At 44.3% G+C, this 64,707-nt stretch overlaps 1 protein-coding gene across 1 annotated transcript; it reads right to left on the bottom strand.

The window, feature by feature from the left end:
• Positions 1-5,274: 5,274 nt before the first annotated feature.
• Positions 5,275-60,644, bottom strand: LOC147627634 (protein SAWADEE HOMEODOMAIN HOMOLOG 2-like). Its single transcript, XM_086814549.1, has 9 exons — positions 60,386-60,644; positions 56,274-56,356; positions 54,631-54,673; positions 53,829-53,955; positions 53,657-53,714; positions 53,486-53,537; positions 31,270-31,413; positions 5,816-5,935; positions 5,275-5,734 (listed from the first exon to the last, which is right to left on the bottom strand). Exons 1-9 carry the CDS (start codon positions 60,428-60,430, stop codon positions 5,618-5,620), a joined length of 789 nt encoding a protein of 262 aa, XP_086670675.1. The 5' UTR covers positions 60,431-60,644; the 3' UTR covers positions 5,275-5,617.
• Positions 60,645-64,707: the final 4,063 nt, after the last annotated feature.

A 64,707-nucleotide genomic window follows, 5' to 3' on the forward strand; every position in this document is an offset into this window, starting at 1 on the left:
GGGCCTTTCATGAGGAATGGACAATAACGCACTAGTTCAAATCTCAATCTTTACAAGATACATTACTGCTTCGGAATATAAGGCTAGTGAATGAGATGTTACCGCAAGAAGGATAGGGCCCTCCACGTGCGAGTCTAGGAGCCACAAGTGGGGGATTCCCCCAAGGCAGATGCCATGACGCTTTTCTAGATGATAGGAGTGGACAGAACCCCCCCCCCCTCTTGCAAATACATGGAGGGCAAGGAAGGATATGACACGAGAGTGGCCTCTCATCATCAGATTCCTTGACACCACCAAAATAGACAGTCCTTCTTAGACAGATGGGTTTCCCTCAAGGGCACACAAGTCTACATGGACGATGATCTCACCCCATCACAGGTGGCACACCAGTGTGAGGTGATGGTGACAGTTCATGAGGCCCATAGAGTGGGCAAGCGAGATCTATAGAGATGGCAGGGTCATTATCACTAAACGCCATCCCAAATAGGGACGCATGGACTTTATGAGAGAAAACGCCTAAGATTGGTAGTATGGAACTGCAATGGCACCTTATGGTCGAATCAAGGAGGTTTGAGCAAGATTCTCACAGGCAAGGATGTCAATTTCTATACAGAGACTCGTTAGAGCCCTAAGAGGGGTTTACCATAAGTAAGAAGCCATTCCATCTCATATGCTCCTTAATTATATAGGTTTGGTGTAGTTGGTTCAAACAAGGTGACTCTTTGGTTGTTTGTGTTTGGAAGGGAGTGCGGACAACACTCACCGAGTGCTTTCTAAGAAAAGGAGCACTTTTGTCTATGTTCATAAGCATAGCGTTGTTTGGTATACCTCCCTCTAATCTTGAATTAAATTCCCTCCATTTCAAGAATATTATTTCTTGATGTTAAACTTATCCTAACTATACCAAACTTGTTCAATATATATCCATGTCTTAGCATTTTTTAAGCTTATCCTAGCGAGATCAAACTTATGATTGTGAAGACATTAAGGCACTCATCTTTGAGATATTCAATGTGTATTTCATATAACCCTTTAAAGCCACACAATTTCTCATTGTTTTTCTAAACCCAATCCAAACCCCATTCTTTCACTTAACACTAAGATGATTGTAGAATAGCCATGAAAATTGAATTTTTTATTAATGTTTCCCAATGTTGGTATAAACACGTTGGTATAAGCATGAATATAAGTGCTTATATAAGCTATAGCACTTATTTGATAACCAAATGCTCTCTAATGGGTTAGCTTTCTAGGTTCTCTTGCTCAGTTTTTTGTGGCTTATAGCACTTATAGTAGAACTTTTGATAACCAAGTGCTCTCTAATGGGTTAGCTTTCTAGGCTCTCTTGCAAGGAATGATGGCAAGGATGATGAGAGAAGCAAAATGACTAAGTGCCTTCTTGTATATACCCAATCCTTTACTAATTTGATGCTCTATCTGTGGTCCAAAATCTATACATCACTATGTATGCAAGTCAAATAGGTCGATTTTGATAAGCTTTAGCGCTTATATCAGAACTTTGATGATTAAATGCTCTCTAATGGGTTATTAGAACTTTGATAACTATGTGCTCTCTAATGGGTTAACTTTTTAAGTACTAATAAGCTCTCTTGCTCAATTGTTGGTGGCCAATTGCAAGGATGATGAGAGACAAGCCAAATGAAAAAAAATCGGCATAGAATCTAATTTATGCTTATTTTCCTTCTCAATATGGTTTTGTTGAATGGTAGTATCACTAGACAAAAAGCCAGCGGCTTGCCAAGATCTCATGCATCACTCGATCTATCATATTAGCTCTCTCCTACGCCGTGTCTAAAGTGGTTATCTGATTGTAATGGATGGAAGTTGGACTGATCTCGCATCCCTAAATGTAGCCGCATCAAGGTTTCTTTGTTCTCTATGGCAAAGCAGCTACACTTAAGCATCTCTAATCTTTGTGATGCATCACTTATGAAAGGAGACCCAATTTCCTCGCAAGTGAAAAAGTAGTGCTCCTCATCTTCTCGATGGTGTATATTGTGCATGCTTGCTCCTCCCATGGTATGCCCTCTGCTCTCCTTTCCTCAGTCCAAAGAAAATAGAATGCTACCTTCATCTAACTAGTGGTAGATCTCATGGATTGAAACATATGTCAATAGAGATTTCTAGGTTTCTCAACCCAACCATCCTCTAGAAGTCTTAAGAAATGCCATACGTGGAATCGAAGTTTTGTAAAAATACTCTTGCCACACTGTGGAGGGAAGCAATCCATCCTCCATCTAGCGAGGTAAATCATCTAGTGGTGCAAGAGTACCACAACTGGAGGGCTCGACTGTTAATCTCAAAAGGTAGTGTGTATAAATGATGCATGCAAGTAACAAATGGCAAAGATGCTCCAAACTCAACTAGTATGATCTCATGTGGCATTGAAGGCTTACTCCTAATCATCTGTGCGAACATCATTAACTACAATTTATGGATGTCAACTAACCAACTCTTAGATTTAAGAGCCTAAAAGGATTGCCTATCTAAGCAAGCCACGGCCACGGTAGCATATCCTTCCCAACGAGGCCTAGACAATTGGCAACATGGTGAAAATAAGGCCTATGAACCATGGTATACATATGAAGTGACTATATCACCTTTGTAAGAGAAATATTGCATGACTATAACTTGATGTGAAGTGTTAAAAATAATATGGTAGTTTTGCAAAGATTCATAAGATATCTCTCCTCTGAGAAAGATTGAAGTGCATATACGTATCTCTATAGCCCCTACACAACTCAATATAAAATGCGGACTGTTATTAATGTAAAGAAGAATAGGCACTACTAGACCAATGTGTCCCAACTTGTCAATGGGCTCAAGGATCGCTGTACAATCCAAATAGGGTTAGAGAGAGTGGATAGCCTTGTTTAACTCCAATCGTGTTGCTGATCCCACAAAATAGACCTTCTAGTGCTCATATATGTCCAATCACATAGCCACGTATAATGTCATCAACCCCCCACATATGAAGCTCTTGCAAGCATGTCAAAGCCATGCGTTACTAAGTAAAAGCCTTACAAAACAACAATAGACCCATTGTTCTTGCCTTCTTAATGATAGCCCTCAAAGTAGAGATTTGATGCAATGTCAAGTGATTCCACCTAGAACCTACAACCCCTGTGACTTTCTTTCATTGCCTCTCTCTCAAAAAACTAGTCATGACCCCATCAACCTATGATTAACCATGATAATTTGCTAGCTATTAGGGTAAAAGGGTCATTTGCTTTATGGACTAGGACAATGGTGTTGGTGGTCCAAGAAGTAGAAAACCCCTCATAAAGCCCTATTAAAGATGTCCACTAAGATAGGGACCATCTCTGACCAAAGTGCTATGTTAAGAGATCCTCATGGTCCTTGATGCAACTTCAATAGTGGGAAAAAGTGACGCATTGGTGGGGCATGTGATGTGCAATATATTTGGTGGGACCTGTTTAAGGATAACATACAGCTTACATGCATAGTTCTTCCAAAAGTGGGGATTTGTGACGGGCATGGATGATCTCTCCTCATCAAGAATGCACAAAGTGTCTACGCTGTCCATACTAAAAGAGTTGGTAGAAATTTGATTAGCGCTTAGCCAAGAACAAGCCTTTTTTTTTTCTAATGAGTAAGACGGTGAGAGGATCTCTACATCCGGAGACCTTCCCATTGTCTATAGAAGATAGAGACGTGTAGCTTTGCACTTATGATCACACAAACTATTTTAAGGTTCTGCACCAATGGGGAGAGATTGGGAGTGGAATAGACTGTGTGGTAAGCTAACACGTGCTAACTCATGAATGATGGAAGTAAGGTGTCAGGTGAGGACTATCAGTCCTCAATCTAGACTCTCATGTAACTAGAATAGAAAACATCATCTCTCCCTACTGGTCTCACCATTACAATCCTAGGTAGCCACGTCTCTATGAACCTATGCAAGGTGCCACTCTGCAATGACAACGCACCCATTCCAAAAAACTAACACTTTGGTCGCCCTCATTTGGACCATGTTAGCATTATGATACTCCAACTTAATGAGGTAAGATCCTATTGTTGTATATCTGTGTGCCCCTAGAATTAGACGGTTCTTCAAGAAGTAGAGGTGACTTTGGTTGTTCTTGGAACTTCAAGAGAAGCAATTGCTATCGAATCTTGTCCTTTTTGCCAGCCAACTGTGCATCCATAAGAAGTCCTTTGCGATCTCCAATTTTTCTACATGGATAGGCACCATCATCCTTAGGGGAAGTACCCTCTAGTAAAGCTGTAACTCACACAAAGATCTCGACTATCTCATCTCCTCCTCATCAATAGCGGCTTGCTTGATCTCATGCTAATTTTTTACTGGCTTCTGCTTCTTTGCCAGTTCCACCCATTAAGAGTTGGCCAATTCCTCTTAGGTTTGGCTAGAGATGGCCTTTATGCTCTTGAACTCCTCATGTATCTGAGTTATGTCCGACTCCCTTGCAAGAGACAATTTCAACGTCTAGTTTCTGTCTATTTTCTCATCTTCTTTTAGGGAGATAACTCTGATTCTAATTTGTTGACTTTCAAACAATGGCTTGTTTTAGGTAGAGCATACCTTCCCATATCAGTCAGCCCATAGGGCTGATGGTTCCAAAGAATGATGTTGCAGTGCATTCATTTTCTTAAATATTTCCTAAAGCTTCGACTGTAACCCATTCAAAGGAAAACACCACAAGGCCCAAAAACAAGCTCAAGAGATGATGCTTCTACATATATATGTTAAACAAAACAATATGTCACCTAAACCTCTCAATGCTTTAAATCCTACATACACACACAAACACACAAGCACACCCACGCAGGCGTTGGCATGGGGCGGATACTTGCAGACACGTGTGTGCATGCGCACGCACGCACGCGCGCGCGCACACACACACAAAAATACATGGGGATGTCAAGAGAGGGACACATGTCAGAGAGGGATCTTAAAAATAAAATAAGATGAAAGGAGAGGGAAATGGGTGATGATACCTACATACTTCTCCCAATGCCATCTCACCCACCCGTCCATTATGTGTAGGGGATCTCCCCTGCCAAACCCCGCTTATCCATTGTTCAAGGTGGTTGGGGGGTGGGGGTGGGGAATCTGTCTGTAAAGACCTTAAGAGATGCTTCAATGTATCCCTGTATCCAGATCATGATGCAAATAAGACACATGCCACCCACATTCTAGATCAGGTATGGACCAAAACAGACACTTGGAATTGCCCTCAAACATGCTGCAGTAACGTCTATAAAGGGAACTACCATGAAAATCAGTGAACTTAGTTATTCAGTGAGCATGAATCTAAGAAAAGGGATCAAGAGCCTGTATTCCCTGGTTACATCCTGCATAGCTTGTAACCCCCATGAATAGCCTTTCTTAATTGAAGTAAAAGATCCGAATTGGATAACACTAGGCTTTCAAACGAGGAAACGACAGTTTCAAACCAAGCCTTGACTCGTGGAATACAGCTTCAGTTCGCAACTCTGCCACCATGGCTTAAAACTTCATCCACGTGGTTGAAACTCTGCATTCCAAGGCCACCTTTGTCCCCCTCAGCTGACTGTTGACCTCAACTTCATGATACATGCCACAGACCCTTGTTTATTGTACATCTGAGTCTTTTTCCTTTGTAGTTGATGCATCCCCTGCAGGCTGATTTGCAGGGGCCCGATACTCGGTCTCTGGTCTCCGGCAAACCTTCCGTAATGGTACAATATCCTGCATCACGCAAGGATTGGCTGTAACATGAGGGAGCATATCCAAAGGGTAGAGAAAAATCAAAGGCAAATGAGACCACACCGTTGACCCGTCATGCTCATATTGCACTAGAAATCTGCATCTGCAACCCCTAATGTCATGCCTCCGCCTTTCTACCTCTAGCACATACGCGTCGTAGTAAAGTGCCTGCTCATTTCCTTCCTGAGTTTAATTGACAGGAAATCGTTGTCAGTTTACAGCATAGCATCATGATCTACAGAGAAATTGCCCACCCACAGTCATAACTTTGATGAGAATGCACACGAAAGCTTCCAAACTGTTTGGTCACAACCTAAACCACATCCAACAGTGTTAGGCATGCACACACATATCAATCAACCCATCTACCGTGTTTGAAGAACAACAAGCTAATACTATGTCTGACTGACCATTCAGGAAGCATGAAACATGTCCTTCCTGTAGTTGGCGTAGTTAAAAACTTGGACCTAAGGAGGCTCAAACCAAGCGATAAAATTCATGACTGGAAGATTAATTTGATTAACATGAGCTTAAACAATAACAGACTAATCATGATAAATAACTCACAATTCTTCCCATAGATTTCAAGAGCCAAGGTACAACCAAACTTCTAGGATCCTTCTAGAGCTCATCCACCTCCTTGACCTTCATAAATGCATATTTATCCATACAACTCATCTACACCTATTGACCATATTCTAGATTTCTTCTTTCACCTTTTCTTCTTTTACATTTGACCAATCAAATCAACCTTTGAACCAACGAACAATACAAGAATGTAGGAGATCCGTTGCCTCCCCTCACACCAAACTAGGAGAACACACACCTCCCCTTAAATACACAACATGAGCGAGCTCCTGCCACTCCAACACACATAGACCTGATATTTCAACCTCTCCCCTTTGGGGATGTGTGTTCCTCGATATGCGGACTCCTACCCCTAAATCTCCACCACCAGGGGGGGGCCATAGGAACACCTTACCCTGAGGTAGGATCACACACCAAGGCTAGGTGCTAATGTCTCCCATCTTGGGAGAACAACTCCACATCATTGTGTATCTGCACTGCATCTTGAGGAACAACACATCCTCAACCTTCATTTTCATAGACAAAATGATTTACGTCTTTTTTTTCCAAGAAAAAGATCCTTCTATTAGTTACCAAGAAAACGGTCAACTTGGCTAAGTACAAAAGGGGAAACACTAGTCAAGATGAACAAAGGGGGAGGATGCACTTCTCCTCCAACTGACCGCTCTAGGAGGAGAAGGCTATCTCATACAAAGGGGGGGGAGGGGGGGGGGAATGCCCACACAAGTGGTCTTTAATGCCAAGTGGGCTCGCCACCTCTATCTGCAAGAAAGGGACCGTGCCGCCAAATCTTGAGGAAGGCCTCCCGACACTTCCTCATGCAGTCTAAGCTGCCCTCACTGACTACGAATGATATCGAGCCAAATGCTCCGGATAGACTTCGCTGCTGGGGTGAGGGTGTCTTCTATGGCTTCGCTGCATCGAGCTCTCCATATATGTCACGCGGCTATACTACTGCAAATCTCCGATCTCTGGCAAGAACCTAGCATCCAATGACCAGAAGGCCATGCTGGAACTAGCGCAATGGAAATATGAAGGTGAGAGACCTAAAGGGCCACCTCCCTCCTCATACGACTTGATGATCGCGGCTTCAGTGGCACAAGCAACAGTGCCCCACATGACAATATGGGCAGGAGCCCGATCCATAGTGAAAATGCACAGGATTCTCTGCCAGACCTGCAGGGCCTTTGGGCAATCCCAAAGACAATGACACTAAGACACCTTGGGATGGCCACACCTCTGATATAATGCTGGTCTGCCAAATGGCCAACCAAGTGCCAAATGCTAAGCTCCTATGTGCTAGCTGCCACATGAAAAGAGTGATCTTCGGCGGCCGAAATCTGTCCCATAGCAACTTCCAGAAATCTACGAGAAAATGCCGTGGAGGCCCTGAAACTGCCAATGTGTTGTTGCTGCTGGAGTGTCCTCCACCTCTGACATTTGAATCCTGTAGCCCAACTGAGCACTGTAAGCAAAGAAGGGGGTACCAAGCGAATCCTCTCTGTCCTCTGGATCCTGCCATGTCCACTCTCCCAGGTCCCACTGGAGACTCGTAATAGGCTGGCCCTCCCACATCCATAGCTACCAAAGTCTCTCTCTGGCCACCTTGGTTGGTGGAGGGTCAATGTGCCACTCATGTGCATGAACACTAATCACCCTCACCCTCTGCAAGGTACATCCCCTGAGGTCCTCTAAAGGGTTCTCTGATCTCTCCAGTCTGCCACCATGAAGCCCAATAGAGAACGTGAGTCGAGTGGATCACTCGTTTGCGCCATGAACTGCCAAGGGTATACCATGCCTGGTGAACACTCCCAGCCACTGTGGAGGAGAAGGATCCAGTATCGGGACTAGCCACTCCAAAAATCTCAATCACCTCGGCGAATCTCTAGAGGCTCCCCTCGGCCCCTGATAGGTATGCTATTGTGTCATCGGCGAACTCGGAATCAAGAAGCTCCTCCTGCACTCGGATGGGGGGACAGTCCCTGAAGTTTGGTCTCCTAGCCGGGGAGAAAACTGCTCATGGCCTCAATGACGAACAAGAAAAGATAAGGTGCTAAAGGGCACCCTTTCCGGACTGAGCATGAAAGCGGAAATCTGTCACCTCTAGCACCTTGAATAAGAACCTCGCTCTAACCGGAGGGGGGACCCGCAACAATAGACACACACATTAAATACCAAACAGAGCTATGAAACACAGCAAAAGAAACCACAAAAAAATAGCGACACTGCACTGAGCTAGAACGGCCGGCCCCCGTAGGAACTTCTCTATTCAAATAGAAGCTTTTACAAGAAACCAAGGTGCTGGTGCAAACTTGCACCGGATTTTCCATCAGCAAAACTCTTGCCCAGATATCTATCCAACGCTAAGATAAAAACAGCACCAAAACCTGTCCAAAAACAGTCACAAAACAGCCACATAAACACGGCCAGAATAGAGAGAAGAAACCAGCAGATGTATGGCCAGTTCTGTACGGCCTCTTCTGTAGAAAACAGGCTGAGGACAGCCAGCAGATAAGAGGGCAGTGGTACTGCCATCACAAGGAACACCTCCAGTCAACTGTACGGCCAGCACACAGAAAGAAGGAGAGAATCTGCACTCTACGGCCAGCACCTAAAGATCACCAGCTGCGCTTGCTGTACAGCCAGTTCTGTAGGAGAGAGAGAAAGAACTGTATGGCCAGCGCTGAGAAGAGATGGAGAGTGAGAGAGAGCAGCCGACCAGGGGATAAGCGCCTGGGCTTGCCCCAAAACACTGATCAAGACTGGTGAAGGGACCAAATGGTGACATCCCCATCTGTCTTATAAAACAGTTGTCCACAACTGTGTAAGCCTGATAGCACTAAAATACTCTTCAAGTATAGCAAATATTTTGCAATCTATAGCATTTCATAATCCAAGCATTAAAGCCATAAATCTAGATCCATGATCCGAAATCAGATATAGGCACAAGAGCCAACCGTATCGAAAAACAAACTTTAGCCATATTTTGAGTCAACAACTCTAATAATATCCAGACACAAGCACAAAAGCCAACTGTGTCGAAAAAGAAACTTTAGCCATATCCCGAGTCTACAACTCTAATTATATGCAGACACAGGTGCAAGAGCCAACCGTGTCCCAAATATTCATAAATCATATCCCAAGTCAACAACTCTGATATTAACCAAACACAGGCACAAGAGCCAACCATGTCCCAAATGTTCATAAATCATATGCCGAGTCAACAACTCTGATATTAACCAAACACAGGCACAAGAGCCAACCGTGTCCCAAATATTCATAAATCATAAGTAGCTTTAAGTACCTCTAAACAGAAAATAAGCAGAATACATAGCCACAAAACATCTTGGCATGCCATTGGACTACATAAGAGCATGGTGACGAGATATTTCTTTTGACTTCATGACGAACCTGGCAAAGAAAAGCTAAGTATACTTTGAGTTTTACAAAGTTGATGCTTTTTGCAGTTTATTCCAAGTGTTTTTGGACACTCAACCATTGTATGCCTGTACAAGGAGAATTGTGTTGTTTGTTTGCCTTAAACTGTTTTAGGTAAATAGTATTAATGGTTGAAAAGCCAGGTTTATGTCGAAGGACTATGGATTATATTTTTGGCATATCTTTGCTCAAGGATTTATACATATACAAAGGTTTGGCGCATCTATATGGTTATCATTCTCTCACTAATTCTTGGGCTTTATTTACAATTCTATGGCTTCACTTTACTAGGATGGAGTATGTTTTGCTCGCTTCGTGTTCTATGGGATGCAGTTGATATCTTATGGATCGAGGATTTTTCTATGGAATTCTATCATCGGCCAAAATGCCTGTAAAACTATCTATCAAAGACATACTTATGGAGAACCGGGATCTCTATGCCTGTGATTCATTCTTATGTTAATCTTGGGCATGTGTATGGATCTTGTGGTAGCATATGCCACTTGGAGGCCAACGACATGATAGGATTGCTTTTGGAATCTCTGGTATGTACGGACACTGTAGTGTTGGGGCCTAGATTCATGGTCTGTACAGGTGCCTGTGCCTTGGGGCCAACATTGATTCACGGTCTGGACGGGTGTTTCTATCTGGGGCTTTTATATATCTTTGGTCTGGACAGGTGTTTCTACCTGGGGCCTGCACATATCTTTGGTCTACACATGCATTTATACCTAGGGTCTGTAATGGATTTTATGGACATGTGAAGCATGTTTAGGCTTGGGCATGCGTATGGATCATAGGAGTGGTATCCATAAGATATCTTGAGATGTATCTCCAAATAGCTTGCTCATAAACTTGATTTATAATCCACAATAATCCATATGGAAAGAGTGTTGAACACAGGCACATAAAACCAACTCCATACTTCAAGGATAAATTTTGTGAATCAATAAATCCTTAGTCCAAGCTGTCTACTACCCATGTCTTGACACATGACTATTTTCATAAAATTGTTGGTCAGTGTGGTCCCCACTTAGGATCTTTTCTCTCTTTCTCATTGTTGGAAGGAAGCCTCTACTTCCGAGAAAGCCTATGCTCTGATACCACTATAACCGGAGGGGGGACCTGGAACAGTAGACAGACACATCAAATACCAAACAGAGCTATGAAACACAGCAGAAGAAACCACAATAAAATAGCGACACCACACTAAGCCGGAACGGCCGGCCCCCCGTAGGAACTTCTATATTCAAATAGAAGCTTTTACAAGAAACCAAGGTGCAGGTGCAAACTTGCACCGGATTTTCCACAAAGCATCAACAGAACTCTTGCCCAAATATCTATCTGGTGCCAAGATAAAAACAGCACCAAAACCTGTCCAAAACAGTCTCAAAACAGCCACATAATCAGCCCCAAACACGGCCAGAATAGAGAGAAGAAACCAGCAGCTGTACGGCCTCTTATGTAGAAAACAGGCTGAGGACAGCCAGCAGATAAGACGGCAGCGCTGCTGCTGTACGGCAATCACAAGAAACACCTTCAGTCAGCTGTACCGCCAGTGCGCAGAAAGGAGAATCTACACTGTACGGCCAGCACTTGAAGACCACCAGCTACACCTGCTGTATGGCCAGTTCTGTAGGAGAGAGAGAGAGAGAGAGAGAGAGAGAGAAAGAACCGTACGGCCAGCGCTGAGAAGAGATGGAGAGAGAGAGAGAGACAGCAGCCAGCCAAGGGATATGCACCTGGTGATCAAAACACCCCCTTCCTTGCTTTTATAAAGTCGGCCAGGCCCTACTTTTGGCCTTGTGCTTTTCTATTTTGCCAAAAGTGGCTGCGTTGGCCCAAAATACCTGCTTTTCAGCTTTTCCCAGCTTGTAGCCCAAGTTTTGTCTAGGCGCCTCCTTTCGTCCAGGGATCCCTGCCTAAAATAATAATATGTCCAGCCTGTCATTAATAATGTGTGAACACACTAACGTATAAACATTATAAGTCACTTTGATGAATAAAATCCCATGGTGCTCATGCTGTGTGGCCATCTTTCAGGCAAAATTTTGCTAGTGAATGCTTCACCTTTCTTATGTGGAAAATCCCCGTTCTCACGTTGGTTTTGTTCCATGTATGGGCTTGCCCCGAAACACTAATCAAGACTGGTTAAGGGACCAAATGGTGACACTGGCCGAGCAAAGTCCCGATACACCTCGGACCCACTCCTCCGGAAAACCCATCTTGCACATCGTCCCCTCCAAGGGGACAAAACTGGAAGATGTTCAAGAGAAAAAAACAAAAAGAGGAAAATATGGCCAAAGAGGTGTGCCTTTGCCTATCGAGACTTTTTTTAGGCTCCCTTTTTTGGGTTATTTTTTAATGTCTTCCAAGATGGTTTTCAAGTGACATGCTTTAAAAATTTTAAAAACTTTTATCAGCCTGGGCCTATCGAAAGATGGTTTTCAGGCCTAGCTTGGAGATAAAGCTTGAGTCTGGCTCCATTCACTAGAGGAAGGCGCTCATTGGACAAGGTGCACAATTGCACATCGTCTTGTGGCAAGATCTCTTGAACTTGGTAAGGTCCTCCCCATGCACACGCCAACTTCTTGGCTCGTTTAAGGTACCGAGCCTGGTAGAGGAGCACCAAGTCACCTTGAGAAAATCAAGGGTGACGTAAATGATGATCGTGCCATGCCTTGCGTCTCTACTGCTCTGCTTCCAAGGCCAAGTTGGCAAGGGCACAGGATTCTTCCAAGACAGAAAGACGGGTGATCGAGGAGGAATGAGAGGCTCCAAAGAGAGACACATGTGGGGTGTCGACCCTGATGGAGCCATGGTTACACTCAAAAGGGGAGATTGCTTTAAGCCCAGAGGCCAACTGGAAGGGGCTATGTGGAGTAGTGGCTTTATAAGCAGTGTGATATGCTCAGGTGTGCCTAGAGGAGCATCCGGCCATTGCTTGGGATGCTGATGAGACAAGCCTTGCGAAGAAGATGACATAGCACTTTATTGGTGCTCTATGCTTGACCATTGGCCCGAGGGTAATAGGCACATGATTTTGAGTGAAAAACGGAGGGTGGTGATGATTTCATTGCCAAAATAGGAGCCCCGATCATTGCAAGGGACAACCAAAGCTAGTAAGGATGTGCTCATAGAGAAATCTAGCTACTATGGAGACGGTGGCATTATTGGTGGCATGTGCTTCCACCCACTTGGTGGCATAATCAATAATGACAAGGATGTAGCAAAATCTGCTTGGATGTGACATGTGAGGGATTGATCTTAGTAATCACAAAATTAGGCTAACTAAAGTTCACTTAATGATGCTTAAGAGATAGACAAATAGTGTCAATGCAATGCAATGCAGCTATATTGGACGAATGGGTTACAATGAGATCTAAATAGATCTATGATGCTATCCTAGATGAAGATCCTTGTAACAATGTAGCTTGGTTGAACACAATGCTAATCAATACACTTAAATACACTAAGATTTCATGGACACTTGCTCAAATACAAGAAGTAATTTGCTGAATTGACAAGAGACACACAATGAGCCGGAACGGCCGACCCCTCCCTCAAATAAAGTATATTGATCTTGGGAGAATCAAGTACATAGTGTCATGGGCATTTCTGACCAAATTTCCATACCAATGCATATGAATACAGTATTGCAAACAAGTGGTTGTCAATGTAGACTTGCAACCCACACTACCGTCTCAAGTGCCCATGTTGCATTTCTTTGCGACAAAAGTCTTCAAGAGGATGAGGGAAACCTTGGGAAAGCTTCCCCTATGGTTCAACTTGAGAAAGAAGGACTTCAGTAAAAAGACCAAAAATTACAGCGATAAAGAGAGCTATTTTGCTGAATTTCAGTGGGAGTGTGTAGGAGAGTGATTAGCATCCGAACACACTCTTGGAAGCTTGAGAAACACCTTAGCAAGCTTGGAAATGGAGTTGGGAAGGAGAAAAGTGCAAAAAATGCAGCCCAATAGCCCTCATGAAGGAGGCACCTATCTCTAGAGAGAGGAGGAGTGAGGTGGTGAGTTGTCCAATGTAGGTGGCAGGCAGGTACTTTGTGGAGCACGCTAGAGTGGACACATGGCTGGTTACTCCCTTTGTACAAAGGAAATAAGGTATGGGCAGTGGACATTGGGTTTTGTCCACCCCGGGACATCAGTGTGTCTGAACACCGGGCTAGTCATAATTTATAAGTGAGTTTTGGTCGCCCAAAACTTAATGAAGTGTGTACACACTCACTTATAAATTAGTGCTAACTTCTAAGGCTAGGTTTATTACCACCTGTCACATGCCACATAACCATGTCAGTAGACAGTTTCACACGCACGGTTCGCGGACGGGCATCCCCTTACCCGGAACTACACATTGGTCAAGCAAGCATGAAAAAAGCATGCAATTTCAATTGCAAAAAGCAAGCACATAAAAGATGCTACGCAATGCACCATTGGTATGGACAATCCCCGTTCATGAGACTATACCAAAATAGACGTGCTCCAGGCAAGTACACTGTTGGGGTAAAGGCACTATGCCCACCCTTATAGTGTGTACAAGCCCATAAGTTATAGTACATAGTACACTTAGTACATTTAATGTACTAAGTGCACTATGTGTACTAGTGCAATATACATGTGTGATAGGGGAGTCACACACTCATATCATGAGTTGACTTATTCTCACAACTCTCTCTCTCTCTCCCTTGCTTCTCTGTGTATGTCTCCCACATGAACATCTAACCCTAATTCCATCTCTCCCACACAACTGGTATCAGAGCTGGTGCCCTTCGAATCTCTGTGCAGTAGCAATCGGCTTAGGAAGGTAGCCAGCACTCGTGAAGAGCCTTCGTGCTCGGTCTAGGGCTGGGCGAGCACGTGGTCTAGTGCTGGGCGCAACCTGTGTGTGAAGAGGCCAGAAACGACCAGCAAGCAGCGCAGCAGGTAGCCTACGCTGCCCAACAAGCAGCAGCCACGCTGCCCAGCTATTCAGGCGTAGCCAGGCGCCTACAGCAGCCAGGCGTCGAGCGTGGAGCGAGCGCTAGGCGAAGGCAGGCGGACACGTAGGCTGACTGCTGGGCGTGAGCGAAGGCGGGCGTTGAATCATTCGCGCGGCGAGCTTAGTCAGGGCGAGTGATGCGAACAATACCAGGTTGTTGCCTGTAATCCCAGCAGCGCACGCGCAGCAGGAAGCGCATCACGTCAGACTTGCTCCGACTGCTTCTTCCGCCATAGCTCCTCCAGGTATTTGTAAGCCCCCATGGACTCGCTGCTGCTCAACTAGACCGCAGCCCTGCTACTCGCTTGCAAAAGAGTACTCCATCAGGGAGTAAGAGCTAGACGGCTGCAGGGTGGCCAACCATCCATACACGAATTCTGCAGCACGCCTGAAGAGCCCTCCAACAGCATCAGATTTCTGCAGATCAGCAGCAAATTCAGCACACCCCCTTTCCTGCAACAAAATTCAGAAATTACAAGGTATCTTGCTTCAATTTTTTTTTGGGATTTGCAATTAGGCAGGTCAATCATCAATTGAGCAGGTACAGGTGCCAAATTGCTCAATTTTTGAGCAAAATTGGCAAAATTGGGTGACATTGGTCACAATCAAGATCAATTTGCAGAAAATTGGTCACAATCACGATCAATTTGCAGGAAATTGGATGTCGAAATTTGGGGCCTTTGATGTAATTGTGCAATTAAGCACTCATACATGCTGTATGATGTGAGAAATCGCACATTTGGGCAAATTTGCGGCAAATTGCAGTGCAAATCAAGGGGCTTTTGTGCCGATTTGGTTGATTTGCATGCAGGCACTCGCAGTTGATGCTGTGGATAATGTGTTGATGCCTTACAAGCACTCAATGTGCCTGTAAATCAAAGGGCTTTCATTATTTGGATGTATATGTGGCCAGGGGGAAGCATCGTGAACACTCTGGATGCCTTCATGTGCGTCAATGTACCATGTATGATCAGCAATTGATCTTAAATCAAGGGGCTTTTCAAGTTCGTATGCTTGTTGAGCTTGGCAAAGCAGCAGGCAAGACATTTATGCCTTGAATCCTCAAAAATCAGCTTGCAGTCAAGGGGCTTTTGCCCAATTTCTGTTCGGGACTGTTGTATGCAGTGTACGGGACTGTAAAAGTCTGATTTTCACTCATTTGGACAGCCAGGAGAGCATTTATTGCTATTGTACCTGCTGGTACAGATTTGGCACAGCTTTGTGCAAGTTTTGGCATGGCTGTACACTGATTTGAGTGAGGAAAAGGTTCAATTTCAGCTGCTGTACTTGCCGGTACAGGTTTGGTACATCATTGGTGAGCACTTGGTACTCCTGTACAGTACTTTGGAAGGGCAACAGAGCACATTTAAGGTGCTGTCCAAAATCTGCACAGCAACCAGATTTTGGTGATTCCATCACAAACAGTGGGAGAAAAGTTGCATTCTTGCTTCCGCAGTGGGAGATAAAGCTTGGGAGAACAACTGGGAGCACTTTGTGTGCTTCTGGTGCAGTGTTTGCACATTTTGCAGGGAGTCAGGCATTGACAGGTTGCATTTTGCTATGGCAACCACAGGTGAGAGCTCTTCATTGCTTCATATCAAGAAGCTTGAAGGCTCGCATAATTATGATATTTGGCAAACCCAGTGCTACAATGTGTTGCTCCAGAAAAAGCAGCACAAGCCTATCAAAGAAAGGGGTGTAATGCCCGCTTCTCTTACTGCTGAAGAATGGGAAGATATGGATGAGCTGGCAAGATCTACTATCATGTTGTCTGTGTCAGACTCGTTACTTTTCAGCATTCGTGAAGAGAAGACAGCTTGGGGAATGTGGCAGAGACTGCAGGACTTGTATGCCCAGCAAAGTGCCTCAAGCAAAGTGTATTGGTTGAAGAAACTCATAGGTCTTCAGATGAAGGAAGGGGCGTCTATGACAGCCCATCTAAATGAGTTTAATGGTATTGTCAGCCAGGTCATTAATCAAAAGTTGGCAATGGACGATGAGTTCAAAGCCACTTTTCTGTTATGCACTTTGCCAGAGAGTTGGGACACATTCAGGACAGCCACTAGCAATTCGCATGCTATGCTGTCATATGCAGATGTTGAGGGTGCTCTTCTTCAAGAAGAGATGAACAGGAAAAACAACTCTGTTGGAAAGTCCAATGCAATGAATGCACGTGGGAGATCCCAGCAAAGGGGAAAAAGCCAAGAAAGGGGAAGGAGCAAGTCTCGTGGCAGAGGTGATGTGAGGCTTGTATTTTCAGATGGTTCACAGCTTATGCTCCATGATGTCAGGCATGTGCCTGAGATCAAGAAGAATCTGCTTTCTACTGGACAGCTTGATGATGCTGATTATGTTACCACATTTAGTAGTGGAAAGTGGAAAATTAGTAAGGGCTCACTGGTTGTTGCCAGAGGCTCTAAGGTGGACACTCTTTACTTTATGCATGCAGGTGTTTGTCACCATGCTAATGTAAATGCAACCGAGCTGCCGGAAATTTCTATGTGGCATAGCCGGTTGGGACACATGAGTGTCAAAGGAATGGAGCAATTGTCTCGTTTGGGTTACTTGCCTTCTCTAAAGTTTTCAAGTTTTCAGTTTTGTGAGCATTGTATATATGGTAGGCAACTACAATGCCCCCACAAGAAAGCTCTTGGACAGAAAGATGCTCAGTTAGAGCTTGTGCATACAGATGTATGTGAGATGCCTCAGCTTTCTTTGGGAGGGGCAAAATATTTTGTGTCTTTTATTGATGATGCCACACGTAAGGTGTGGGTTTATCCTCTTCGTTTGAAGAGTGATACATTCTCAGTGTTTCAGAAGTTTGTTGCTCTTGTTGAGAATCAAACTGGCAAAACACTGAAGGCTTTGCGTTCCGACAATGGTGGAGAGTACATGTCCAAACAGTTTCAGGACTTTTGTGATGCTAAAGGCATCAAGAGGGAGCTCTCTACTCCTTATGATCCTCCACAAAACGGGACAGCAGAGAGAATGAACAGGACCATACAAGAGAAGGTCCGTTCTATGTTGTCACATGCTGCATTACCTCATGGTTTTTGGGCTGAAGCTGTTATGACAGCCGTTCACCTTATAAATAGGTCACCTAACACGAGGCTTGGTGGGAAAGTGCCAGAGGAAGTATGGACAGGGAAGCCTCCGTCATACAAGCACTTGAGAGTGTTTGGTTGCGTTGCGTACGTGCACATACGCAGGGAAATGCGCACCAAACTTGATCCTAAGTCTCACAAATGCATATTCCTAGGATATGGTGACAAAGGTGAAATGGGGTATAGACTTTGGGATCCCGTGAATAGAAAGATTATACGCAGCAATGATGTCATTTTTTATGAAACATGCATGTATAAGGAGCCTGCAAGGCAACAGGAGCCTGGCAGAGTCATCTTTGATGATGATGGACATCATGGACAACAACCAAGGGCTGTAAATCAGCCATTACAGCAGCAAAACCAGCCCTTAAATGGTGCTGAAAATGGTCCAAATGGACAGCCAGAGATGGCAGAAGATATCCCTATGGATATACCACAGTTAGAGGCAATACCGGGCATGATATTTCAGCCTTATGGCATGGAACAGGAGCCACCAATGGGTGATATGCAGGCTGGACAGCAACCTGCAAATGATGGTCATTGGGTACGGAGGTCCACAAGACCCTCCAGAGCCCCTGACAGGTTTGTTCCAGGGGTTGACTACTTGATGCTTACTGACTGTGGGGAGCCCTCATGTTATAAGGAGGCTTTACAGAGGGCAGTCAAGGCTCTTTGGAAGCATGCCATGAAGTCAGAGATGGATTCTCTGCATAAAAATGGAACTTGGAAGTTGGTGCATTTGCCTGCAGGCAAGAAGGTTTTGCCATGCAAGTGGGTATACAGGCTCAAAGTTGCACCAGATGCAAAGCCAAGATACAAAGCCAGGCTAGTGGCTAAGGGCTTCAAGCAGGAATATAGTGTGGACTTTGATGAGATCTTCTCTCCAGTGGTCAAAATGACCACACTTAGAGCTGTGTTAGCTTTGGTTGCGCATGATGATCTGGACTTGATTCAGATGGATGTGAAGACTGCTTTTCTTCACGGTGATCTCCATGAGGAGATATATATGCAACAGCCAGAGGGTTATGCAGTGAGTGGAAAGGAGAAGCTTGTATGCAAGCTGAAAAAGAGTCTTTATGGGCTCAAACAGGCACCAAGAGAATGGTATCATAAATTTGATACATTCATGAAATCCCAGAAATTTAGGAGAAGTGACATAGATCACTGCTTATACACAAAGAAAGCTTTGGATGGCAGTCTATTGATCCTCATCTTGTATGTTGATGATATGTTGATTGCCGGGAAATCTCGTAAAGAGATGGATGCCTTGAAGCAGAGGCTGCATCAAACCTTTAATATGAAGGATTTGGGTGATGCAAATCACATTTTGGGTATGCGGATACTTCGGGACAGAAATCAGCATGTGTTGTATTTGTCTCAGAAGGAATATATTGGCAAAGTTTTGCAGAGGTTCAATATGGACGGGGGGAAGAAAACTAGTACTCCTTTGCCTCCATATGTGAAACTCAGTGCTATGGACAGCCCACAGTCGGATAGAGACAGGGCTGATATGGCCAAGGTTCTGTATGCTTCAGCTTGTGGCAGTCTCATGTATGCCATGGTTGCTACTAGGCCGGACATTGCATTTGCAGTGGGAGTGGTTTCTAGATACATGGCCAACCCTGGCAAGAAGCATTGGGAAGCAGTGAAAGGTGTCATGAGATACCTGAAGGGCACACAGGATATGTGCATTTGTTTTGGCGAACAGGATGCATTAGTGCATGGCTACACGGATTCACAGGAGGTGCTGTGTCATGGATATCCAGGATGCAGAAGTGCACTGCCTTATCTACTACAGAGGCCGAGTATATTGCAGCCACAGAGGCTTGCAAGAAGGCATTATGGCTATCTCAGTTAGTGGTTGAATTGGGCTATACAGGGGATATTCCATTGTTGCATTGTGACAGTCAGAGTGCCATTCAGTTGGCAAAGAACCCTGTTTTTCATGCAAAGACGAAGCATGTGGATGTGAAGTATCACTTCATCAGAGAGGTGATAGAGAACAAGCAAATTCAGCTTGTTAAGATTCATACGGATGACAACCCAGCTGATCTGTTGACAAAGAGTTTGCCTCCAGAGCGGTTTGCTCATTGCAGACACTTGTGATGGGCATTGGATGAGGCCAGTTTCAGCCTTGATATGGCCTTGTATATTATCATGTACATGCTGATTTTTTCTTTTCCTTTACTTAAGGGCACTTTGCCTTTAAGTGGGAGGTTGTTGGGGTAAAGGCACTATGCCCACCCTTATAGTGTGTACAAGCCCATAAGTTATAGTACATAGTACACTTAGTACATTTAATGTACTAAGTGCACTATGTGTACTAGTGCAATATACATGTGTGATAGGGGAGTCACACACTCATATCATGAGTTGACTTATCCTCACAACTCTCTCTCTCTCTCCCTTGCTTCTCTGTGTATGTCTCCCACATGAACATCTAACCCTAATTCCATCTCTCCCACACATACACGAAGTACCAGACCCAATGGAACACCAATCCACCAGGCATTTATGGGCATGTAAAGGCACAAGTCCCAATGGAAAGCCAAGTCCACAGTATCACATGAGTGGCGGCATATACAACTGCCATGGACACCAGTCCAATGTACTACATGATGAGAAAGCATGGGTGGACCAATTAGGTGACCATATGGTGACATCCCCTCCCCAGAGTTGTCCGCAACTAAAAAGCATCCAAATATGTCTGAAGCACATGCGGGCAATCTCTGAAGAACTCTTCATCTACCCATTTAGCATCAATGGGAAGATAGTTCTTACACTTCACAAGGTAACGCCTGACAACTTTGCCTGCAGCAAGCTTGCGTTCCTTGTGATACACAATCTGCTCTGGCTGCAAGATCTTAAGCTCATCCACTTCTGGTGGATCCTCAATGACTGTTTCACTGGGCTCCGGCCCTACATATTTGCGAAGGAGACCCACATGAAAAGCATTGTGTATGTGCCAATGACTAGGTAATGCCAATCTGAAAGCCACTTCATTGATCTTCTTGATCACTCAAAAAGGCCCATAGTACCTGGTTGCAAGCTTAGGATATGCACCCTCTTTGCCAGGCCTCTTTGCAAGTCTTGCTTTCTCAAATTTCAGCAATACCCAATCCTTCCCTTTAACATCCAATTGCCTTTTTTGCTTGTCGGCAACCTTTTTATGCTTGTCTTGTCTTGTGACCTTGCAATGGCTGTCCGCACGTGAGTAAAAGCAATATCCAAGTCTCTTACATACTACAAATATCTCATCCTTTGTGCAAAGGATGGCACCTTACCATAAACAATCTCAAACGGGGCCTTTCCCGTAGATGCATGCACCGTGTTGTTGTTTGCGAATTCCACAAGCGGTAAGTACTTCTCCCAAGAAGACTTCTGATCCGCCACATAACATTTCAAGAGATCCAACACGGCTAAATTTGCAGCCTCACTTTGCCCATCCGTTTGAAGGTGATAAGCTGATGAGAAGTCCAATTTGGTACCCATGTTATCAAATAAGGCCCGCCAAAAGAGACTTGTAGTTCTGGGATCTCTTTTTTTTTTCCCGAGAAAAGATCCTTTCATTAGTTATATAAAAACGCCCGTAGGGCTACAAAAGATCCTCTCCTGCTCATAAGAAAACAAAGCAGAGATCCACATGAGAAAACAGAGCAGAGATCCAGTAGTCCTGGGATCTCTATCTCCCACAATGGACTTCAACATTCCATGATGCTTGAACACTTGTGCAAGATATATTTTAACCATATGCTCAGCTTTGATGGCCTTTTTGACCGGCAAGAAGTGAGCTTGCTTGCTAAACCTGTCCAAAATTGTTCAAATTGCATCATTACCCTGTTAGGTCCGTGGCAAGTCCATAATGAAATCCATTGTAATACTTTCCCATGGCTGCGTAGGAATAGGCAATGGCTGAAGCAAACCTGGTGCCTTTTGCCTATCAAATTTTACCTTTTGACAAGTGATACATGCACGTACATGTGCCTCTATGTCCTTTCGCGTACTTGGCCAAAAGAAATACCGCTCAATCATGTGCGTAGTAGGCATTATGCCTCTATGACCAGCATATGGAGGAGCATGGCACTCATCCAAAACCTTTTGCGGCTTGCCTCATGTCAGACACCACACATAGGCAATTATCTTTCATGAGATAACCTTCTTTGATCACATATGAGGCATGTGCATAACCAGCCATCAAATCAACCCAAATAGTGGCAAAATCAGCATCTGTATGATACAAATCACGCATGGCAGACAAGTCCCCATGAGAGGCAACCGAGATAGCTACTACATACGGCTTTCGTGACAATGCATCTGCCACTACATTCTTCTTTCCTGGAGTGTGTAAGATCTGAAAATGAAACATAGAGAGGAAATTGGCCATCCTCATATGCTTCTCTGACAACTTAGTTTGAATAAGAAAATACCTCAAACTCTGGTGATTTGTCTTCACAATGAAATCAGCCCCAAGAAGATAATGTTTCCATATAGTAAGTACATGAATTACAGCCAAGAGCTCTTTCTCATAAATGCCAAGAGATAGCTCTGCATCATGCAATCTATAGCTCTCATAAGCCACGGCATGTCCCTCTTGATTAAGGACAGCTCCTATGCAATTTCCAAATGCATCACATTCCACACTTAAAGACTTTTGCAAATCTGGAATGATCAACACTGGACCATGAGTAGTTGCATCTTTCAATTTGAGGAATGCATCCCTCTCTACATTGGTCCATTTGAATGTAGCCTTCTTCTTTGTCAAATCATGCAAAGTGCCGAATGAACTTGCGATAGTAAGAGCATAATCCAAGAAAACTACGGATCTCATGCACCGAACTCAATTCGGGCCAATTCCGAATTGCATCAATTTTTGCAGGATCCATCCGCAGTCCATCTTTGAACACAATATGTCCAAGATAATGTATCTCTGACAAGAAGAACTCACTCTTCTTTGCATTTATGAAGAGTTCATGCTTACAGAGTTCTTTAAAAACAATGGCCAAATGAGCTCTATGCTCTTCTTCGGTCTTCGAGAAGACTAGGATGTCATCAAAGAAGACATCTGTAAATTGTCTCTACCCACGGAATATGCGATCCATCATTCTATTGAATGTAGCCAGGGCATTCGTAAGACTAAAAGACATAACAAGATACTCATAAAGCCCAAATGCTGTCCTGAAAGCAGTTTTGTGTACATCCTCAGGCACTACACGCACTTGATGATACCCACTCTTGAGATCAATTCAGCTAAAGCATGCCGATTCATCCAACTTGTCAAGGATGTCGTCTATGCATGGAATCGAAAACCGATTCTTAATGTTAAGCTTATTCAAAGCTCTATAATCCACACACGTACGAAAGGATCCATCCTTCTTTTGAACCAAGAAGACAGGTGAACAATATGGAGAAGAGCTTGGCTGAACCAAACCCTTCTCAAGAAGCTCATTCACTTGCTTCATGATCTTCTCTTTTGGGATGCACTTCATAGTCACATGGGACGCGAAATGGGGACGGAAAAGATTGAGAATGGCCATTCCTTGTGACTATAGAGTGACATGGGACGAGAATGGAAACGGGAAGATGCTGCCATCCCCAACATTCCCGAGTCTAAAAATGCCCATTCCCTGTGACTATGATGCACTTACACGATAGGCTGGCCTATTAGGTGGTGAGCTACCCGGCACAAGATCAATGCGATGATCTTCCGGTCGTACGGGTGGCAACTCATTTGGTAACTCATCAGCAAAACAATCATTGTGGTCTTGCAAGAATTTCAACCTATCATTACTAAGAGTGTTTACATGTACATTATTTTCCTCAACATGATCTCGTATAAAAATCAAGTACGCAAAAACACTCTTTTTTATTACTTTCTTAATTTGTACATGAGATACAAGGGAAATGGTATCACTCTCTTCACCAACATCAATTACATGCTCTCGGCCTTTATGCATGAAGGTGATCCTGTTGGTCTTGTAAGCCTTGCACGGATCAATACGTGTATGCCAAGGCTTTCATCACAACCATTCAAAGGCGCCACAAGAAAATCCTCATGATCCACATAGCCTTGAATGTGTATTCGCAACTTGCCAAAAAGAGGCATGACCTGCACTTCTCTACCAACAAAGGCTGACTCAATGAATGATGGAATGAAAAATGATCTAAGGCTGGTTACCCTGTAACGCTCTGACACCAACGTGACATGTGAGGGATTGATCGTAGTAATCACAACCTTAGGCTAACTAAACTTCACTTAATGATGCTTAAGAGATAGACAAATAGTGTCAATGCAATGCAATGCAGCTATATTAGATTAATGGGTTACAATGAGATCTAAATAGATCTATGATATTGTCCTAGATGAAGATCCAATGCTGAGGTCCACCCTTCGATGCCGGCTTCCCTCTATGTAGGAGGTAGGAATGATGAAATATGTTCTGAATATGTTGGCTAAACTGCTGATCTGCTTCTCCCTTTCTCCATGGATGAGAAACGCTGAGGAGAGATGAGATCATGGATTGAATATGCTGCCTATGATGACTGTATGCTGAGTGAACTACTGTCCCGTTGACTTCCCTTGTCTCTTGGGAACGAAAACGCTAAAGAGAAGCTTGGATCTGATGCTGTCTGTATGCTGAATACGCTGATGGAAGATGACGAACTGATGCTCTCCTTGTTTCCTAAGAAGGAAACGCTGAGGAGAAGATGATCTATAAGATGCTGATCTGAGATAAATGACCTCAAATGATGCGCTTCTATATATATGTGTGAATGATGCTGGTCGGCCAGCTCCTAGATGCTCATGACCTGCCCATAAATGCCATAATGCTCATAATACTTGTCGGCTGCCACCTACTTGCTGTCGGCTACCACCATAAATGCCTATGAAGCCTAATGAAGTCTAATGTGTTGCTTTACCTATACCGCGAGATACATGCTGAATACCATGCTTAAATGCCTGATAAAATGCTCGAAAATACCAGATAAATCCCGATTAATTCCTGATTAATGTTTATGATGCCATGTCACTTGTACACCTTTCAGGTGTGCACCTGACATTCTCCTCTGCTAAACTGTTGCTGGGTGGTATACCTTGCAACCTTTCGACTCCTCTGGTGATCCTTCTCCACTGAAACCACTGCACCCTTCTGACTTCTTCTGTCGGGGTTGAGGTTGACTGTAAGAGTTGAACCCTTTAAGCCAAAGACTTGTCTACTGCGGGAACTGAATGGCAAATGCTGCTAAATCTGCTTGGAAATACCTGAGTCACCCCTCCCCTGTCTGTGGAATCCTTTCACACACCATCTCTGAACCTCCTGAGGCGATGTTGGAGCAAACTTTCGTCTTCTTATGTGGAAGAGAACCCCCTGCTGTTTCCAGTCGAAGCCCAAAACTTCATTTACTCCTTTGATGATGGATGTCATTCTTCCCCAGAGAACTCATGGGCAAAACATGTATGCCTTGCAGATGCAAGAGTGACTACTAGGATGACTACTATGCAAGCCATGTGCAACCCTATATGCAATGCAAGAATGTAGATGGGTGCATTACTAATGCATGCCTCAGGGAAAATCCCTAAGGATGGCCTGAAAGATTTTGAGAACTGGGTTTAACTGTGCAGAAGCGATTAACATGATGACTGACTGAATGAATGATGGAATGAAAAATGATCTAAGGCTGGTTACCCTGTAACGCTCTGATACCGATGTGACATGTGAGGGATTGATCGTAGTAATCACAACCTTAGGCTTACTAAACTTCACTTAATGATGCTTAAGAGATAGACAAATAGTGTCATGGCAATGCAATGCAGCTATATTAGATTAATGGGTTACAATGAGATCTAATAGATCTATGATGTCCTAGATGAAGATCCTTCTCGGGATGAGAGGGATATGGTGAATGCTGATGATGAGGATAGTTCCTTGCTCCAATGCTGAGGTCCACCCTTCGATGCCGGCTTCCCTCTATGTAGGAGGTAGGAATGATGAACTATGTGCTGAATATGCTAGCTAAATATGTGTGAATGATGCTGGTCGGCCAGCTATTAAGCTGTCGGCCAGCTCCTAGATACTCACGACCTGCCCATAAATGCCATAAATGCTCATAATACTTGTCGGCTGCCACCATAAATGCCTATGAAGCCTAATGAAGTCTATTGTGCTGCTTTAGATGATGTACTCAGCCTGTACCGCGAGATACATGCTGAATACCATGCTTAAATGCCTGATAAAATACTGGAAAATACCAAATAAATCTTGATAAATCCCGATTAATTCCTGATTAATGTTTATGATGCCATGTCACTTGTACACCTTTCGGGTGTGCACGTGACATTCCCCTCTGCTAAACTGTTGCTGGGTGGTATACCTGGCAACCTTTCGACTCCTCTCGTGATCCTTCTCCACTGAAACCACTGCCCCCTTTCTGACTTCTTCTACCGGGGTAGAGGTTGACTATAGGAGTTGAATCCTTTGAGCCAAATACTTGTCTACTGTGGGAACTGAATGGCAAATGCGTGCTAAATCTGTTTGGAAATACCTGAGTCACCCCTGACCTGTCTGTGGAATCCTCACACATTCCTGAACCTCTGAAACTCCTGAGGCGATGTTGGAGCAAACTTCCGTCTTCTTATGTGGAAGAGAACCCCCTGCTGTTGCCAGTCGAAGCCCAAAACTTCATTCACTCCTTTGATGATGGATGCCATTCTTCCCCAACGAATTCATGGGCAAAACATGTATGCCTTGCAAATGCAAGAGTGACTGCTAGGATGACTACTATGCAAGCCATGTGCAACCCTATATGCCGTGCAACAATGCAGATGGATGCATTACTAATGCATGCCCAAGGGGAAATCCCTAAGGATGGCCTGCAAGATTTTGAGAACTGGGTTTAACTATGCGGAAGCAATTAACATGATGACTGACTGAATGAATGATGGAATGAAAAATGATCTAAGACTGGTTACCCTGAAATGCTCTGATACCAATGTGACATGTGAGTGATCGCAGTAATCACAACCTTAGGCTAACTAAACTTCACTTAATGATGCTCAAGAGATAGACAAATAGTGTCAATGCAATGCAATGCAACTATATTAGATGAATGGGTTACAATGAGATCTAAATAGATCTATGATGTTGTCCTAGATGAAGATCCTTCTCGGGATGAGAGGGATATGGTGAATGCTGGTGATGAGGACTGTTCCTTGCTCCAATGCTGAGGTCCACCCTTCGATGCCGGCTTCCCTCTATGTAGGAGGTAGGAATGATGAACTATGTGCTGAATATGCTAGCTAAACTGCTGATCTGCTTCTCCCTTGCTCCATGGATGAGAAACGCTGAGGAGAGATGAGATCATGGACTGAATATGCTGCCTATGATGACTATATGCTGAGTGAACTGCTGTCCTGTTGACTTCCCTTGTCTCCTGGAAAGGAAAACGCTGAAGAGAAGCTTGGATCTGATGCTGTCTGTATGCTGAATACGCTGATGGAAGATGACGAACTGATGCTCTCCTTGTTTCCTAAGAAGGAAACGCAAGGAAACGCTGAGGAGAAGATGATCTATGAGATGCTGATCTGAGATAAATGCCGTGAAATGATGCACTTCTATATATATGTGTGAATGATGCTGGTCGGCCAGCTATTAAGCTGTCGGCCAGCTCCTAGATGCTCACGACCTGCCCATAAATGTCATAAATGCCATAAATGCCATAAATGCTCATAATACTTGTCGGCTGCCACCATAAATGCCTATGAAGCCTAATGAAGTCTAATGTGCTGCTTTAGATGATGTACTTAGCCTATACCACGAGATACATGCTGAATACCATGCTTAAATGCCTAATAAAATGCTGGAAAATACCATATAAATCCTGATAAATCCCGATTAATTCCTTATTAATGTTGATGATGCCATGTCACTTGTACACCTTTCGGGTGTGCACGTGACATTGGATAAGCCATGGCAAAGTCAATCCCCCATCTTTCGAAGGGAGACCAAGCGAGAGTAGGGGACGGTTGGATTGGCGGGTGGTTTTGTGTCCACATCTTTGGCAAATGTCGCAGCTCTGAGCATGTACTTTGCTGTCTTTGAACATGCTGGGCCACCATATGCAGGAGTGAAATATGCGTTCAACTAAAGGTCCAACATGAGCGTCCTCCATTAGGTGTGGAACCTCATGAGGACTAGCACAGTGCCGCAAGACGCCAACTTGACAAGCTTTGTAGAGTTGCCCACCCACTAGTTGGTATGGCCGGCTCTTTAGAAGCAGCCACCTTTTGTCCTTAGGGGGCGTGCCTGTGGGAAAAGAACCTGTGGAGAGCAAGGCAAGATCGAGTAGGAGTAGCATCCACTTTAAAAAGGATATTGTCAGGAAGGTTATAGTCAATACCTGCAGAGGTAGCTGCTTCACCATTATCTCTACAGGAGAGGCGATCCCCCATGACATGGTGCTTTCTTGGTCGAAAGCAGGATGTCAAAATCAAATTCTTGGAAGAGGAGGAGCCATCTCCAAACTGGGCCAGCCACCTGTAGTTTAATGAGAAGATATTATGGTCAATGATGACGATGAAGAGGACGCCCACGAGATACTCACAAAATTATGGAAGGGCATAGACGATGGCCAAGCCTTCATGGTCACTTGTGTTGTAATTTCTCTCAGCTCCATTGAGTAGATGGCTGGCATAGTAGATGGGCTTATCCAACTGAAATTCTATGCTAGATTGGGTAAGGACAGCACCTACTCTGGCATGAGCATTGACACAGAATATGACAAACCAATTTGGAGAAATAAAGATGGGGGCCTCTATGAGGCATTGCTTGAGGTAGTTGAAGGTAGTGGCCTCAAGAGTGGACCACTAGAAGTGTGTGTGCTCACTAGGAAGGCATCTTGGATACCCACTGGGATGGGATATGACAGTTAAGAAGGCGGCACAATGGGTACTGCAGAGGCTCATAGAGAAACTTCCTTATTGGAAGCTTGCTGATCTCCCACCTCTGACAAATGCAGGGGGACCACGCCTCTACTAAAGAGTCAGGGGTGGGGATAGACTCTATCCTGCAATGGGTGAGCCTGAGGGCCTGACCATCTCCTCATAGTGGAGGGCAGGTCCTACCCCTGTCACCCAAGCAACTGGCCCCGAAGTGATGATGCAGAAAGAAGTCCGAGAGGTGGTGAATAGTCAAAGAATCCTCAGCCACATCTATTGCGCTTTGGGGTAGTCCCAAAGACAATGTCGTTGTGACTTCTATGGGTGGTTGCACCTCATGCACTAGGTAGGACGACCACCAATGGCCAGCCATGTGCCAACTCCAAAATTCCTGAAAGCTACCTGCCAAATGTAGCATACACCAAGCTAGGACCGTGTGAATCAATGAGGCCGTCTTTAAACAGCATACATGAATCTGAAAGATGTAGTCGAGACTACTTTCTTTATTTCTTCTTTTGGAGAACTAAATACAAGCTCTGAACTATATCCACAAGACTAAGTGGACAAACTGATTGACTGACTGACCACAAAACGCAAAGACAAAGTGACCAAATGCTGGGCAGAACTGTGCATAAGCTGCAGGCAATTGTGAAGCTATCTTCGAAGAGGATACACCGGCCCGAGACTGAAGGTTGGTGTGATGAGATCCCTTGAAGAGGCTGAGCTTCTTTTGCCTTGGGATAAAAGCACAAGAGTGGCTGTAACTATGCAAAGGTCGATGCCTATGCACACACGCTTGAAGGAAACTCCATATCCAAACTCAAGTATGCGTCGTAAGACTGAGAACGGCATACCAAACAATGTATAGAAAGAGTGTTCAGGCACAAGTTCCTAGAGTATGCTTCATCCATCACATATCATGGACTAGGTGACATGGTATTCCTTGCCAATTGGCCTTACAAGAATACACGCATGTAGATTTGGGCCTCCCATGAGCTAAAATGGCAAGAGAAGGCATAATGACATGTGCAGAGCCACACAATAGCTGAAGTGACAAGTGTGAGGCCACTTGTCTCACTTTGATCCACTTTCTGACAATGCCAAATGTGCTTTGTCATGTCCCCTCATTTGCTCAATTCCAGACGTAATGACGCGAACAGCATCTCCATGGAGTCTGGCCAAAAATAGTAACCCTCCTAGATTTTAGGAGTGTGATCCTTCATATTCCAGGATAAACCCCCATACTAAAAGCTTGTACTTTCCAAATATGTAGACATCCTAGAGTCCACCAGGCCCCTTTCATACTAGGCAATGTCCAGCTGGTGGCATTCGCTTACATAGGCTTGTTTCTTTATGCATTCACGAGGACGTAAATTGAAAAGATGGAGGAAAGTATGTTACATCCCAACACGCCTAGGGTTAGACTACGGACGTGTACTAACCTAAAATTAAGGTTAGGGTCAAGGACTCAGCTAGGACCTGGGGACCTAGAGGGTCATAGGTGGGCTAAGGATACTAGCAAGATGAGGGCTAGATTGGCTAGGGCTAACAGTGGCTAAAAGCTTATAAATAAAGCAAGGGTCAATAATAGCCAAGTTATTGCTACATCAGTGACCTTGGGGGCACTTATGAGTTATTGATTTATCCACGTGGTAGACAGGAGGGCTACCAGGGGCGTGCAAGACCTTAAGGCCATGGAGCTCCAAGGTGGGTGAGTCAGCCTAGTGGTATGGGACGCTAGGTTGGGGCCATCAATACCAAGCAAGTTTGCGGCAATCAAACATCAGGCTCAGGGGTAGTTCAAGGCACTGGACCTACAATTGGGTTGTAAGTCGCTAGCCACCTCAGTCTCAGAAAATTTTTATTTAAGCTAAGGCTTCAACCCTTGATGCATCAAGGCACCAAATCCTTGATTTGAAGCTCATGCTTCTAAGTTGCACATGGTTACCCCTCCTTGTTGCCTACAAAAGTCCAGCAGAATGAATCCACCTGCTGATTATATGCTGCTGCACTTCTGTAGCACCCACTATGCAACCATGCCCTCGTTCATAGGATCTTGTCTAAAACCCACCTGGTCGATCGTTTCTTAGCCCAAAAGAGGGAAGGGGGTTTTGTTTAAGACAAGTCCAGATGGTGAACCTACTATGTACAGAATCTCGAGAGCCCAAAGGGAGAGAAATTAGTTTTATTGGATCCACAACTTGGGAGAGACTATGAGACCGAAGATCTAGCTACAAAATGAGATGGTTGAGTTAAAAATGTCTAAATTAGAGTTGAAAACCTTAGAGGACTCTGACTTTGTCCTACGCTTACTAATGCTTCCACTGCATCAAATACCACCTTTATTTTTCTTAAATTGAGATTTGTCTTCTGTGTTGGGTTTGTGTTCAAGATGACTTTGAACTTTCTCATGTGCACAAAAGAAATTGCATGAACTGCAAAACAGTTAAAAAGGAAACCTTAAAGCAAAGAATTAGATCTCCCAGAAGTACGGAGACACATTCAGATGCTTCGCATGGCAAAGAGCGTTGGCGAACACAGCTTCTCACATTCACCCATTCATCATCATCAGCACCAAAACCAACAAATCGTACCCTGACCTCCTGCAGCACAAGACACAAGCTGTCAATAAAGAAAGTCTCTGACAATATTTGAACCTTTATTATCTTTGGCCTAGTTGTGAAGACTGCTGCTATGTAAAAATTATGATAACACACAAGCGTTTCTGAATGATTGCAAACATTTAGGGAGGTGAAAGTTGAGAGTGCATACAGAAAGCAAGCCAAAATGATAGAGGGAAAGAGAATGAATCTACAGATAATTGCACAACTTACTGTTCTGGCACTAATAGTTGCATACCCGGTCAACCTATCTTCACTTCTTGAGCTTCACTTCCCATATCATCTTCTCACAATATCATCTTCACTTCCTGAGCTTCACTTCCCATATCATCTTCTCACAATAATTCCGAAGGCACCCTTTTAGTCATGTCAAACTGTTTGTTATGGTAGATATAGTATGTAAGGACAAAAGCAAGTTTTCAAGACACCTCTGGCAGCCCCTCCTGTGGAACCCTCATCGTCCTAGAGACATATCTTAGGCACTTTCTCATTTTCATGGGTTGGGATTCCAAGCCAGCAGTCAACTCAGTCCTTGGTACCTGGTTGGCAGGTTGCTCTTTCCTCAGCACCCGATTGAGCAGCAGTGAAAGCTTACAGCCAGGGTGCCAGGGGTTCACAATCACATCTCATCAACAAGTTAGGCATCCCCAATCCGCTTTGTTTCTGTGATGCAGTGGGCTGCCATTTTCTCCATGCACATAAATCCTCCAAGGATTCTCAGGATCCGTGATGAGCTGCCTCCATAATGTTCTCCCCATTGGCGCACAGGGTCCAGGGTAGACTACCTCCCCATATAAGGACCCACTTGTGAGGATCTATGTACCCCGGTTGACAGGTGGTGGGCTGCTTTAGATGTACGTGGCCTCATGGATGAGAATACTAAATGGGGAGGGACAGCCTGCAGGGGGGAGGGAAAGGGCTAAAAAACCCTATTTCATGCCCACAACCAGGTCATGCAGCCAACTAGGATGAGGAAGGCTAGGCCCTATAAATAGGTCCCCCTCTTCCCCCCAAACCCTCATTTGTTCATCATTCCAGCCTTTTTTTTCCAAGAGAAGATCCTTTCATTAGTTAAAGAAAAACCTGCCAGAGTGGCAGAGTAGAAACATGGCTGGCCACTCTTGAAGGGAGGTTACATCAGAGGGGGAGGGGGGGAAAGCCACACTGGGGGCCTATAATGCCTAGAACCTCCTCCTTCCTTCCTGGAAAGGAAGGGTCCTGGGGTCCAAGCGCGAAGGAATGCCTCTCTCCTCTGTTGCATGCGCTCCAACTCACACCGGTCAAGCATTTGAAGCGCCCTCTCAGGGTGTGAATGAGATCCACCCATATGGCTCGGTAGTCACTCCACCAATGCTCTCGTTGCAACAGCAAACACGCCATATGTGCCAAGCTGAAAAGCTGCTGATGAGCTCTCATTGTTGGCTGGTGCTGCCCGTCTTGGGCTCCCATGGAGAAACCAAAAACCACGAGTGGCACACCTGTACGAGTGAAGGACGCCATCTATGGGGCATCGGCAGGATCCTTTGGAGGGAGAAGCCAGTCCTGGGGGATGGTTGCGTCGATGTCACGGGTCATGGTGGGGGTCTCTCTCATGCCGAGAAGGTGAACCTGCTGAGTCTGCTCTAGCAGACGACGAAAACCTCACCAAGTGCCAAAACTTTAGGCTGGCCCCTCGCAGAGGCAACCCCACGAGAAATGAAGCCAGGTGCCCACCAAGTGGCCAGTAGGGATGCAAAAGTAGGGGTTCCAAGTGAGGGGTGGTTGGTCCTGCTCCTCCTGGGTGGTGGGACGAACCTGAATTAGGGATGAACGGAGGACCTGCCATGTGTGGAAGAGGCTCACAGTAAATCGATCCGCAAAACAGGGTCCTAATCCACGGAGAGAAGCCTCAGAGAAGATCCATCAGAGGCTGGTCATCCAAGGCCCCCCCGCGAGTGGGAAGCCACAAAGAGATACAGCTAATTAAGAAATCCTTCCAGGGCTCTAGTTATTCTATCAGAGGTGTTCTAGATAGGACATAGTTTTGGCCTGATAGGAGCATTCTTCAGGGAGTACTACTCAGGATAAGGTTGCTCGTACATACTTATGTATTGAAATACTTGATAGTTTTGAGATTGTGTGAACAAGGAAGCATGTTATGTTATCCTCTAGGTGCTAAGATTTTACCAAATCCGATGTGGATAGATAATTTAACTAGGACTGCCTAAGAGTTTTCACGTTCTTCCAATTTTCCAAGGGTGTTGGCTCAAGGAAAGATTGGAGATTGACAGCTTTACCTCGGGAACTTGTTGTGGTTTTGGATTTCCTCTTTTCTTCCACATGAGTTGGATCTCATATGGGATTTTCAAGAAATAGAAGCTTTGATGTAAGCTTGTATATAATTGTTGGGTGTGGAAAGATAGGTTAGAGATTAACTCAATGTGGGAGTTAGATTGCTAGTAGGAATTTCCCAGATTCATTTACGAGGATGTAAACGCTTAAAGAGGGAAAGTATGTTATGTACCTCAAGCAAACCTAGGAGTTACATTAGTAACCTTAGATTTAGATAGGCTAATCTGTGGGTTAGTGGGCCCAAAAGATTAGTAACGCAAGCTGATTTTTAGTGGTTGAGGCTAATAAGTTAATAATCTCAAAAGTTATAGCTACTTATAACTCTTAAGCGACTACATAAGTGGGATGAGCCTATTGTGTTGTCATGTGACAAGATGGTCTTTGCCTAGACCATGGATGCAATCAACTACTGATTGTCCACAGTCCATCCTTGAGGCAGACGGTCCTCCAATGGCCCCTTAGAGCAAGTCTTCGCAATATGGGATGCCAGGGCTGACTAATGTGAGTCTGTATGGATGCAGCCTTAGCCCCTATGCTCGGGGAAGATTCTGTGTTGGAATACATGGTCGGGTGGTGAGCTAGCCTTCAGAACCTTAATCTAGATTAACCTTGTGCTTGTCCTGTGTTTAGGACATCTTTCAAGGATTTTGCCGTGAGAATCCCTCACAACCTGGCTAACCATTGCAGGAACATCACTATGCGGCCAGTGCACAGCTCTAGTGTAGACTCAGTGACCTTTGGGACCACCCAAAGGCTTAAGAAGTTTGGTGGCGGATCCTCAAGCTCTTCACATCAGAAACTTGGCCCTCCGTTTGGTTACTTGGAACATGATTGCCTTGGCTACAGAGGAGGACATGACTCTACTCTATGAGGAGAATGGCATTGGCCTCGCCTTGCAGTTCACCTGCTTTCAGATCTCTACCATATCAGCCTCCTAGGTCCCGGTAATCTAGTGGTCCTCCGAGCCTAGAGTTTGGCAGAGATGGAAGATCATCAGTAGCATTTCTGCTTGGCATGTTTAATGGGCTAGGTGTAGAGAGGCCATTGATGGCACCGCCACTCCCTCAGTGGAGATCCCTGAGTAGAGGCGATTCACTTTATTTGGTTGAACAGTATCCACACCCTGCGGGGATGATGAGAGCACCTTATAGGCGATACTTAGAGGATGTAGCAACATCATGCAGCCTTCCTACACACACAGTCCCCGCCCCTTCCTCACTAGAGGAGATGACCAATTTGGCACTATAGGCCCCCCGTGTCGCTTTTCCCTACCCATCGAGAGCGGCCAGCCCAAGAGGGTCCCCCTTCTTTACTTTTCAGTTTATACCTCTAGAGGGATGTACATGTTTGGCTCCACATGAGAACACTTCTGTAGTTCACTCTTTGCGGATGTTTTTTCTTTTATGACTAATAGAGGATGTTTTTTCTTTTATGACTAATAGAGGATGTTTTCTTTCTTCTTCTTCTTCTTCTTCTTCTTCTTCTTCTTCTTCTTCTTAGAGCACTTCAAGTCACTGCAAGCCTTTCCCTAAGAGAAGCATTTGTTGGGTATTTCGGAGTTAGTTTGGAGTCTAGTCAAGTGTCCTTAATGGTGTGAACACCCTCTTATTTAGGGTCAAAATATAAGGCCTTGATGCCTATAAAAGCATGTATTTGGGTGGATTCATTATCATACTGAATATCATTGGAGTTGTGCAAACTTGCTCTCTTGTCTTGAGTATCCCTCTCCCTCTCTCTCTCCTTGCTTCATCTCTCTTCTATACACTCCACCATCATGATGATATTTCATCCTCCATAACTGCATGTGTGATCTCCTGTGATATCCGATATGGTATCAGAGCTCAAGCAAGCCATGAATCTTTCTCCTCCTCATGATGGCATCTCTGCGTTTTTCTCATCATGGCGACCAACGTTTGCATTTTCCCTTGGGCTGCACCTCATGTCCAGCACCGCTTAGCTGCTACGCTGCCGGCCCTAGAGCCACTTCGTCCACGTTTCTTCAATAGCCGCCGCTACTGCCGGCTCCAATTGGGGTAGCACTAGTAGACAGCGCACCGCTGTTGTTTGCCTCCTCTACTGACCGTCGCCCTCCTCAACCAACCGTCGTCGCTAGTGTCAATAGTGCTCAGAGGACCACCAATACTGGCTGCCATTGGCCGCGCCACCCCTATCGGCACTCACCTACGTCGTCACTGCTCCCAGAGCCCACCTGCTATGACCTCTTCCCAACCGGTCCATTGCTCTACGCCACTCTTTGTAGCGATCTCCTCCCTACTGTAACAGGCCTTCGTAAGGGCTGTGGCACGGGTACTTAGCTAGCTTTTGGAAAGCAAAAGATTAAAAGCTTTTTAAATACTAAAAAGAGAAAAGCTTTTGTTATTAAAAAGATGCTTTTTGGGTTGTGAGTGAGTTTTAAAGCACTCTTCTCAAGTGCTTTTGGGCAAGAACTATAAATTCAGCTAATCTCTCATTGTTGAGACATGGAAAAAGACAAGAGAGCTCGCTAGCTCTAAGCAATTGTACTCAAGACTCCTCCAAGGGGTTTTATCTAATATAACTCGAAGGAGGGGGATCGGCCCAAGGCTATTCCGACCCCTAGTGTGGTGTCTTCTCTCTTTACTCTCTTGCTTATTTTCAGATTTTCTAAAGGTTTAATTTGTGAATTTGTTGTTTTCTTGAAGATAAGTCACATCATTCCAAGCTTGTAAGGTGGCCCTGCGTTGCTATCCTACCACGTCACTAGCGCCGCATCACTTTTTTCCAAAACTTTTTTTTTGGCACATTGCATTTTTGTATGTCAACCTATATTTTGATGCTTCGGTGACATCTCCCCAACTTATTAAACAGTTGTCCTCAACTGATAGGTCTTGCTTTTCTCTACTTTGTCTTGCTATGTGGCCCTAGCTCCTCTCTCTCTAGCTCTTGAGACATGGTTCTTCATGCAAAATGTGCTCCTCTTCTCGTGTGCTTGGCTTTGGAGAGCATCTTGCCCTCACGAATTTCACCCTTCACATAAAGTGACCTTGGGTTTGATCTCTTTGGTAGATATTTTTCAACTTCGTCAACTATGACTGGTTCCGCTCTCTAAAGGAATTGGACCTACATATGGTTTCAACCAACTGAGATGGAACACATCGCGCATAATCCAGCTCGGAGGTAGTTTCAACTTCATTGACACCTCATTGATCTTCCTCTGGATAAGAAAAGGTCCGAAGCTTTTGAACGATAACTTTGAGCATTGCTTGCCCACCTGTTTCAGTCGTTGCTTCATAATCCGAAGATAAACTCAATCTCCTTATTGGCCTGTCGAGTGTAGGCCTCCTACGTTTTAGCCAACGTGTCTTGAACTGATTCCAAGATCTCTTGGGAAGACTCCGTCAATACGTTCGCTTCAGGTACTGAAGACAAGGTTCTGGTCAATAGCGACTAGAATGGTCTTCCAAACGCTACTTCAGTTCTACCAATAGTTGAAGAAAATGAATCATTCAAAACTGTTTAAACTAAAGGCAAATATGATTCCCACTTACCTTGTTGATCGTGGACATAACACTTCAGCACGTCGAAAGCCAACTCATAACTTTCTACCTGGCCACCTATCTATGGGTGAAACACACTAGAAAAGTTCAGTTTAGTACCAAAATTGTCAAACAATGTCCTCCATAAATGATTGGTAAACTTAGCATCTCAGTCTGACACTATGGTCCTAGAAATCCCACCAACCGGATACCAATGCCAAATGAACAAGTGGGCAATGTCTTCGACGGTCACATTAGCCCTGCATGGAATAAGCATAACAAATTTACTAAATCTATTAACAATAGTTAAGCACTGAGTATTACGCTTACCCAGACTAGGAGACAGATTTGTGACAAAATCCATCGATATATCTTAAAAAGGTCCTTCGAGAATGGGTAAAGACTGTAACAACCCTATCTTCTTCCCACATGGAGCTTTCACTTTCTGACAAACGTCACAAGGTTGTACATGAGTAAACACATCTCGTCTCATTCTTGGCCTATAACATTGCCTTTCAATCTTCTCAAAAGTCGAATTCATGTCCCTATGACCACCAGTGATGGCGTCATGGACATCATGGAGAAGAGCTACCTTGAAGGACTTCATGACACAAAGGCCGCCTTTGTAGAAAAGCCAACCATCTCGTATCAAAAAGTGGCATGGTCCTATGGCATCCAATGCCTATTCCCACTATGTACTGAATTCCTCATAATCCGCATACGTGTGCTTCATGTCATCTAGTTCCGTAGCAACAATGTCCAGTCTAGTATTCTGAATCATAGTCGTGGTTCCCTTCCTACTCAAAGCATCAGCCACTGGGTTGGCCTTTCTTGGAAGGTACTCCGTCATACCACCAAATTGTTGAAAAATTTCGCTCCAGTGGTGCTAACAGTCACTCCGCTATGCACTTAGCATTGTCTGAATCCAGTGCAATGTCTGATAGTCAATGCGAGCCTCAAATTCTCGCCCATAAAGGAAATGCTTCCAATATTTTAGGGCTGAATGACTACTTGGAGTTTCCGATCATAGACTGAATAATTCTTTTCTACGGATAGAAACTTACGAGACATGTAAGCTACTGGGTGGCCATTGTGTTGTAAAACAACTCCAATCGCGATGTTACTCGCATTGTTGATTACTTGGAACGGCTCGTCCCACGAGACAAGCGCTAGACAAGGAGCTTTTGACAAAGCCACCTTGAGGTTCTTAAATGCCTCCAAAGCTTGTGGAGTCATTTGGATCCGCTACCTTCTAGTCTTGATGCCCTTGAACAGATCTATAAGATCAAAAAAGAAATGTCAAAGAATCTATCGATGTGGGTGGAATATGCCCACAAAGGATCAGGATATCGTAAGCTGCCTCCTATGGTATCTCCCAATTGACTATCTTGGCCACCTTGGCCGGATAAAGTCGGATTCTCTTGGCACTGATTATGTATCCAAGGTAATGAGTCTCGAACAAATAAAACTCCGACTTCTTCTCATTGACATAGAGCTCGTTGCTTTCCAATAACTTCAAAACTTTCTCCACATCAATGTCACCCTCGTCAACTGTAGAATACCAGTATACCGTCCAAAAATATGAACACACACTTTCCAATCAAGTCCCTTCATGTAATCTGCAGCGGAAGTCTTTGTATTGGAAGATCCTGTCACACAAATGCTCACACCGTCTTCTATATCCTGAGTTTCGTGAGTTTAGCAATCCACTTTAATACTTCAAACTTTAAAGAGATGAGAGAGAGATGTATGAGAACTAAACACCAGATTGGGTCCCGAATTACCCACTGAAGGGCCCCCTATCCCGATAACGAGATAGTATTTGCTTTATTACTTTAGAGAGAATGACTGTGGACTGTAGATAAGCCAAACGCAAGATCTCGGAGGATATGAAGCCTGGCTGAACTGTACACGGCTGTAGAAACACCTCAATGAACTGATCTCGAGCCTATGCACTCTTCCCAAGGGCATGAGGAAGGGTTGCACACCTGAGGCTGAGAAAAGAAGGCAGTGGACTGTTCTAAGCTATGTTAGAATGCTGTAAATGCTTATGAATGATAGAATACCTTTACCAGATGACTGGTATATGCCTGGATGATGTACTGAATGCTGGATACTGATGTAGACTGATGAATCAAGGCTGAAACTGCTGGAAATCTGCAAACGCAGGTCTTTAGGGCTGACTAAAGTTGTAGGACTGATGCTGGACTGAAACGCAGACTGTATGGCTGCTGTGGGACTGTAAATGCAGGGAAGGACTGGTCTGAACACCTGCCGGCTCTGTTAAGTGCAGAAACGTAGAGATCTATGCTGTCTGGGGCCTGCTGAAGCGCTGTCTGGCTGCACCTATGACCTGATTGGCTGCGCCTATATCTGCAGGGACTGTAGAGCTGCTGGGCAGTGTACCTGGACGGCTGCGTTGAACTGCAGGTGCTGTTGGACTGTTGCGTTGATCTGCAGGGGCTGATTGGAAGCAAAACGCAAGTTAAGCAAACGCAGAAGCTCCAAGGCTGTTGGATTAGTCTAGGGCTGAAGGCAAGGGTACTCCTAGGGCTGAGGAGGAAGCTCTTAGCACACTGAAGACTGAATGAGGAACTAAGCCCTATGCAAGCCTATTTATACTAGATAGGGGTTGGTCAAGTTGGCTGGTCATAATTTAATAAACTTTATGTTTATAAATGACAATAAATGCTTAAATAAATACCATAAAATATGGAAAAAATACCAGATAAATCCTAGTAAATTCCCTAAGGCTTCTGGGATGTTCTAAATGATGCACAGGCATATGAATGCATATTATGCAGGATGTAGAGTGCTTTCTGATGCAAATCCTAAGGCTTCTACTGACTCTACATGCATGAATGATTCTCTCCGAGTGGGTTAAGGGACTTGACTGACTGACTGACCCGCTAAGGCTGAGGAATGACCTACGTAGCTCGTGCCTGACTAATCTTGGACTGAGGATGTACAATGGGGTCACGGTGTACGACAAATATCATCCTACTGGGTTCTAAAAAAGTACAAATGTTGCACTGCTGATGATGAGCCAGTTTGTCACCATGCACTGAGTGCAGAGTGCATGTGACACTTAATATTGGCATCGTCATGCGGTTAAATGTGGTCGGGACATTCGTCAAGCCAAAAGACATGACCACAAATTCATAATGCGCCCGTTCTGTACGGAAGGCTATCTTGGAGATGCCCCCCTCAACAATCCTAACCTGGTGGTAACCACTCTTCAGATCTAGTTTCGAGAACACCTTGGCCCCATTCAGCCTCTCGAGTAGTCAGCTTATTGAGTGCACGATAGTCGACACGCAATCGGAAAGAACCATGCTTTTTCTTGACGAACAGGATCAATACTGCAAATGGTGACATACTAGGGCGTATGAAGCCAGATTGGCAATCCTACTCCGATTCCATTGCCTTGGACAGGCGGTATGGAAACTTGCTCAGGGAATCCGAGCCTGGTCTCTCTTGTGGTCCTCCGGTCTAGACAGGAGGGAGATTATCCCAAAGTAAAATCTTATGAAACTTTTCATGGAGAGCCTGGTACTTCTCGGAAGCACTGGCCACCGTCTGGGCAATTTGGATATAAATCATTTTCTTTCCGTATTTCTCTTTAAGCCTGCAAGTGGCTTATGAGAGGAAAGTTCAGGATCCCTCGCTCACACTTAATGGTCACTGGGACTTTTGACACATTTCGAGTAATTCAAAAAGTGTGCTTATCCCAATTGATGTCTGGCTGGAACTTGTGAAACCATTGAATTTCCAAAAATATGTCTGCTCCTACAAGAGGGGCAACCATAAAGTCTCGCACAAACTCTATGCCCTGAATCACTAGCTTAGCACCTTAAGCTTCAAACTTGATGCTCGTGGGGTCTCTATGGACACTGGGCTCACCATGGAAGCCGTAGAGACTGAGGTGGTATCTGTGGAGTGATAGTCTTCTTTGGACAATCCTTAGAAGTGTGTCCTTTAGTGTGACAAAAGAAACACCTACCCTCCTTGTACTGAGCTGTCTCTTAAACACACAGTTTCCCACCCGTCTTACCTACCTGAGCTTTCTGGTCTGGAGTAAGCATAGGTGAATTAGTCGAGTTCTTGGAGCCAGAGGCTTCCGTGCTCAATCATTGAGAAGACCCCATCTAGCTCTAGCCTTTCCCCCCCGAGGCAGGTGCCTTGGGAGTGGAAGGCTAGGAAGTCTTGGACTTTCCACCATTATACTTCATCTCAACACTCTGCGCAAGTGAGAGAGAGCATCCTCGAAGACGGTTGGCCGAAACATACGCACTTCCTAATAGATTTGCGTATCTAGGCCATAAAGAAACTGTCCTTTCTTATCCTTATTAGATATGCCCAATTGCAAACTTAAGTTTGAAATTTTGTTGGCGAATTGGAGGACTGGTTGCGCATTTTGACGTGCCCCCTGAACTCGTCTTCAAGTCACTCAAGGTAATGGGACAGAAGAAACCGCCACTGAAGATCTAAGACAAACTCATCCCAGATATAAGCTACCATATCTAATCTTGTGTGGGCATGAGTCCATTGGGTCCACCATGGAATGGCCTCACCTTCTAAATACCAACTAGCCAAGATCACTGTTATGGCTCACCCTAACCCCCCTTGAAACACATCCAACAAGAGATTACCCGGTGAACCGCAACTGTCGTGAGGATCTTTCTAATGACCGAGCTCGTAACCCTTGAGGTCTCCAAGCTCTACAACTCCTTGAGAAGCAATTCCACCGTGCCTCCCGTGAGCGTTGTCACACCACCGCGTTGCACTACGAGAACTCGTCCCTTCTCTCACCTCACTTCACTCACACACACACTTACCAGCATGCATTAGGGAGAGAGATTAGTAAGAGAATTAGCAAGAGCAAGACTCAATTGCACAATGGGAAAGTATGTTGTATTATGAGAGAAATTCACTTAAATACATGACCATAAGTGTTCACACTCACTTAAACTGTGGCCGGCCGGGCACTTTAGGCTCATAAGAGACCTAATGCTATTACAATGACTACTCTCATAATATATCCATGAAGTACATCACTTGGGACTTCATCCTACATGCTACCACATGCTATTGAAGCGAGAATTGCCTTAAATACTCCGTCACACCATTACGGGTGTCCGTCCAAATTGTAGCTTTGGACACCATTGCTTCATATCTTGAATGTATGACCCTTTGGTGTATCTACCTTGACTCCTTGATCTAAGATAATGGTGGTAACTCTTGTTAATCCTAGGGATGGGTTAACATTTTCCCCGTCCTGATGGCGATCACGTCCTCGTGATCACGTTGAAGACCTTTGTGTGGGGAGAATGGACAAGCTTTGTCGATGGCTTTGATATTGAGTGACGTTCAATGGTCTTTGTCCCTCCAGAAGGAATGAGAAAGATTAGTTAGTGAATGAAAAGGTTAGTGGTTTCTTGGGAATTCCTAACGGGATGGAGGGGTGGGGTTTTTTGCGAGTGATTGCATTTTTATATTTTTGTGAGCTTCTTTTTTTTTCGGCTCACTTTGTTTTTGGCAATCATAAGCAAGGTTACATATGATTTATGTTAGTGGGAACGCTAAGAGATGTTAATAATGGGAGAGAAGAAAGGAGAGGATCCAGAGGAACATAGACATAATCATCGGAACGAGATGGTGATTCTCAGTTCCTCATTTGATTCATTGAAGCGCCATTCATCATTTGAAGAAATTGACCTTCGATGATGTCCCTTTGTGTGGCAAGATTCTTGTCAAATGTTGTCGAGTAGGACCTATTCCTAAATGCTTCTTCCCATGTGCTTTTTATGTTTTTATGTATATTTAAGTGCTCTTATGAAGCAGATATACATTAAGTACAAGATTTGAGTCAAATAGACTCTTATTAAGCCCGCTTTTTGTTGAAGTAGCCACTTGTTGGCGAGGATTGAAAGAATTACGTCGACTTACGAGGCTAATATAGATATCTTCACTAAGGATTAAAGATCATGGATTTTTCCAAATCCAATTTCTAACTTTTCCACTTTCCAACCATAAAATCCAATTTCAGTCATTCCTTTCTCACCGTACCTATGGCATCATTGGCAACCATAACGCTCACCACCTGCTCACTCAAGGGCCTTTTCAATAGTTCCTAGCCCATAGTACCTAGGAGTTTAATCGCATAAAAACCATATGGACTCTCAGTTGGAGATCAGCAAGATCAGCCAACAAGATCCATGTAAAAGAGCCATGAACTCATCTGTTGAAAACCAGCAAGGCCAATCAACCAGATCCATGACCCGTAGCAAAAGTCTAAAACCAAGTGGAAACACGTAATCTGTGTTAGCCAAAAACAAAACCATGCATCATTCAACATATGCATGACACATATATGCATTCGCAAACAATATGCTCCTCAAGATGCTCTACCCACTCCAGAATAATAGTCTCAGGGTTGCTCGTAAGCCTTACACCCATGAATATCCCGCAGGACCCACGAACTGATGGTACAACATGAGCAGCATATGAAAGCACTCAATGCATCTAAACTATACATCCACAAAGTACTTCCCACATATGTCCCTCTTGATGCTTTACACACTCTACTTATGGCCATCCCTCAGGAGCCACACTCAGTGATACACCATGAACATGGTAAAGTACCTGATGTATCATACATGCATCTCATCCTTACACATCCAGAGTATTACCCAATGTATTCTCAATGGTCAATGGCACCAGAATACCATAATATCTCGGAAAGTGTATAAATACATGCACAGATAGAGTTCGATCCATATATCCACGAACCAATCCAACTCTAGGACTGCTCGCAAGACTTACGCCCTTCAGAGTCTCGAAGTGTTAGCTCAGTTTGCTGCAAACTTTGAGCTCAACCAAACCATGCCATTATAAAGGAGACCAACTCCACAAATAGCATCATCTCAATATCCAATTGACCGATCCTGTGGTCAAGAACAGCCAAAACCATATGACAAAGATCAACATCCCAATCTTCCTCAGTCATACTTTAGTTCCAAAGACAAAAACCATTTCTGTTACCCATAAGTGTAGACAGAGTTTTCCATAGTTGCAGTTTTAGTTCAAGGTTGGGCCGACTGTGAACCATATCCAACTTTATCATCTCATGTGAATAGTACACAATATCATAGAAGTCCCATAAGCAGATGTACTATTAGCCTCAGTACCTCGGGTGAATACAAAGATGTCACCAAGCGATTCCTAGATGAAAAACTGAGCCTGCCTATAACAAGGGAGTGGAGGTGCTACCCCCCTCTTGAGCATCAGGCAATGCTCCAGACCTCTGCTCTGCTGAACCTCAATGAGCCGACTGAACCATGAAACCGGCCTTCAAAAATCTGACGGCCGGTGAAACAAACACTCGCACACAAAACACTTCATCACCCATGAGAACCTGAAAAAGGAAAACAAACAGGGGGAGCTAGAGTTCTCCTGCAAATAGTACAAGTACACCGATTGGCCCCAAAACGCAGTGGCATCCCTTGCGGTATTTCTTTACTTGATCAGAAATGAGTACAAAGTATAACTTGTCTAATCCTTTACCATTAGAATTCCTTTTAGCTTTTCACCCAGGACTTTCCAACTAAGAACTCTCGCTATTAAAGCAAAGCATTCCATAGAGAAGGCACACCTGTACAACACCTCCCTGCTTGAAAAGGTCTTCTCCATCTCAACCATGGATTCCCACGAACCCTTTCCCAAAGGGCAGTAGGGCTGTACCAAACCATATGTCCTTCATATAGTCATAGCCTGCATGTAACCTCGAGAAAACTAGAACCTCTTCACATGAATCTAGAGACATGCTTTCCACACGAAACCAAAGACCTGTATCCAATAAACCAAAGACCTGTATCCATAAACCATAGGCCTGTATCCTCGATACCAAAGTCCTGTTTCCTCTTGGGAAAACCAATGTCCTGTTTCCATGACAGATAAATCCACATATACACCATCCAATCACAATGCCAAAAACCCAGAGAGAGAGAAAGATAGAGGACGTGTCAAGCAATTCCTGAATACACAAAGGTCCAAGGCGAAAAGCAACACACATCTCTTTCAAGAACATCATCCTATGCATCTTAACTTGATCCTCTTCATCCCAATCTCGTAAACAAAGCCTACTTGCGAAGAGAGAGAGAAAGACCCCTTGGCTGTTCGCCCCTTGGTGCCTCCTTCAACTCACCTTCTTCAAGAGAGATAGAGAGAGACCGACACTGACAGCTTCCACATATGCAGCCACCTGGCGTAGAGAGCCTCCCATATGAAACTCGTGTGGCTGCCCAACTATCTGCAAAGAAATTCCTGCTTGACGCCTCCCTGGCTACCCATCACTGGTTGCCCATCTGGTTGCCTGCTTGGCTGCTCTATACAGCCCGTCTATAGTCCACAACCGACGGTAGCAGCACACCTGGCGGCAGCAATGGCACACCTGGCGGTAGCACCTGGCGGCAGCAGCACATGCAGCAGCATGAGCGCGGCAGCAACAGCATGCGACGGCGGCTGTACATGGCGGCGGCGGCGGCGGTTCTGTACCCGATGGCGATGCCTGTACCCGGCGGCGGTCCAAGGATGCATCCCTCGCATACATGCTTGAATGGAACTTGCATAGGAGGAAGCTCATGCACCATACCTTGCTTCTGCAAGCGTACAAGAGATGGGAAATTCAAGTGACCAAACCGAGCATGCCAAACTCAGTGTCTGTTACGACCCTGTGTTTTTCCCTCTGGACAACAAGCAGGTGGGCACGAGCACGAGCACGCGATGGACAAGTGTGAACATGCATTAGTTAGATGTGAAAAGGAAACCCATGTTGATGGCCAGCCCAAGTGTGAAAGGAGACAAAAAGGAACTTTAAAAGTTATAAGGTTTTTAAAACCTTTGATGATTAAAATATTATTGTAAAGCATGCGTTTTCTTAAAAACTTTGCTTTTGGCATATTTGAGAAGAAAGCGAATCGTTTTCTTTATAAGGGTGGCGAACATTAGGAAGCCATGTGGGGAGATTGCCGTATGGATCTTCAGGGGTGGCCGATGGTCTACGTGGCGCTGCTGTACAGGGACGCTACTGCGCATGGGGTGGTGGTGTCGCCGCCAGGTACAGGGCTGCCGCCATCAGGTACTACTACAGCCGTCGCTGCCGCCATGTACAGCCGCTAACGTCAGGCGCCCCCAGTACCGCCGCCGCCGTCAGGTACCGCCAGCACAGGAATTCCTCTCCTAAAGATGGTGCTATGAGGGCTGTCCGTCCATTACAGCTCATTCATAGTGATCTTTGTGGCCCCATGAGGGCTCCATCTTTTGGAGGACACTTGTACTTCATCACGTTCATTGATGACTACACTCGGTTTTGTTGGGTGTATGGTTTAAAAGTGAAGTCAGGTGCCTTTGCAGCTTTCAAAGACTTCCGTCCCATGGCTGAAAATGCTTGTGGACACAAGCTTGTCACATTGCATACAAATCGAGGGAGGGAATATGAATATTTGTCAAATGAGTTCACATTCTACATGCAGTTACATGGTATTTCCCATCAGTGTACTACCCCCTATACTCCTGAGCAGAATGGAGTTGCAAAGAGACGTAATCGTACACTTGTGGAGATGGCACATTGCATGCTCAAGAGCAAGGATCTACCCAATAAGTTTTGGCTTGAGGCGGTTATGTGTGCCAATTATGTGCCTAACCGTTACCCCATTAAAGCCTTGAATCTATGACTGCCTATGAGGCATGGAATGGCAGGATTCCAGTGGTGACTCGTATTCTCGTCTTTGGGTGTTTGGCATATGTGCATGTGCCCACACAACAAAGACATAAGCTTGATGCAAAGGCAATCAAATGCATTTTCATTGGTTACAGTACTGAGAATAAGGGATACAGACTCTATGTGCCTAATACAAGCAAGATCATTGTGTCAAGAGATGTTATCTTTGATGAATATGCGGCGGCTGTACATGGCGGCGGCGGCGGCGGTTCTGTACCCGATGGCGATGCCTGTACCCGGCGGCGGTCCAAGGATGCATCCCTCGCATACATGCTTGAATGGAACTTGCATAGGAGGAAGCTCATGCACCATACCTTGCTTCTGCAAGCGTACAAGAGATGGGAAATTCAAGTGACCAAACCGAGCATGCCAAACTCAGTGTCTGTTACGACCCTGTGTTTTTCCCTCTGGACAACAAGCAGGTGGGCACGAGCACGAGCACGCGATGGACAAGTGTGAACATGCATTAGTTAGATGTGAAAAGGAAACCCATGTTGATGGCCAGCCCAAGTGTGAAAGGAGACAAAAAGGAACTTTAAAAGTTATAAGGTTTTTAAAACCTTTGATGATTAAAATATTATTGTAAAGCATGCGTTTTCTTAAAAACTTTGCTTTTGGCATATTTGAGAAGAAAGCGAATCGTTTTCTTTATAAGGGTGGCGAACATTAGGAAGCCATGTGGGGAGATTGCCGTATGGATCTTCAGGGGTGGCCGATGGTCTACGTGGCGCTGCTGTACAGGGACGCTACTGCGCATGGGGTGGTGGTGTCGCCGCCAGGTACAGGGCTGCCGCCATCAGGTACTACTACAGCCGTCGCTGCCGCCATGTACAGCCGCTAACGTCAGGCGCCCCCAGTACCGCCGCCGCCGTCAGGTACCGCCAGCACAGGAATTCCTCTCCTAAAGATGGTGCTATGAGGGCTGTCCGTCCATTACAGCTCATTCATAGTGATCTTTGTGGCCCCATGAGGGCTCCATCTTTTGGAGGACACTTGTACTTCATCACGTTCATTGATGACTACACTCGGTTTTGTTGGGTGTATGGTTTAAAAGTGAAGTCAGGTGCCTTTGCAGCTTTCAAAGACTTCCGTCCCATGGCTGAAAATGCTTGTGGACACAAGCTTGTCACATTGCATACAAATCGAGGGAGGGAATATGAATATTTGTCAAATGAGTTCACATTCTACATGCAGTTACATGGTATTTCCCATCAGTGTACTACCCCCTATACTCCTGAGCAGAATGGAGTTGCAAAGAGACGTAATCGTACACTTGTGGAGATGGCACATTGCATGCTCAAGAGCAAGGATCTACCCAATAAGTTTTGGCTTGAGGCGGTTATGTGTGCCAATTATGTGCCTAACCGTTACCCCATTAAAGCCTTGAATCTATGACTGCCTATGAGGCATGGAATGGCAGGATTCCAGTGGTGACTCGTATTCTCGTCTTTGGGTGTTTGGCATATGTGCATGTGCCCACACAACAAAGACATAAGCTTGATGCAAAGGCAATCAAATGCATTTTCATTGGTTACAGTACTGAGAATAAGGGATACAGACTCTATGTGCCTAATACAAGCAAGATCATTGTGTCAAGAGATGTTATCTTTGATGAATATGCATCTCAACCACTTGTCTCATGTACCAGACAGCCATCTATTGGGCCGGAAGATGTGTTTGATACTTTGTTGCCTTTATTCAATTCCAATGTGGATAATGTAGAGCCAGTTTCAGCTCATTTACAGCCACCTATGCCTGCTGAAAATCAGCAAAATCAGCAGCTGAACTTGCCCCAAATTGATACTGAAATGCCTCAAATTGATCAGGATTCCTTGGGTGATGCATTGGCAGAGGAAGATGCTGATACTAGGAAGTCAAAAATTGTTCCTAGATGGCTGGTTGAGACTTTGTGTGACAGCAAACGGTCTACATTTATGCCACGTCGTACATGTGCTGCTTCTCGCCATGCATCTACACATTATGTGGATACAGCTCTTGTTGCCACCGCTTGTAATGAGGAACCCATTTCTCACGTTGATGCATTGGAGGATGATAATTGGGTGGCAGCCATGCGTTCGGAGTTGGACTCCATTGACAAAAATGGTACTTGGGAGTTATGTGACTTGCCTCCTGGCAAGCGTGCTATTGGCACAAAATGGGTTTTCAAGCTAAAGCGTAAGCCTGATGGTTCAGTTGATCACCATAAGGCTCGCTTGGTCGCCAAAGGGTATGCCCAACGTGAGGGCATTGACTATGAGGAGACCTTTGCTCCCACTTCACGTATGACTACCATACGTACTGTTATTGCATTGGCTGCACATAAACAATGGCATGTACATCAGTTGGATGTCAAAACTGCCTTTTTGAATGGCGATTTGCAGGAGGAAGTTTATGTATCTTAACCTCTTGGCTTTGTTCAAAAAGGTGCAGAAAGTAAAGTATGCCGTTTACATAAAGCACTGTATGGCCTTAAACAGGCTTCTCGTGCTTGGTACCACAAAATTCATGCATACTTGACTGCCAAAGGGTTTCAGAATAGTTCAGCTGAGAGTACATTTTATGTACGCCACATTGGGAACAATGTTCTCATCCTTGTTCTTTAAGTGGATGACATGCTCGTCATTGGCCCTGAAGAGAGTGATATTTCAGCTTTTAAAGTTGATTTGCAGCATGCATTCGATGTCACAGACATGGGGCATTTACATTACTATTTGGGCATACAGTTTATACCTTTTGAGGAGGGTATCATGTTATCTCAGTGCAGATATGTTGGGCAGCTCCTTTAGCGTTTTCACATGACAGATTGTAAACCTCTTTCTACTCCTATGGAACCAGGTCTAAAACTGTCACTTGAGCATGCTGGTGAGCCTTTTGATGTTGCCACCTATCAGCAGGTTGTGGGATGCCTTATCTATTTATGCTCTACTCGTTTGGACATACAGTATCCTGTTTCTCAGTTGAGCAAATTCATGCATTGTCCGAGCACTATGCATTGGCAAGCGTGTAAGCGTGTCTTTCGCTATCTTAAAGACACCACAAACTTTGCCTTGTTTTATGGCAGTTCTTCTACACTATGCTTGCTTGCATTTACAGACAATGATTGGGCAGGTTGCTATGACATGCGAGTGTCAACCAAAGGTAACTGTTTTCTTCTTGGTGACTCATGCATCTCATGGCTTAGTAAGAAGCAGCCAACAGTGGCCACTTCTAGCTGTGAAGCTCAATACAGGGCAGCCTTTACAGCTACTGTGGAATGTATTTGGCTACAATGCCTTTTAGCCGATCTTGGTGTTGGACAGCAGTCCCCTACCACCATTTACACTGACAATCAAAGTGCTTTGGCAGTTGCACAAAACCCAGTATTTCATGCCCGCACAAAGCATATTGAGGTTCACTATCATTATGTCAGAGAAAGGCTCCATGCAAGAGAGATTGACTTGGCTTATGTGTCACACATGCCAATATAGCAGATGGGTTTATAAAGCCTCTTTCGAGGAAAAAGTTTGAAGCTTTCTGCAAAGCTTTGAGCTTACAGCCTCTATCAAGGTAGTCTGCTACACCTTGTCTCCGTTCACACCATTCACTTGAGGGGGGTTTGTTGGTCATGACCACTCCCAACTAGTTCAGGTGTGAACACAACTTACCCACGGGCACTTTTTCCCTGTGACTGGACACAGGTTTTTTCCCCGTGTGAACACACTTATGTGTGTTGGGCACTTTGCCCTAGGCTATATTTTGTACTCATAGTACTTTTGTACTATCATTATCATAAGAGTACTTTCCAGCAACTAGCTCTCTCACAAAGTGTGTGTGTGTGTGGTGGTGTACAGGCAAGCTCTCCCCAATCCCAATAGTTTTCCACTCCAGATCTTGCACCTTCTTGTTCAGATATGTCCACGTGGCATCCAAGTGCGGGATGCACATGACATTGTACTTGCTGTACCAGCCACTCTGCTTGCTGTACCAGCCACTATACTTATTGTACCAACCATTGTACCTACTATACCAATGGAGAGCTGAACCTGTTGTACCAACTCTATTGCATGAAGACCCGTGGTTTTGGGGGAAGAATCAATACCCACATGGAGGTACATGGATTATATTATTGGCTCGGCATTTCTACAGTCTGTGTTCCAGCTGAATGTTATGGTGGCCTCGTGTTGGGATGTGTTATGGCATTTGTATATGGATAATCCAGCATCTCCCGTGGGGAGAGTAAAGCCCTCAAAGCTTGTACATGATATTTTCTCCTTGGGTAATAAAATACTCCCGGGGGGGGGGGGGGGGGGCGCATTCCGGCCTCTATGCGATGTCAGCTCTACACATCTCTCTTTTACAGTTCTGTGGATTAACTTTTAAGTGGCATATGTTCAAGGCTATGGCCGATTTCAGTGTTTAATTGCATCAATGGTCAAGTGTTTTGTGAAACCCCCGGGCCCTCCGGGAAGTTACAGTCGGTTTGCTCAAGAAGGGGTCGGCCTCCAGCAAAAAATCCCACTACCTGTTTATCACCCCTTATTGGGCACCGCTTTTCACACTATGGTCCTGCCCCAGATCTAGTGGCCCTGTGCGCTGCTGTCTAGCCACTGCTGGGGCTGTCTAGCCTACGCAGGCTGCCCAGCCATGCTCACTGGCTGCCCATGGGCCAGCCCATAGCCTGGCAAAGCCTTATGACTAGCCGACTGGGCTGCACAGGCTGGCCGCCTTGCTGTCTAGGCCCCCATGGGCCGACAGCATGCCCTAGCCTTGCTCGCAAGTGGGCAAAGGCCATGGGCCATCTTGGTCCCCTTGGGTGGCCTAAGGCCTACCCCGTGCCCGTGTTCAAGGGATACAACCCCTTTTCTCGGGTAGCCCTAAGGGCTGCCCCCCTTCTACATGCAACTACATGCCTCCAAAGTCGCCCTCACGCAGAGTTTCCCAATATGATTCTCTTCCTATCAAGATCCACACACACCCATTATATGTCAGAAGACACAAACAGGTGCACACATGCTCGTCCTTGGGTTTGACCAGGCGTCCCCAACCCTTGGCACACATACACAGATATGCTCATAAGCATAAATCAAATGAATAAATGAATGCACAAACAATTTCTTGGTTTTGACACCGATTTCTTGGTTCATGTCAACGTCTAACTATGGTAGACTAACAGTATTCATATCCATGTTCTCAGTTCTCATTTCCTTCACTGATAAACAATGCCTCCATGAGATGGTTGGTCCCATGACTCTTGTACAAAAGATTTAGTGATGTTCAATCTCAAAGTTGCTCCTTTTGGATGCAACTTGGACAACAACCCTCAAGTCCTAGAATACTCAATTCCCTGCAGTGGAATATAGACCTTGAGCATTCTCCTTTGTTTCTAGTTCCTTGGATGTCAAAATACAAAGGCCGGTGACATCCCATCGGCTTCATATCGGTTGTCCTCAATTCAAAAGTTTCCTGATATGCCTGTAAAACATGTGGGTACTCCGCAAAGAAGTTCTCATCCACCCACTTGGCATTCACACCCGAATAATTCAAAAGTTTCCTGATATGCCTGTAAAACATGTGGGTACTCCGCAAAGAAGTTCTCATCCACCCACTTGGCATTCACAGCCGAATAATTCTTGAACTTTCTAGTAATCTTGCCATGCAATCCCCTTCTTTCCTTTGAAAGACGATCTGCTCCGGTTGAAGAACTTCCTCTAGCTCTTCAACTTCTAGTGGATCCTCGTTCACTGGTTCCAAAGGTTCAGGACCCTTATAAGCTCTTAGGAGACTCACATGAAAAGCATTGTGAATCCTCCAATGATCGGGTAATGCTAGTCTGAAAGCCACATTGTTGATCTTTTCCAATATTTGGAAAGGTCCATAGTACCTGTTGGACAACTTTGGATAAATGTTCTCTTTTCCTATGTCTCAACAATGAGAGCATAGCTGAATTTATTTGCCCAAAAGCACTTGAGAAAAGCGCTTTAAAACTCACTTATAGCCCAAAAAGCATCTTTTTAATAATGAAAGCTCTTCTCTTTTTAGTATTTAAAAAACTTTTAATCTTTTGCTTTCCAAAAGCTAGTCACATCATTCCAAGCCGCCCTGCGCTGCTATCCTGCCATGTGTCAATGCCATGTCACCATCACCACGTCATTAGCGCTACGACACTTGAGAAAAACCTTGAGAAAATCTGAAAATAAACAAAAGAGAGAGAGTAGATAGAGAAGACACCACACTAGCGATCGGAATAGCCTTGGGCCGACCCTTCCCCCTTTGAGTTATATCAGATAAAACCCCTTGGAGGAGTGTGTGAGCATATCCAATAGCATCTAGGAGATATGATCTCTTACAATGGGCTTCTTTTGCACTATGAGAAAACTCAGGTTTCTAAGTTCATAGCAATCCCTTATAAATTTCAATGTTCGACACCAAAAAGAGTTGTATAGCTCACCGGATCCCCAGAATCGAGCATCCTGTGTGCAAGAAACAAATTGACATCATACCTGCAGCAGGACAAAGCACATACATCTAAATCAATATCACAGGACTATGACAAGACCATCTAGTAACATTATAAGAAGTGGCTGCCGAAGCACATTTATTGAACAATGTGATCACATACCATGCACTATCCCTAGACGACTTCGCTTCAAACTCCATCGCATTGAGGTCTTTCTCATCTAGAGATGAAGCAAACAGTTTTGTTAACTTCAGAAAGTGAGCCATATGGAGAATTGGCAAAAAGCACAAGAGGCAAGCTTTTTCTTTTTTAATTCTGTAAAAGCAAGAATAACCTGATGGAGCTGCAGTTGACATAGCTTCTGCTCTCTTTGGCATAAACCCTTCATCGGATGATTTCTCAGAAACCTTTCCAGCCTGTTTCTTCAATATATACCGTCTATTCCAGAACCAATTCTGCACCTAAATGCATAAAGATAGTATAGAGTTTCATGTTTATGAAATGAAATACTTAAAAGACTGATAAAGTGAATATGTAATTGATGTTTTTTTTGTCAATATCAAAATAATACAAGCAAGTCTAGTGGTCCTCCAGGCCTGGCATGTCAAAAGGGATGACAAAAGCCTTTGCATGTGTGTTTCACAAACATGCAAGCAAGGCTAGCAGTAGTAGCCCTTTGAAAGGGAGCACTGTAAAGATATAACAATCTTGAAGACACAAAATTGACCGCTAGGAAGTCAATATAATTGGCTTCCAAGAGAAATTAATGTCTGCCAAATATGGAGATGCAGCCTGTGAGACCAAAGATGAGAAAAATTAGATACAGCTAGATCAATTCGAAAGGAAATGATGTTTGACAGCACATGCACGGACATGGATTTAGCCTGATATGCTCTCATCCGGGATGACCCTATACAGCAATAAAATTCTCAGGATGGGTTGCGACATTCGGGTCCCTTGAATGCATGCACTTGGGATCAACATACAGCAGGTCCATATCTCATCCGACAAACTACATAAAGAGGCAGGTTAAAAGGTAGAGTCTTCTGTTGCTTCTGCTGCAGTACATTCCCAACAACTCAAAAACTACAAAGTCCAAAAAACAAAGGCATTTGTGAATAAAAAACCCAGCAAACCTGCTTTTCTTGTACAATCTTTCCCCCACGCTCTGGAGATTTACTGCAAATCATAGCAACAGCAATAGATGTTGGAACAGTGAGAAGCAAGAACAATCACAATGCTGTGATAGATTAGATCAGTAAGATGCAAGGGCATGCAGACATTACACAGCAAAATTATTTGAGGTCGTAAAAAGCAATTGTAATTTGTGGCAGGCCACTCATCGCATCACGCCATTGGCCAATTGAGAGTATCATCTCACCATCTATTGATTGAATCCGGTAGAGCACCTCAGGATGCACGGGTATGCAGAGTATGCACGAATGGAGACAAAGGAGCACTACATGTTCAGATGCCCACCCTACTACGAGATTTGCAGGAGATTCCATTGCTTTTTGGCCCTCTTTCATGGGTTATACAGTATGAGGATTAGACATGCTTGGGCCTGTACTTACTATAGCTCCGTCGTCATTGGGAGGTGAGCATAGCTTAGGGAGTCAGAGCGAGCTGGATGCTTCCCAGCCCTCCATTACAGATTTCTTGTGACTGAATCCACCACAACAGAGGATGTCACTAAGGCCCCATAGAGACAACGAGATCACACAGTCAAATCGACTCCATATCAAAGCACGGAACCCTCTAGCCCCATGCGCCCGTGGAGTCACTAGAGAGAGCGCATGATCCCTCCTGAAGGCCAGATGCCCCCGCCCCCAGGTGTCCCTACCTTCCACCCCCCAGCTGCAGATCAAGGACAGACTCCGGTGACATAGAGAGATCTCACCACAGGAGGTGGACAACACATCACCACAGCTCTGTGCTCTCTTATGGAGGAGGATTGTACTATTATTGGATCAGGCATGCACCTTTTTTATTTGACACATGTTCATAGTATAGGTAGCTAGTTTTCTTTTTCAGGTATTAGATTTCCCATGGATCAATACTCTCATGGAGTCATCTTTGGTCTCATAGACCCTTAGGGTCCTTTAAAGACGTTGATATAACTAAGTCGCACCCACATAGCATCACGGTCACTCTGCACACAAGGCGTTCGGAACCACAATAACTACTTTGTCCTACACATCCCCCCTATATGCAAGCCATGTATCAACTTCCCTTTCAACCCCTACGTTTCATTTCCACAAGTTGCATTTGGAACTTGGAGTTTCGTTAACACTGAAATCTCCCATTACAGGCTTGCTCTTAGACTACCTGTGTGAATCCCTAGGCCTCAGTCACTCGGGCCTCTCTCCCTTTTATTAATATCCCCCAGTAGTATGACACATGCATTCATGCTAAAGATGATGCATGTCACATGCATCAATGCTGGCAATGATGCATGTCCCAAGGGCAAGCGCCCATGAGAATGACAGGCTGGGAACTACAGAAGCATTTTACCATCAGATGGTGCAGTTGGGGGACATCAAATTTGGCCACATTTCAGCATGGGAGTGTGCAGTAAAGGGTTTTTTGCAGCCCTTGGGAAGCCCTGGCCAGGCACCCAAAACATGACGGTAGTGGGCTGCCTAGCCTCAGACTCGGGGTAATGACTGAAATTTTCATCCACAATACTACGACCATTAAGTGACAACGATATTTCTTTGCAAGTAAAAAATTGGTCATATCTAAAACCATGCAAGCCTGAAAGCTATGTGAAAGATACCTGAACTTGTCAACCAGGCCTCGCACATCTTTCCGTGAGGGACTGCCCTTACTTTCTTCCCATAACTTCTCCATTGCTGCTACCTGATTTTTGCAGAGAATTAGGAAGCATGATGAAAGTGATTTTCAGCATCCCATGCATCATAAAAAGGTAGTAATTCCAATTCAGTAGCGGTGAAGTGTTTTAAAATGCATTGCAAGTATTCAAAAGAGCACTATATCCTATATAACAAGAGATAAAGAGGCCTGCCTTTGTTGGCTATAGGAAAAGTGACAACATACACAATAATGATCACACATGGATGGTCGGCTAGTGCCTGTGGGATGGGGAGATCTTACATATCATGCCCTCCATTGCAACGCCATCTGTCCTGGTGCAAACCATGTGGCGTGGGTGCGTAGGCAAAGGAGGTCGTAACGGATGAGGCGGTTTACCTCTCAGTGGGTGAGATGAAGGGTGCATCCAAGCTGTACTAAAAAGGTTGCAAGCAGCCCATACGAAGCCCTGTGCACTGTGAGTCAAGACAACTCCAATGCAATCCTTGGGGTTCTATGTCTATCCAAAGGAGTACACGGAGTGTATGAATGTTGTCTGGAAGAGTGTGAGAGTGATGCTCCAAACTCTGCTAATATGGTGGGGTGCAGTACGGAGGATTTACTCCTAATCATGCAGAGGAATATCATATCTGAAGCCTCTCAACCTTCCTCTCTCCAAGCCTCCGCTCCAAGATCTAGCCCCATACAGAGTCATTAAGGTGTCGAATAACCATCCCTTAGTGTGTCACTACCATGATATTTTCCATTATTTTTATTGGGTTATATGATGGTTTTGTACCATGGGGCACCAGACTTGTTTTATGAGTTATATGATGGTCAGTGTACCATGGGACTTATGGATGTACTTGGTTATATTCTGGTTTCACACCTAGGACCAGCTATATGATGGTACCTAGGGCCCAAGGCTAGTGCAAGCAATGTGAGTGGGAGATTGTCCAATGTGCATATGCATGTTTTGATGTGTGTCTGCACCAGGTTTAATGCATGCTGTGTGGATCATGCCTGCGCGTTATGTGTTTATGTGTCTGAGGAGCCGAGGACGCCCAAAACTAAGTGCCTGCAGGGTTATGGTGTGAATCTGTTTTTTACAAAGTTTTTGGCTTGGTTTTCCAGGCACATTTGTAAATTTTATGGTATTTTGATGGTACAAATGTGTACTCTTAAAAGGTCATAGGTTGGTTGGCACTTTAGTCTAAAAGGTTGGTTGGCACTTTAGTCTAAAAGGCTGCCCACCCCATTAATATGTGTGGGGGGGCCATAGACGTTGAAGTTTTAATAGTTTTAAGCAAGCTTTTGCTATTGGTCTTGTATAAAGATTATGTGAGCTTAAAGCCTGTGTTTTGGGGCAAACAAAAGCTGGTTGACCTCTTCTATCGCGTATACATGCTCCTCTAGACATTAGTGCTGACTGCTGTACCAAGCACCCTACTGTCTGTACAGTCATACTTTCTGTCCATACAGCCATAAGAGGCTGCAGTACACTGCTGATCGCATCCCTACTTTGCAGTAACCACTAACCTGCAGATTTTGACCTGTTTTTTGCTGTACCGCTTGTACTGGTTGCTCCGTACCAGCTGAACCTGATTTTATCACATAGCATTGATGATACTTGATCAAGACATAATGAGTCAAGCTAGATACTGCTACATGAAACCAAAAGGGCGATAGAGCTATTCCATAGCCTAGGGATAATAAATGCTGACCTTAGCAAGTGCTGCATATACTGGTGATCTAGATACGGTGCTGTGGCCATTTGGCATGATAACATGGCATGCTAACTCAACACATGACGGGGAAAAGCTTTGTAAAATGATAAAATTTCATATGGCATGACTAAGAGTGATTATTTATTTACCTACAACACCCTCACTTTATGTCTAATACTTCAAACCACTGTAAACATAGGAATCATGAGGTCCAATGCCATAGCTTAGGCCCTAAATAATGGCATGAATTCCATTGGTGCAAATTAGTCTTGGTCATAAAGGCTCGGCACAACATCACAACTATATCATGATAAGACCGCAATATATGCACCTTTCAGAGTGGTAGGGCTTTCTCCAAGCAACAAAACCTAATCCTTAGTCTTGCCCAAGCACACAATGTCACGTGCACACCTGCTGTCCTAGGGTGCAATCTGGTGATTCTGTGAAAATATGCCCAAAATGGTATTTACCCAGCCCAAAAAAAGGGGATTTTATTTGACATTTTTGTCTTGTGCTGCTGACCAACAGCCTTATCTGGGCCGACCAGCAGGCGCTTCATAATTCAGAAAAAGCACAACATAAAATCAACAAACACCAACTTCAGCAGCTGACCCTACTACAGCAGCAGCCGCCTGAATCATCATCGTTTATCAGCAGCACCAGCCGTCGGCTCCATCATCCTGCAACAGCAGTGTTTCTGCCCATACCAGTCTGTTGTCGGCTCTACCCCCTGCAGCAGCATCAGCCTGGGAACCTCCTGCAGTTCATCGTCCATCTTCAGCACTGTCTCTGCTGTACCTTCTCTGTCTGGTGCTGTTTCATCATCTTCAGCCATCTGTTCGCTGCTCCTTCACGCAGCCCAGGTGTCAACATCGACAGCCCTTGACCCCTGCGTTTCTACTACCCACTGTCAGAATACACAGCGGAGATGATGACCAAATCTGGGAATGAAACCGATCCCGTCAAGTGGGAAAAGACTCCGTTGGACACCCACACGCGTAATAGCACCAAGAATCTTACAGGAGGACATGTGGATGTACCTTAAAGTTTGAAGGACTCTAAGATGATGAGGACCGGCAAGAATTACAAGTTGTCTTCTCGGTGTTGTGGTCCTTATTAGATCACAAAGAAGATAAGTGATGTAGCTTACCGGTTGGCACTACCTCCTTGATTCACCCTGTGTTTAACATCAGCTGTTTGAAAGAACGTCTAGGTGAAGGTGATGAGATTGTGCGACTAGAGGAGATCCCTAACCTCAAGGACATGACTAGGTATATTTCTATGGAACCCAAGTTGGTTCTATTGTGGTATGGAATGCAAGGGCTTTGCACATGGAGCCATGTCTCGCATGCTACTAACCTCCATGCTCAAAGGTGAGCCTGAATGGCTTTAGCCTCTATGGTTGGGCATTGAGCAAGATGCCCATGTCTATATATTTATGTGTTTTGCTTAATCGCGCAGGTGTCTCCTAGACAAAGGTCTTACATATTACCCATGAAAGTTACATCAATATTTATTAAAGGTTTCCCTCAACAACTCAAACTTGTAATCAAATCGAATCCCACAAGATGGTCATGCATGTAGACTCGAGAAATGGGTGAAAACACCCAACAAAGCATTACATCGAGATAGATTGCATCCAAATTTGACCTTGTGCGACACAAAAATGGCCCTCAGGGCATGACCATTCATGTGTGTCACAAAACCCTTGTATCTACGTAAGCATAATTGCTTGTTTATGCTTACAGCCCTCAAATGGAATCCAATACTAGCAACCCTTTACCTTAAAGAGCTGAGATGACCTTTAATGCTATTTTGCCCTTAAGAAACTTGGTTTTACAAAAAAACAAAAGACAATGGCCTTCCTATGTGATATGATATACCATTACAGAAGAGTCTTTTGAGAGATTAAAAAAAATGGGTTTCAAGGGTACCCTTTGAAAGCCTTCCTCACAAAAAAAAAAATAGGTTTCAAGGGTACCCTTTGAAAGCCTTCCTCACTAGATTATGTGCAAGATAACTTCCAGTATTGAATTATGTACATTATGCGCTCAACCTAGATTATGTGCACTATGTGCATGATTAATAACATTTAACACAAGATTATGTCCATAACATTTAACACTTAGCCCTAGTTTATATGCCTCATGTGCAACATTAACAGCCGACAAGCGTAAATTAAAATCCTAAAGGAGGGGGGCATTGTGCCCTCTGCAAAAGATTTTCAAACAACGAATGCTTTCTTGGATGATCCAATGCTACAACAAGTGAATCTGAATAATGGAACAAGGACAGCATCGACAGGTGATTAAAGCTTCATTAAGAGGTGAATTTTCTCTTGTGTACTGACCTCGTTGTGCAGAAAGCGAAATGACTGGACTGGGGGCCGCCCCATGGGTGGTACACGCAAGCCCTAAATCCGCTTCTGTGTGTTAGTTGCTGAGTGAAATAGGGTTGTGCACAAAGGGGCCGGCACGTGGAGGAGACGCGATGATCCTCCTCAAGCTGGTACAAAGCGTTCTCATCGTTTTTTCGAAGCGATCAGGCCAAATATAATTTTGACTCGATGTAGGTCGAAGTACCTGCCCAATTTGGTGGGCTTTCCCTATAAGACAGCATAAATATCAATGTTTATTTATTTGTTTCAATTACTTGGTATATAAATTCATTTAGCCCTCCAATTGCTCAAAGGAAGGGCTTGACTAAGAGGATTTTTTGTTGTATATAGTAATGGGAAAAAAGAGATCTTTAATCTTACAACTCATCCTTATTTTTAAAAAAAATATATTCCTTATGTTAATGTACCCTATCATATGTGTGCTGATTCTCATGCACTTTCTATGTAATTGATATTTTTGTTTTTATTTTTTATTTATTTGAATTATATTATGTATATTTTTTCCATTTTATCACATCTGCTTTACTATAATCTATATAGTTTATTAAGCTTAATTATTGATTGTATATTATGTATATATATATGTTAATTATTTATTTATTTAAATTTTTATAACTTTTTCTTTTTACATTATAAACTCTAAAATTCTATGCATAATACCTCTTAATACCTATACTACTACTAACCTACATATATTATTAGCATGGCCTTGCTGGTAGTAGTAATATCTACCTCCTTATATTTTTCTACCAAAGCTCTCCCACCTTAGAGTGATCTACGTAGGTTTAATTAACATCGTGTAATTCTTACCAAAAAAAAAGATTACAAATGGCATCTCCATTTGGAAATTAAGCTCTTTAGTACCATTGAATTTTCTTCAAGCTTGATCGTTTGTGACAAAGAAGCCAACCCAATAGCAGAATAAGCTTCGTCCATATAAGAATATGGCACAGCGGAAAGAGAGATACCAAGACAAAGCACAATAGACAATGCAATAGATACACAATGAAGAGAATTTAAAAATTCTGATTATACCAAAGAGATACAAGTGATGGTGCTGTCCACCCGTGCGCTCTCAAGTAGAGCTTAGATGGCGATCTGGACAGACTCTAAATGGAGGATGTAGAAGGGATGAGCATTGGATGCCTTACTTAGCTCATGGCAACCATGTCCATATGTAGGCGATGTGGTAGACGTGTATACAACGAAGGTGATTACACTGCATAGACACAGTCACCACCCACGTATCAAGAATGCGGCCCACCGACAACTGACGCCCACTAATGATGGACCTGGTATCCAAGGAAATATTCTAGGGAATATTCCTCGTACCGTCACCTCGAGGGGCTCAGGTAACACTTATACCCCTGACCATCTCCTAACCATCGACATCTAAGCCGAGGTTCCCACTAAAGACATATGCACCATGGCCACTCCTCATAATGGGGGGCTAACAAATGTGCATTATACATCAAAGTGAGATACATGCTAAGAGGCGGGCATTGAGTGTATACTAACACCCCCCCTCAATGTCCACCCAAAGATGAACTAGGTTTTTGGCCCAACACCAAGTCGATGAAGAGGCCCAGTGAGCTGGTCCTTCCCAAGTGCATTGGTGAAGATGTCAGCACAGTTTTGCTCTATAGAGCAATACTCCAGCTCCACTATCTCATCCTCTATCAGCTCCCACACATAATGATACCGAATCTCAATGTGCTTCGTGTGTGAGCATGAAACACAGGTTCTTGGAGATAACCATGCAATCCTGATTGTCGCACAACAAGACTATAGCCTCCCTAATCTGAACTCCCATGTCAACCAAGATTCTCCTTAGCCAAACTACCTCACATGCAGCAAAGCAAGTTGCCTTATACTCAGCCTTTGTGAAAGAAAGTGCCATTGTAGGTTGCTTTTTGCTGGTCCAAGAGAAAGCACCAGAACCAAGCGAAAAACAATATCTAGAAACTGATTTCCTAGAATCACAATCTCCTGCCCAATCTGAGTCACGATAACCTCTCAGAGTATCACCCATGCTGTAACTGATGCCATACTCAAGAGTACCTCTGATGTACCTAAGTACCCTCATCCCTTCCTTCCAATGACTCTCTCATGGCTTGTTGGAAAACGTGTTCAACACACCAACTGTGAAGTTGATATCAGGTCTAGTGTTAGTGAGAAAAATCAAACACCCCACCAACTTCCTGTACTTCCTGATGTCAACTAGTGATAAAGAGTCCTCTGTAGAAAGCTTCATGTTCACTTCCATTAGTGTAGACATATGCTTTCTTTTTGTCATCCCAAATGCTTTGAGAATCTCCCAAGCATTCTTTTGCTGCGACATGAAGATTTTACATGACTCTTGCCAAACCTCAATCCCCAAACAAAAATGCATAAGACCCAAGTCTATCATCTCAAACTCATGGCTAAGCATATCCATTATCTTTTGGATTATCTCTTCATTGTCACCTGAAATGTTTAAGTCATCTATATACAAGTCAACCAAAACAATCTTGCCATGCCTTTTTAGAACATACAATTTTGCATCAGAAGCAAACCCAATCTTTTTCAAAAAATGGTCTATTCTATGATACCATGCCCTTGGGGCCTGTTTCAGCCCATACAATGCCTTCTTCAGCCTACAAACTTTGTTTTTTGATCTGAGCATCTCAAAACCTGGTGGCTGAGCTACATATACCTCCTCCTTGAGATGGCCGTTCAGAAATGCTGATTTAACATCCATGTGAAAGACTGGTCACTTTTTGTGAGCAGCCAAGGCAATCAAGTACCACCCTAATAGTTGTCATACAAGCTATAGAGACAATGGTTTCATCAAAGTCTAAACCCTCAACCTATGCAAATCCATGTGCAACCAATCTAGCTTTGTATTTTTCAAGTGAGCCATCAGCTTTCCAAACCCATTTGGTACCAATTACATTTATGTTTGGTAGTTGGTCAACTAGCTCCCAAGTGTTGTTCTTTATGATGCTATCATACTCAGACTGCATCGTGGCTTTCCACTTTGGATTTGCGAAGGCTTCATCCAAGGTGGTTCGCTCCTTCACTGTTCCCATTATCTAAGCCATCAAGGCCATATTGACAATGAGATCAGATGCTCTTCACTCCTCCTCTATTCTCCTTAATCTGCGTGGTCCATCTGCCAAAGATTATGGCTTCTCAGGTACTAGATTACGCTCATCAAAGAGTGTTGTGCCACTTTGAAAGTGGCTTTCCTTGTGGTGCAACAGTAGGCTGTTGTGATGTGTGAGAGTCTTCATCCTTTGAAAATTCCTCCTCCTTGAGAGGAAATCCAACTGGTGGGTTGGGGGCTCATGGTGGACTATTTCTCCAGCTGATGATAGAGTGGACGTGCCTCCTTCCTCCACTAAGTGTGGTTGTTCTGCAAATACCACATCTCAGCTGGCCACAATCTTCTTTGCCTCTGTGTATCAGAGAGCCGATATGCCTTTGGCTTTTCATTATATCCAAGAAAGATACACTTCTTGTTTTTGGCATCTAGATTGGTCTTGGATGCATCTAAAATATGCACATAACATTTATAGCCAAATGTTTTGAAATGAGAAACTAAAGGTTTCAAAACATTTATAGCCAAATGTTTTGAAATGAGAAACTAAAGGTTTCTTACCAGAGAAGACCTCTTGAGGTGTAACATCCTTAAGTGTCTTTGTGTAGCTTCGATTAAGGACATAAACTACTATGTTGATGACTACTTCAACCCAAAATATATTGGGCAAACCCTTTGCCTTCAACATGCATCAAGTCGCCTCTATGATAGTTCGATTCGGCGTTCTACAATACCATTTTGTTGAGGTGTGTGAGCAGTGGTGAGTTGGCGCTTGATGCCATTCTCCTTACAATAGCTGTCAAATTCCGTTGAAAGGAATTCTCCTCCTCGATCTTGTACAAAATTTCTTCACCCTCTTTCATGTCTCATTTTCCATAAGCTTATGCCACTGTTTGAACTCGCAAAAAGCTTCAACCTTATCCTGAAGAAAATAAACCCACATCTTCCTACTGTAATCATCGAGACTAACAGCATAAAGTAAGAAGATCCCCCTAATGCAGTAGTAGACATTTTACCACAAAGATCAACATGTACCAACTCTAGATGAGTCTTTGCCCGATTGTTGCTGCTTTCCTGTGAAAATGCCTTGTGTTGTTGCTTACCCATCATGCAAGCTTCACATGGTTCCTGCAATTCTGAAAATGCAGGCAAATTAGCTACCATACCTTTTTTTATACGTCTCCTTTAGCAC

This window comes from Cibotium barometz, chromosome 20 (assembly GCF_041138505.1).
Source record: "Cibotium barometz isolate CiBa-2024 chromosome 20, ASM4113850v1, whole genome shotgun sequence".
Lineage (NCBI taxonomy): Eukaryota > Viridiplantae > Streptophyta > Polypodiopsida > Cyatheales > Cibotiaceae > Cibotium > Cibotium barometz.

Bases quoted from the DNA above. Each gene is read 5' to 3' on its own strand.
- LOC147627634 (XM_086814549.1), bottom strand. From the start codon at position 60,430: ATGGGGCGGCCCCCAGTCCAGTCATTTCGCTTTCTGCACAACGAG. The intron at 54,674-56,273 runs GTATCTTTCACA...TATGATTTGCAG, and splicing joins GGCCTGGTTGACAAGTTCAG to TAAATCTCCAGAGCGTGGGG. The intron at 5,735-5,815 runs GTGTGGTCTCAT...TGCGTGATGCAG, and splicing joins ATGAGCATGACGGGTCAACG to GATATTGTACCATTACGGAA.